This window comes from Peromyscus californicus, unplaced genomic scaffold (assembly GCF_007827085.1).
Source record: "Peromyscus californicus insignis strain IS unplaced genomic scaffold, ASM782708v3 Scaffold_4__1_contigs__length_199733344, whole genome shotgun sequence".
Classification (NCBI taxonomy): Eukaryota; Metazoa; Chordata; class Mammalia; order Rodentia; family Cricetidae; genus Peromyscus; species Peromyscus californicus.
Genome location: NW_026294562.1, coordinates 187625675 through 187697763, shown reverse-complemented (window position 1 = coordinate 187697763; position 72089 = coordinate 187625675). Strand labels below are relative to the sequence as shown.

Below are 72089 nucleotides of genomic sequence, written 5' to 3'. Positions count from 1 at the left end.
GACTCTCAGTATACTGAAAGAGAGGTATTACATATTGAGACTGAAGAATTTATTCCTGATGCTTCAGAATTAACTTCACTATTTATTCAGTTACAAGATACAATCAGGAAAAGGAGTCATCCTTTATATATAACTCACATCCAATCCCAATCTGGTCTGCTATACTCTCTAGCACACAGTAATGATGAGATTGATAAATTATTGATAGGAAATCTGCTGGAAGCCTCAGAATTTCATAAAAAAACATCATGTCAATAATAAAAGTTTAAAAAAAGTTTTTTCCATAACCTGGAAACAAGCCAAAGAAATAGCAAAGAAATGTCCTACTTGTTCCTTCTACAATCAGACACCATTACCTGCAGGATGTAACCCAAAGGGTACTCAGAGGAATGAAATCTGGCAGATGGACGTGTTTCACTTTGCAGAATTTGGAAAACTGAAATATGTGCACCATACCATCGATACTTATTCAGGATTTCAATGGACAATTGCTTTGAATTCTGAAAAAGCTGATTCTGTAATCACTCATTTGCTAGAAGTTATGGCCATCATGGGTATACTTGCACAAATTAAAACTGACAATGCACCAGCTTATGTCTCTGTTAAAATGAAACGATTTTTTCCTTATTACAATATAAAGCATATTACAGGTATACCACATAATCCTACAGGCCAAGCAGTTAGAGAAAGATCAAACAGAACTCTAAAGGATATGCTAAATAAGCACAAAGGGGTAACAAAACACCTAGAAATAAACTGCATAATGCTCTATTAACTTTGAATTTTCTCAATGCTAATGAGAAAGGAACAACAGCTGCAGAGAGACATTGGATAATAAAAAAAAAACCTTAAGAATTAAATCAGCCCATATACTTCAAGGATGTGCTGACCTCAGAATGGAAACCAGGATATGTGTTATATTGGGGATGAGGTTTTGCTTTTGTTTCTACAGGAGAACATAAGGTGTGGATACCATCAAAACTGATAAAGGTTCAATTTGAAAAAGAGAGATCTCTTAATTAGAGGAGGTGATAGTTCATCAACCAGCATAACCATCCAATTTAAACTAATTTATACCATTAACACATGCCTTTTCATTTAATCAGATAATAACTTACCAAAAAGGAACCTCCCTAAAATGAGTCTTGGGGAAAGGTTTCTTTTTTTTTTCTTTTAGGAGAATGAAGACTAAGGAATCTGAAGAACACTGGACAAATGAGACAACTGAAGAAATTGGAAAAATTATCTATCCCAGGAAACAGAGTAAAATGCCCTATTGGTATATCATCTACAGAATTTCTTAAGTCTTCCTAAATGTTTGTTTCTGCTCTTCTCTAAAATAATTTAACACTATTGGTCTTCTAATAGTCCCAGTTCAATTAAAATTTAAAGCTGACTTTGGAGTTGTAGAATGGCACTCTCCTTCTTTAAACTCAAGCATGTTGTTAAAAGGAAAATACAAACTCACTGTATCATGCCAGAAGAAAGTGCCATTTTCTGATATGGGACAGGATAAAAACCATATTAATTAAGGGACTATTCTATTACTACTAATCTCAATTCTTTGATTCTAAAGTTTGGTATTTTCATGGTGTCTCAAATTTCCTGGACATTTGGGGTCATGACCTTGTTGGTTTTAGTGTTTTCTTTGACTAAAATGAATCTATTTCTTCTACTGTATCTTCAACACCAGAGATTTGCTCTTCCATCTCTTGCATTCTGTTGGTTATACGTGCATCTGTAGTTCCTGTTCATTTACTCAGATTTTCCACTTCCACCATTACCTCAGTTTGTGTCTTCTTTATTGACTCCATTACAGTTTTGAAATCTTGAACTGTTTCCCTCACTTGTTTAATTTCTTTCTCTTTGCTTTCAAGGGATTTACTGATTTCTTCCCATTTTTTGTTTGACTTTTCCTCGATTTCTTTAAGGGAATTTTTCATTTCCTCTTTTAAGATCTCTAATATCTTCTCATTTTATGGTAGATATCTTCTGTTTCTTCTGTGTTGGGCTGTTCAGGTCTTGCTGATGTAGGTTCTCATGGAGCCATATTGGTTTTCATTGTTGTCGACTGTATTTTTGCACTGGTGTCTACCCATCTCTTTCTCCACTTGGTGCAAGTGTGTCTGTATCTGAGGGAGCCTCTCTTGGTCTGATTGGTACTCTTGATCCAGTGGGAGTTCTTGGTCTAGTCGATGCTGATGGACTTCTTGTCTAAGGGAGCAGCTCTTAGTCCAACTGGCACTAGGAGGCTGTGTCTCAGGGAGTAGCTGCAGTCTTATCCTCTTAGTCAAGTCAGATGCTGGCCAACTCTGTCTCAGGGAACAGTTGCAGTCTCAGAGCGATGTCTAGTTTCTTTAGTTCTTTATACCAATTAGATATAAGCCCTCTATTTGTTGTGGAGTTGGTGAAAACATTTTCTCATCTGTAGACTGCCATTTTCTCCTAATTATGGTATCCTTCCCTTACAGTAGCTTTTCAGTTTTACGATATATTAGTTGTTCATCTTACTGCTTGTGCTATGGGTGCTCTGTTCAGGAAGTTATCTCCTGTGACAAAGGGTTGAAGACTACTCCCCACTTTCTCTTCTGTTAAGTTCAGTGATTCTGGTTTCTTTTACAGTGAGTCTGCGTTTATGTTTAAGCTTTTGATCTATTTGGACTTGAGTTCTATGCAGGATGATGATTATAAATCTATTTGCATTCTTCTATATTCAGAAGTCCAGTGAGATCAGTACCATTTGAGGACTATGTTTTCTTTTTTCCATTGTGTCTTTCTGGCTTCTTTATCAAAATTCAGGTGTCCATAGGTGTGTGGATTTAAATCTGAGTCTTCTATTAGACTCCATTGATCAACCTATCTGTTTTTATGCCAATACTTTATGGGTTTTGCTATTATAGTTCTATAATAGAGTTTTAAATCAGGGATGGTGATACCTCCAGCAGTTCTTTTATTGTGCAAGATTGTTTTAGCTATTCCAGGTTTTTCTTTGCCACATGAAATTGGGTCTTGTTCTTTCAACTCTGCAAAGGGTGGAATTGTGTTGCAATTTTGACATGGATTACATTGAATCTGTAGATTGCTTTGTTAAAATAGCCATATTTTCCTAGGTTGAACCTAGTGATCTATAATAGAGTTTTAAATCAGGGATGGTGATACCTCCAGCAGTTCTTTTATTGTGCAAGATTGTTTTAGCTATTCCAGGTTTTTCTTTGCCACATGAAATTGGGTCTTGTTCTTTCAACTCTGCAAAGGGTGGAATTGTGTTGCAATTTTGACATGGATTACATTGAATCTGTAGATTGCTTTGTTAAAATAGCCATATTTTCCTAGGTTGAACCTAGTGATCCATGAACATGAGAGATCTTTCCATCTTTTATAGTCTTCATTTCTTTCTTCAAACACTTGAAGATTATGCTATGCAAGTCTTTCAATTGCTTGTTTGCTGTTACTACAAAAGATTTTATATTGTTTATGGCTATTGTGAAGAATGTTGTTTCCCTGATTTCTTTCTCAAACACTTTGTAATATTTAAAGGAGAGCTACTGAAATTTTTAATTAAATTTGTGTTCAGTCAGATTGCTGAAGAGGTTTATCAGCTGTAGGAGGTCCCTGATAGAATTTTGGGGTCAATTATGTATACTATCATATCATCTGCAAATAATGATACTTTCAATTCTTTCTTTCCAATTTGAATGTACTTTATCTCCTTCAGTTGTCTTATTGTTCGAGTTAAGAATTTCAAGTACTATATTGAGTACTTTTAGAGGAAATGCACAACTTTGTCTTGTTCCTGAATTTAGTGGAGTTTCTCTCCATTTACTTTAATGTTGGCTATAGGTTGATATAAATTGCCTTTGTGATGATTTAGTATGTCCCTTGTATCCCTAATCTCTCTAAGACTTTTATCATGAAAGGTGTTGGATTTTGTCAAAGGATTTTTCAGTATTCAATGAGATGATCATATGCAATTTTCTTTCTTTCAGTTTGTTTATATGGTGATTATATTTACTGATTTTCTTTTTTCACATTTTTTAAATTTATTTTATAATTTAATTTAATTTTACATATGAGCCACAGATTTCCCCTGTCTTCCCACCCCCCCTCCCTCCCCCCAGCCCATCCTCCATTGCCATCTACTCCAGGGAAAGGACTCCCCTGGGGATTCAGCTCAATCTGGTAGATTCAATTAAGGCAGGTCCAGTCCCCTCCTCCCTTCACCCAGGCTGAGCAAAGTGTCCCTGCATAGGCCCCAGGTTCCAAAGAGCCTGCTCATGCACTAAGGACAGGTCTCAGTCCTATTGCCTGGGGGCCTCCTATCCACAGGGCCTGATCCAGTTGGGGGCTCCTTAGTTATTGGTTCATAGTTCATGTGTTTCCACAAGTTTGGCTATTTGTCCCTCTGCTTTTTCCAATCATGGACTCAACAATGCTCACTCATACAATCTCTCCTCCTCTCACCAATTGGACTCCCAGAGCTCCACCTGGGGTGTGACCGTCGATCTCTGCATCTGCTTCCATCAGTCAATCGATGAGAGTTCTAGCAAGACAGTTAGGGTATTTGGCCATCCGATCACCAGAGTAGATCAGTTTGGGTTTTCTCTTGAACATTGCCAGTAGTCTATTGTGGAAGTATCTTTGTGAATTTCTGGGGACCTCTCTAACACTTTGCTTCTTCTTATTCCCATGGGGTCTTCATTAATCATAATCCCCTTTTGCTTGTTCTCCATCTCTGTTCTTGATCGAGCTGGAATCTCTCTCTCCCTTAAGATCTCTTTCCCTCAACCTTTGCCATTCATTACCCCCCACACGCCCACTTTGCTCATGTAGATCTCATCCATTTCTCTGTTGTTGGGTGAACCCTGTGTCTTTCTTGGGGTCCTGTTTTCTAGGTAGCCTCCCTAGAGTTGTGAGTAGCAGTCTCCTCATTTTTTTTTAATTTATTTTGCAATACAATTCAGTTCTACATATCAGCCACGGATTCCCTTGTTCTCCCCACTCCCGTCCCCCTCACCTTCCCCCCAACCCCCCCCCCATTCCCATCTCCTCCAGGGCAAAGCCTTCCCCACAGACTGAGGTCAACCTGGTAGACTCAGTCCAGGTAGGTCTAGTCCCCTCCTCCCAGGCCGAGCCAAACAATCCTGCATAGGCCCCAGGTTTCAAACAGCCAACTCATGCAATGAGCACAAGATCTGGTCCCACTGCCTGGATGCCTCCCAAACAGATCAAGCCAATCAACTGTCTCACCCATTCGGAGGGCCTGATCCAGTGGGGACCCCTCAGCCATTGGTTCATAGTTCATGTGTTTCCATTCATTTGGCTATTTGTCCCTGTGCTTTATCCAACCTTGGTCTCAACAATTCTCGCTCATATAAACCCTCCTCATTCTCGCTAATTGGACTCCCAGAGATCCACCCGGGGCCTAGTCATGGAAGAAGCAAAGTGCTAGAGAGGCCCACAGAAATCCACAAAGATACCCACACAACAGACTGCTGGCAATGGTCGAGAGACAGCCCGAACTGACCTACTCTGGTGATGGGATGGCCAAACACCCTAATTGTTGTGCTAGAAACCTCATCCAACTACTGAGGGATCTGGATGCAGAGTCTCCTCATTTTTTGTTTTACATCTAGTATCCTGCTATGAGTGAGTACATACCATGTTTGTCTTTCTGAGTCTGAGTTATCTCACTCAGGATGATTTCTTCTAGTTCCATACATTTGCCTGCAAACCTCATGATGTCGTTGTTTTTCTCTGCTAAGTAGTACACCATTGTGTATATGTCCCATATTTTATTTATTTATCCATTCTTCAGTTGAAGGGCATCTGGGTTGTTTCCAGGTTCTAGCTATCACAAATAATGCTGCCATGAACATAGTCAAGCATGTGTCCTTGTGGTATGATTGAGCATTCCTTGGGAATATGCCCAAGAGTGGTATAGCTGGGTCTTGGGGTAAAGTGATTATCAATTTTCTAAGAAAGTGCCGTATTGCTTTCCAAAGTGGCTGTACAAGCTTACATTCTCACCAACAGTGGAGGAGAGCTCCCATTGCTCCATATCCTCACCAGCATAAGCTGTCTTCAGTGTTTTTGATTTTAGTCATTCTGACAGGTTTAAGGTGATAACTCAAAGTCATTTTGATTTGCATTTCCCTGATGACTAAGGATGTTGAGCAATTCCTTAAATATCTTTCAGCCATTTGAGCTTCCTCTGCTGAGAATTTTCTGTGTAGCTCTATAGCCCATTTCTTAATTGGAGTATTGATGTGCAATTTCTTGAGTTCTTTATATATTCTGGATATCAGCCCTCTGTCAGATGTGGGGTTGGTGAAGATCTGTCGCTTTGTCTTGTTAACTGTGTCATTTGCTCTACAAAAGCTTCTCAGTTTCAACAGGTCCCATTGATTCATTGTTGCTCTCACTGTCTGTGCTACTGGTGTTATATTTAGGAAGTGATCTCCTGTGCCAATGCATTCAAGACTACTTCCTACTTTCTCTTCTATTATGTTCAGAGTAACTGGATTTATGTTGAGGTCTTTGATCCACTTGGACTTCAGTTTTGTGCATGGTGACAGATATGGATCCATTTGCAGCCTTCTACATGTTGACATCCAGTTATGCCAGCACCATTTGTATAAGAACCTTTATTTTTTCCATTGTACAGTTTTGGTTTCTTTGTCAAAAATTATATATCATAGGTGTGCAGATTAATGTCAGGGTCTTTATTTCTATTCCATTGGTCCACATGTCGGTTTTTATGCCAGTACAAAGCTGTTTTTATTACTGTAGCTCTATAGTAACACATGCGGTCTGGGATCATGATGCCTCCAGAGGTTGTTTTATTGTACAGGATTCATTTAGCTATCCTGGGTTTTTTTTTGTTTTTCCATATGAAATTGAGTATTGTTCTTTCCAGGTCTGTGAAGAATTGTGTTGGTATTTTGATGGGGATTGCATTGAATCTGTAGATTGCTTTTGGTATCATTGCCATTTTTATTGTTAATCCTGCCTATCCTTGAGCATGGGAGAACTTTCCATTTTCTGACATCTTCTTCAATTTCTTTTTTCAGGGACTTAAGTTCTTGGCATATAGGTTCTTCACTTGCTTAGTTAGAGTTACCCCAAGGTGTTTTATATCATTTATGGCTATTGTAAAGGGTGATGTATCTCTGAATTCCTTCTCAACCTGTTTGTCAATTGTATACAGGAGGGCTACTAATTTTTTTGAGTTGATCTTGTATCCTGCTATGTTGCTAAAGGTGTTTATAAGCTGTATCAGTTCCCTGGTCAAATTTTTGGGGAAATTTGTGTATACTATCATGTCACCTGCAAATAGCGAAAGTTTTACTTCTTCCTTTCCAATTTGTATCCCCTTAATCTCCTTATGTTGTCTTATTGTTCTGGCAAGATCTTCAAGTACTATATTGAATAAGTATGGGGAGAGCAGACAGCCTTGCCTTGTTCCTGATTTTAGTGGAATCACTTTGAGTTTCTCTCCATTTAATTTGATGTTGGCTGTTGGCTTGCTGTAAATTGCCTTTATTACATTTCAGTATGTTCCCTGTATTCCTGATCTCTCCAGGACCTTTATCATGAAGGGGTGTTGGATTTTGTCTAATGCCTTTTCAGCATCTAGTGAGATGATCTTTTTTTGCTTTGAATTTGTTTATATGGTGTATTACATTGACAGACTTATGTATGTTGAACCACCCTTGCATCCCTGGGATGAAGCCTACTTGATGATGGTGGATAATTGTTTTGATGTATTCTTGGAGTGTGTTTGCCAGTATTTTATTGAGTTTTTTGCATCAATGTTCATGAGGGAGATTGGTCTGTAGTTCTCTTTCTTTGTAGCATCTTTGTTTGGCTTGGGAATCACGGTAATTATAGTCTCATAGAAGGAGTTTGGTAATGTTCCTTCTGTTTCTATTGTGTGGAACAATTTAAAGAGTATTGGTATTAAATCTTCTTTGAAGATCTGGTAGAATTCTATGCTGAAACCATCTGGTCCTGGGCTTTTTTGGTTGGGAGAATTTTAATGATTGATTCTATTTCCATGGGGGTTATTGGACTATTTAAATAATTTATCTGGTTGATTTAACTTAGGTATGTGGTACCTATCCAGAAAATTATTCATTTCTTTTAGATTTTTCCAATTTTTTGGAGTAGAGATTTTTGAAGTATGACCTGATGATTCTCTGGATTTCCTCAGTGTTAATTGTTATGTCTCCTTGTTCGTTTCTGATTTTGTTAATTTGGATGCTTTCTCTATCTGTCTTTTGGTTAGTTTGAATAAGGGCTTGTCTATCTTGTTGATTTTCTCAAAGAACTAACTCTTTGTTTCATTAATTCTTTGAATTGTTCTCTTTGTTTCTATTTAACTGATTTCATCTCTCAATTTGATTATTTCCTGGCATCTATTCCTCCTGGGTGACTTTGCTTCTTCTTGTTCTGGAGCTTTCAGTTGTGCTGTTAAGTCACTAGTGTGAGATTTCTCCAGCTTCTTTATGTGGGCATTTAGAGGTATGAATTTCCCTCTTAGCACTGATTTCATAGTGTCCCATAAGTTTTGGTATGTGGTGTCTTCATTTTCATTGATCTCTAGGATGTCTTTAATTTCTTTCTTTATTTCTTCCTTAACCCATTGGTGATTCAGTTGAGTATTATTCAGTTTCCATGAGATTGTAGGTTTTCTGTAGTTTTTGTTGTTGGTAAAATCTAACTTTAAACCATGGTGGTCTGATAGACCACAGGAGGTTATTCCAATTGTTTTGTATCTCTTCAGATTTGCTTTGTGGCCAAGTATGTGGTCAATTTTAGAGAAGGTTCCATGGGGTGCTAAGAAGAAGGTATATTCTTTTTTGTTAGGACGGAATGTTCTGTAGATATCGATTAAGTCCATTTGAGTCATAACATCAGTTAAGTACTTTATTTCTCTATTAAGTTTCAATTTGGCAGATCTGTCCAGTGGTGAGAGTGGGGTGTTGAAGTCTCCCAATATTAGTGTGTGGGGTTTTATATGTGATTTAAGCTTTAGTAATGTTTCTTTTACATATGTGGTTGCCCTTGTGTTTGGGGCATAAATGTTCAGAATTGAGACTTCATCTTGGTGAATCTTTCTTGTGATGAGTATGTTATGTCCTTTTTGATCTCTTTTGATTGATTTTAGTTTGAAGTCTATTTTGTTCGATATTAGGATGGCTATACCCGCTTGCTTCTTAAAACCATTTGATTGGGAAGTCTGTTTCCAGTCTTTTATTCTTAGGTAGTGTCTATCTTTGAATTTAAGGTGCGTTTCTTGTATGCAGCAGAATGATGGGTCCTGCTTTCATATCCATTCTGTTAGCCTGTGTCTTTTTATATGTGAATTAAGGCCATTGATATCAAGGGACATTATTGATGAACGATTATTCATTCCTATTGTTTTTTGGTGGTTGTGTGTGTGTGTACTTCTCTTCTTTGGAGTTTAGTGCTGTGGTGTTATCTATTACCTGTGTTTTCGAGGTTGTATCTGACTTCCTTAGGTTGGAATTTTCCTTCTAGTGCTTTCTGTAGGGCTGGGTTTGTGGATAAGTATTGTTTAAATCTGGCTTTGTCTTGGAATGCCTTGTTCACTCTGTCTATGATGATTGAAAGTTTTTCTGGGTATATTAGTCTAGGCTGGCATCCATGGTCTCTTATTGTCTGCATTTCATCTGTCCAGGTCCTTCTGGCTTTCAAAGTCTCCATTGAGAACTTGGGTGTTATTCTGATGGGTTTGCCTTTATAAGTCACTTGGTCTTTTTCCTTTGCTGCTCTTAATATTCTTTATTCTGTACATTTAGTTGTTTAATTATAATGTGGCAAGGGGATGTTTTTTGGGGGCCTAGTCTGTTTGGTGTTCTATAGTCTTCTTATGTCTTCATAGGCATTTCCTTCTTTCAGTTGTGAAAGTTTTCTTCTATGGTCTTGTTGAAAATATTTTCTGTGTCTTTTAGTTGGTATTCTTCTCCTTCATCTATCCCTACTATCTCAGGTTTGGTCTTTTCATGGTGTCCCAGATTTCTTTTACATTTTGTGTTATAAATTTTTTGGCATTGGTATTTTCTTTGACTGACGAATCCATTTCCTCTACTGTATCCTGTACTCCAGAGATCCTCTCTTCCATCTCTTGTATTCTGTTGGTTATGCTTGCATCTGTGTTTCCTGTTCATTTACTCAGGTTTTCTATTTCCGCAGTCCCTCTGTTTGTGTCTTCTTCATTTTTTCTATTTCCCTTTTCAGGTCTTGGACTGTTTCCTTCATCTGTTTCATTGCTTTTTCATGATTTTCTTTCAGGGCTTTATTGTTTCTTCTGCTTTATTTGTCTTTTCCTCTAATTTTTATAGTGTTTTCCCATTTTTTATTTGACTTTTCATGTTCTTTATTTATTTACTCCACTTTTTTGTTTGTATTTTTCTCCATTTCATTTTTGATTTCTTCTTTAAAAGCCTATAGCATCTTCATGATGTTGTTCTTGAGGTTGCTTTCTTCTGCTTCTTCCATTTTGTGATGTTCAGGTCTTGCTGCTGAAGGAGGGCTAGGTTCTGGTGATGCTGTATTGCTCTTTATTTTGTTGTATGTACTTCTACCTTGATGTCTGCCCATCTCCTGTGGTTTCATTCTTGGTCTTATCAGCGCTTTTGGTCCAGAGTGAGCTGACAGATTTCGCATTTCAGAAAGCCTCTATTGGTCCAATGAGAGGTGATGGATTCTGCTTCTCAGAAAGCCACGCTTGGTCTAATTAGGGCTGGCAGATTCCCTGTCTCCTGAGTTTACTCTTTGTCTAATGACAGCTCTTTGTCCAACGAGAGCTCTCTCTTTCTCTGGGCTGGGTGGGAGCTCTCTGGGCTAGATAGGAGCTCTCTGGGCCTGATGAGAGCTAACTGGGCCAAAGGGACCTCTCTGGGTTAGATGGGACCTCTCTGTGCCAGATGGGAGCCCTCTGGGCTAGATGGGAGCTCTGGGGCAGATGGGAACTGGGGCCTGGTCACCAAGTCTGAGGAAGTGATGGAGGTCTCAGGTGGATGGGTGTGGGTGCAGGGCGTGTAGATTGAAGGGTCTGCCGGAGGTGGGGAGGTCTTGGAGAAGGGAAACCTTCCCACAGGGGCCATGCCTGATGGCCAGAAACTGAGGCCAAGTTGGGCAGGTCTTCCAAGGGAACGGCTAATACCCAGTGATTGGACCTAGGGGCAGGCCTCCCTAGGTATGACCCCAGACACTCACCTCTGTTCTGGATGAGAGCTGGGGGCTGGTCTCCAATTCAGGAATTTGCCGGAGGTCTCAGGCAGATGGGTGTGGGGGCAGAGCATGTAGATTTTTAGGTCAGCTGGGGGGGGGGGGTCCTCTGGTCCTGATGGGAGCTCCAGGTTTATTGATTTTCATATGTTGAAACATCCCTAAATCTCTGGGATGAAGCCTACTTGATCATGATGGATGATCATTTTGATATGTTCTTGGATTCTATTTGCAAAAATTTTATTATATTTGCATCTATATTGAAAAGGGAAGTTGGCATGTTATTCTCTTTCTTTGCTGACTGTTTTTGTGATTTGGATATCAAGGTGACCATGACCTCAAAATTAATTTAGCAATGTTCTTTCTGTTTCTACTTTGTGGAATAATTTGAAATGTGTTGGTATTAGCTCTTCTTCAAAGGTCTGGGATAATTCTGTGCTAAAACCACCTGGCACTGGGCTTTTTTTTTGCTTGGGAGACTTTTAATGACTGCTTCTATTTCCTTAGGGGTTATAGAGCTATTTAAATTGTTTATCTGATCTTGATTTAATTTTGATAAGTTGTATCTGTCAAAAAATCCATTTCTCTTAGATTTTCCAATTTTGTGGAGTACAGGTTGTTAAAATATAACCTAAAGATTCTTTGAATTTCCTTGGTGTCTGTTGCTATCCCCTCCCCTTGTCATTTCTAATTTTGTTAATTTGGGTATTCTCTCTCTGCCTTTTAATTGGTTTGGATAGTGATTTGTTTATCTTGTTGATTTTCTCAAAAACCAGCTCTGTGTTTCATTGATTCTCTGTATTCTTCTCTTTGTTTCTATTTTATTGATTTCAGCCTGAAATTTGATTGTTTTTGCCATCTACTCTCCTTGGATGTTCTTGCTTCTTTTTGTTCTAAAGCTTTCAGTTGTACTGTTAAGTTGCTGATATGAGATCTCTCCACTTTTTATGGAGGCACCTTTTTCCAGCCCTTTACTCAGAGCTAATGTCTAAATTTGGTGTAGAGATGTGTTTCTTTTATGCAGCAAAAGGATGGATCCAATTTTCATATCCACTCTCTTACCTATGTCTTTTTATTGGGGAATTGAGTCTATTAATATTAAAAAAATGTGAGTGATCAATGATTGTTAATTCCTGTTATGGTGGTGGTGGTGGTGGTGGTGTGTGTGTGTTTCCATTCTTTGTTTTTTGTTGGTATGAGATTATCTATTGACATAATTTAATGAGTGTAGTTAACCTCCTTGGAGTTTTGGTTGGAATTTTGCTTCCCATACCTTCTCTATACCAGGGTTTGTGGGTAGATATGATTTAAATTTGACTTTGTCATGAAATATCTGGTTTTCTCTGTCAATGGTGATTGGGCGTTTTGCTGGATATAGTAGTATGGGCTGGCATCAATGTTCTCTTAGAGTCTGCATAACATCTCTCCTGATTCTTCTAGCATTTATAGTGTCCATTAAGAAGTTCAGTGTTTTATTTTATTTTATTTTATTTTGTTATTAAGAGATTTTCAATTCATTTTACATATCAACCACGGATTGCCCTGTCCTCCCTCCTCCCACCCCCCAGCCTTCTCCTTGAAACCACCCCCCATTTCCACCTCCTCCCACCCAGGTCTCCCCTGGGGAGTCAGCAGAGCCTGTTACATTCAGTTAAGGCAGGTCCAAGTCCCTCCTCCCTGCACCAAGGCTGAGCCAAGTGTCTCAGAATAGGCACTAGGGTCCAAAAAGCCAGCTCATGCACTAAGGACAGGTCCTGATCTCACTGCCTGGGGGCCCCCTAAACAGTTCAAGCTAAACAACTGTCTCACTTATTCATAGGGCCTAGTCTATTACCATGGGGGCTCTTCAGCTATTGGTTCACAGTTCATGTGTTTCCACTAGTTTGACTAGTTGTCTCTATACGTTTTCCAGTCATGATCTCAATATCTCTTGATCATAAAATCTCTCGTCTCTCTTGGCAGTTAGACTTCTAGAACTCCACCTGGGACTTGGCCTTGGATCTCTGAATCTACTTCTATCAGTCACTGGTTGAAGGTTCTATCATGACAGTTAGGGTGTTTGGCCATCTGTTCACAAGTGTAGGTCAGCTCAGGCACCCTGTCAACCATTGCCATTGGAGTCATCTTTGTGAATTGCTGGAGACTGCTCTAGTACTCTGCTTCTTCCTATTCCCATGGTGTCTTCATTTATCATGGGTTGTTTTTCCTTGTTCTACCACTGTTTCTGATCTAACAAGGACCTCCCACTCGACTAAATTCTCTATCCCCCGACACCTGACCTCCATTACCCCCCTGACCAGCAGTTTGTTCATGCAGATCTCATCCATTTCTCCATTGCTGGGAGACCCCTGTGTGCTTCCTAGGGTCCTCTTTGCTAGCTAGCTTCTATGCAGCTGTGAGTTGCAGTCTGGTTATCCTTTGCTTTACATCTATTATCCACTTATGAGTGAATACATACCATGTTTGTCTTTCTGAGTTACCTCACTCTAGTTTTTTTCTGATTCCATCCATTTCCCTCCAAACCTCATGATGTCATTGTTTTTCTCTGCTGAGTAGTATTCCATTGTGTATATGTACAATTTCTTCACTCATTCTTCAGTTAAAAGGCATCTAGGTTGTTTCCAGGTTCTTGCAATTGCAAATAATGCTGCTATGAAAATAGTTGAGCATGTGTCCTTGTGGTATGATTGAGCATTTCTTAGGTATATGCCCAAAAGTGGTATAGCTGGGTCTTGGGGGAAATTGATTCCCAATTTTCTAAGAAAGCACCATACTTTCTATAATGTATTTTATATTATTATTATCCCATAGAAACCTCTTTGCTTTCTCGTGAGAGACAGAAAGGTGTTGGATTCAGATGTGTGTGAAAGGGTGTGTGTTGGTGTGTGCGAGATGAGTGTATTGTTATGTGCATGTGTGTGTATAAGAGTCCTTGGAGGCCCTAAGAGGGCATTGATCACTTGGAGCTACCATTACAGGTGGTATGAACTACATTTATGAGGGCTGTGTATTGAACTCAGCCACTTTGCAAGAGCAGCACACAATTTTGTCTGCTGAGACATATCTCCAGCTTCTGCAATATTCTGCAATATGTGTTTATCAAAACATTCTGATCTCCTAAATTCTACTCCTCTAACTCCCAGGATGCATCAGGATTCTCTAGTCTTCCCCCTATAAGGGCTAGCATTGTTTTGCCTTTATCTGCAAACATGAGTTCACAAACTTCCTTCAGATTCGTTCAATATTCATGTGATATTAAAGTCTTACATTCACTAAGATATCAAAAAGAAGCCTCAGATTTTATTTCAAATCTTATAGTATATATGAGACAAATAGAACATTACCCTATGCACTAATGCAGAACAGCCATGTCTTGTAAAAATAGGTGGCTAAGTGGAAGATTGTGGGAGACAATGTAGATAAAAGTAGTATACAGTAGTATACCGATAAACAGCATCATTAAAAGAAACATTGAGAGTCACTAGCTAAGAAATATTCTTTCATTGTATCCTAATAGATTGTTCAGTACCAACATTACATGTGTCATTTAAAATTTATGAAATGTGAGTTCGGGAATATGATCTCTTCCTTAACTGTTGAAGAGAATTTCTCTCTGGTCTTAACAAATAATGTAGCACTTGGGGACAAAGACACATCCCAACAAGCCTGTACTAGAGGCTAAGATGGAGAAGACCTCCACAGCCACTATGACCTTGCTCTTGGCGCTTTGGTGGACAGGGAGAAAAGTGACCCAGACACTGCAGAACAACAGTATGCTGAAAGTCAAGAATTTGGCTTCATTGAATGCATAAGGGAGATTCCTGGCCAAGAAAGCCACAGTGAAGCCTCCCAGGGCCAGAGAGCCCAGGTGTCCTAAGAAAGAGTAGAAAGCAGTTACTGAACCCTTGTTGCACACAATGATGATGTGGCCATACTCAGAGTGTGCATCAATGTCAACAGAGGGAGGAGATGTTCCCAGCCAGATTGCACAGAGAATAATTTGGATTATGGTGCAGAGTGGAATAATGTAGTTAGTTACCCCTGATACCAGGAGCCACTTCATCCTTCCTCCAGGAGTAGTGACTTTGAAAGCCAAAACCACAGTAATTATCTTGGCCAACACAGTGGAAACAGCCACAGTGAATGAAACATAGAAAATCAATGGAGGGCTAAAGGTATACAAATCTCTCAGGATCAGCTTGTTGGAGAAGGCCAATATGTTGCAATACAAACAAAATATTTATATGATATCCAAACATTAATTCTATGTCAAATGGCAGCCTTGAATGCATGGGACAGAGTTGAGAAACCAGGAAAGAAAACTGAGACATTTAAAATGTTAATACCAGCACCCTAAAGAATCCTTCATGGATTTCTTACAAAGATTGACTTTAGAAGTACAGAGAATGGTCACGAATTCAGAAGCTAGCAAGATAATAATCAAATATTTGGCTTTTGAGTACTCAAATACAGCATGCAAGAGAATAATCAGGCCATTAAAGACAAGATCTGCACCCTTGAAAGATTGGATAAGGAACATGTTTAATGTTGAGGCTCATGACAAGGATGATATGTGGATAGGAGAAGCAATTTCAAGAGGTTTGAGGAATGTCAGATGTTTTGGATTTGGAAAGCAAGGACATTTGAAAAGGGACTGTAAACAGGGCATTCCTAGAAACAATGTTTCTTCAAGGAACAATGGCAACAGAATTCCCCTTCCTTCTGGAGTATGCAGAAAGTGTGGTAAGGGAAAACACTGGACCAACGAATGTAGATCAACAAGGGACAGGCAAGGGAATCCATTGCCTCAGTCTTTGGGTAACTCCCAGAGGGGCCTCAGGCAGGCTCCAACAACAAATCCAGCTCAGACCTTTCCTGCAGTCATAGAGGAATCTCCTACTGAGAGCAATTAAATAACCCAATATTGGAATAAACCAGGCTGCTCGGGGTAATGGAACAACTGAGACAGAGAAAACAGAAAATTCAGGAGAAATCATGAAGAAGTTTTTTGACAAACTTCTATAAATGAACAAAGACCAAAATTAACAATAAAAATAAACGGTGTTTTGTTGTCTGGTCTGGTAGACACAGGTGCTGATGTGACCATAATTGCACCAGAATTTTGGCATTCAACTTGGCCTCTTCAGGAGGTAAACATTCAGCTGTTAGGTATTGGGAAAGTGAAACAGAGGGCAAGATGGCTCGAATGTATAGGTCCAGAAGGACAGAGAGGAAAATTAAAACCATATGTGGCTAACATAGCTATGAATCTGTGGGGTCGAGACCTGTTGCAACAATGGAAAACTCAGATTAACATCCTTCCAACCTCAGAAACAAATCATAAACTAGCACATGTTTCTGAGAAAATATTAGAAGGTATTATACTAATGAGTGGTCACCAGCCATCCATATTATGCAAGAACAGAATACAACAAATGATGATCTTCCAAAGACACGTTTAATATGGTTAACAGACAAGTCTGTATGGGTTCATCAATGGCCTTTAACAACAGAGAAACTCCAGGCTTTAGAAAAGCTGGTAGAAGAATAGTTAAATGCTCTGAATTTAAGAATCAACCAGCCCTTGGAATTCTCCTGTCTTTGTTATTAAAAAGAAATCTGATAAATGGGGAATAGTAACAGACCTTAGAGTAATTAATAAAGTAATTCAGCCAATGGACTCTCTACAATCTGGAATTCCTTTGCATACTCTGTTACCAAAATGATGGCCTCCTATAGTTATTGATTTAAAAGACTGTTTCTTTTCAATACCCTTACAAGAAAAAGACAGAGAAAGATTTGCTTTCACAGTGCCTACTTACAATAATTCTCAACCAGTTAAGAGATATCAATGGAGGGTCCTCCCACAGGGAATGTTGAATAGCCCAACCCTGTGCCAATATTTTATACAACAGTCATTGAAAGTGATAGGTAAAAAAATTTCCTAAATCTATAATTTATTATTATATGGATGATATTTTACTAGCTGACCCAAATGCAGATACTTTAGAAAGAATGCTTGAAGAAGGAAAGAAAAGTTTGCCTTGCTGGGGATAACATATTGCTCCTGAAAAGATACAAAGAGGAAATTTTATTAATTATTTAGGATATAAAATAGGTCTACAAAAAATTAGACCCCAAAAGGTGCAAATTAGGAGAGATGGATTACAGAGCTTCAATGACTCTCAAAGATTATTTGGAGACATTTCTCATCTATGAACTATTGTTGTGGTAAAAAATGATGAACTTAATAATTTGTTCAAAACCTTAGAAGGTGACAAGGACTTAAAAAGTCCAAGAGAATTTTCACCTGATGCTGAGAAAGAATTGGCCTTGGCAGAAAAGAAAGTACATGAAGGACACGTGGATTGTATCCATCCAAAGCTGGATTGCATTTTGGTTATTTTACTCTCTAGGCATTCTCCTACAGGAATATTAATGCAAAGGGAAGATATTATATTGGAATGGATATTTTTATCAAATAAATCAAATAAAAAATTTAAAACTTATATGGAAAAAAATCTCTAACTTGATTTGAAAAGGAAAATTGAGATTTTGTCAATTAGCAGGAATTGACCCAGCAGAAATTGTATTTTTAACTAAGGAGGACATTGAAAAGTTATGGACAGAAACTGAACCTTGGCAAAGAGCTTGCAGTAATTTTTTGGGAAAAATTAACAGCAAATATCCCAAAAGTGACAGAATTGATCATATAAAGAGAGCTGATTGGATTTTTCCTTGAATTGTATGGGAAAAACCCATATCCGGAGTTCCTACATTTTATACAGAAACAAGCAAACAAGGAAAGGCAGGTTGCAAATCAGAAAATTTAAGTAAAGTGGTTCAAAGTCCTTATAATTCAGTTCAAAAATCGGAATTGTATGCTATTCTGTTGGTATTAATGGATTTTTCAGAACCTCTCAACATAGTTACTGTCTCTCAGTATGCTGAAAGAGTAGTATTACATATTGAGACTGCAGAATTTATCCCCAATGCTTCAGAATTAACTTCACTATTCATTCAGTTACAAGATACAATCATGAAAAGGAGTCATCATTTATATATAACTGACATCCAATCCCATACTGATCTGCCAGGCCCTCTAGCACAAGGCAATGATGAGATTGATAAATTATTGATAGAAAACATGCTAGAGGCCTCAGAATTTCATAAAAAACATCATGTTAATAGTAAAGGTTTAAAAAAGGATTTTTTCATAACCTGGCAACAAGCCAAAGAAATAGTAAAGAAATGTCCTACTTGTTCCTTCTACAATCAAATGCCATTGCCAGCAGGATGTAACCCAAAGGGTACTCAGAGGAATGAAATCTGGCAGATGGACATGTTTCACTTTGCAGAATTTGGAAAATTGAAATATGTACACCACACTATCGATACTTATTCAGGATTTCAATGGGCAACTGCTTTGAGTTCTGAAAAAACTGGCTCTGTAATCACTCATTTGCTAGAAGTTATGGCCATCATGGGTATACCTGCACAAATCAAAACTGACAATGCTCCATCATATGTCTCTGTTAAAATGAAACAGTTTTTTCTTATTACAATATAAAGCATATTACAGGTATACCACATAACCCTACAGGTCAAGCAGGTAAAGAAAGATCAAACAGAAGTTTAAAGGATATGCTAAATAAACAGAAAGGTGTAACAAAAAAACCCAAAATAGACTACATGTTGCTCTATTAACTTTAAATTTTCTCAATGCCAATGAGAAAGGAACAGCAGCTGCAGAGAGACATTGGATAATAGAAAACACTACAGAATTAAATCAGCCTATATACTTTAAGGATGTGCTGAGCTCAGAATGGAATCCAGGATATGTGTTACATTGGGGACGAGGTTTTGATTTTGTTTCTATAGGAGAATATTAGCTGTGGGTACCATGAAAATTGATAAAGATTCAATTTGAACAAGAGAGATCCCTTAATTAGAGGAGGTGATAGTTCATCAACCAGCATGAACATCCAATTTAAACTAACTTATACCATTAACACATGCCTTTTCATTTAATCAGATAACAACTTGTCAAAAAGGAACATCCCCAAAAAACCTTGGGGAAAGGTTTTTGTTTTTGTCTTTTAGGAGAATGAAAGTTAAGGAATCTGAAGAACACAGGACAAATGAGACAACTGAAGAAAAGGGAAAATCATCTGTCCCAGGAAACAGAGTAAAATGGCGTATGGGTTTATCTTCTAAAAAATTTTATAAGTCTTCCTAAATGTTTGTTTCTGCTCTTCTCTAAAGAAATTTAACACTATTGGTCTTCTAATAGTCCCAGTTCAATTAAAATTTAAAGCTGACTTTGGAGTTGGAGAATGGCTCTCTCCTTCTTTAAACTCAAGCATGTTGTTAAAAGGAAAATGCAAACTCCTTGTATCATGCCAGAAGAAAAGAGCCATCTTCTGCTATGGGACAGGAGAAAAGCCAAATTAATTAAGGGACTATTCTATTACTAATCTCAATTCTTTGTTTCTATTCTGATTCTTTAAACCTTTCTTAAAGTATAAATTTTACATTAAAATTTACAAGATTAATATATATATATATATACACACACATTTTAAACTTTGTTAAGATATGAATGGTCATATAGAGTACTAACTAATTCTAGAAAGAAAAAAGGCTTCAATTAGCTTGGGATCGCCCAATGACAGAGATATGGAATGAGATATACATGAACAGCCTGGACATGAGTGGGGGTTATGAAGGGCGAGGGTCGAGGGAAAGAGAGCTTGGGGGAGCGGGAGATCCCAGCTGGATCAACAACAGAGAGGGAGAACAAGGAATAGGAGACCATGGTAAATGAAGACCACATGAGAATAGGAAGAAGCAAAGTGCTAGAGAGGCCCACAGAAATCCACAAAGATACCCTCCCAACAGACTGCTGGCAATGGTTGAGATACAGCCCGAACTGACCTACTCTGGTGATGGGATGGCCAAACACCCTAATTGTCGTGCTAGAAACCTCATCCAACTACTGAGGGATCTGGATGCAGAGATTCATGGCTAGGCCCCGGGTGGATCTCTGGGAGTCCAATTAGCGAGAATGAGGAGGGTTTATGAGCGAGAATTGTTGAGACCAAGGTTGGATAAAGCACAGGGACAGATAGCCAAACGAATGGAAACACATGAACTATGAACCAATGGCTGAGGGGTCCCCAACTGGATCAGGCCCTCTGAATGGGTGAGACAGTTGATTGGCTTGATCTGTTTGGGAGGCATCCAGGCAGTGGGACCGGGTCCTGTGCTCATTGCATGAGTCAGCTGTTTCAAACCTGGGGCCTATGCAGAATCGCTTGGCTCGGCCTGGGAGGAGGGGTCTGGACCTACCTGGACTGAGTCTACCAGGTTGATGTCAGTCCGCGGGGAAGGCTTTGCCCTGGAGGAGATGAGAATGGGGGGCAGCCTGGGGGGAAGGTGAGGGGAGCGGGAGGGGGGAGAACAAGGGAATTCATGGCTGATATAGAGAACTGAATTGTATTGCAAAATAAAAAAAAAATGTAAAAAAAAAAACTTTTAATCTCTTAAGAAAGAAATGGAGAAAGACAGCAGAAAATAGAAAGACATTCCATGCTCACAGCTTGGTAAAACTAATACTGTGAAAATCACCATTTTACCAAAAGCTATTTTGTCCCTACAATCCCAATTAAAATACCCACCTCCTTCTTCACACAAACAGCAAAAAGTTTCTGCATGGCTAAAGGAACAATCCACCAGGTGAAAAGGAGACCCACAGTATGGCAGAGTCAGAAAAAAAAACTAAAAATGTATTAAAATAAAATAAACAAACAAAATGACCAATTCAAAGAAGTGGACCTGGTACCTACACAGAGAGTTATAATAAGAAGAAAAAATGGATCAAGAAATCTCAAAAAAATCATTATCCTAAGTTATTAGGGAAATGCAAGTCAAAAGAGTTTTGTAATTCATCTTACCTCAGCCAGAATGCCAAAGAGTAGCAAAACAATGGCCAACAAATGGTAGGAGTGGTACTCAAGCCATGGAGTTCTCAGGGACTGGAGGTAGGGTGGCAGGAAGGTCTTCTGAAGCCAGACTGTTAAGGTAGAGGAGGACAGGAAAGATAGTGAACCTCCTGTGACCTAGCCCAGTAATATTGATTCATCACTATCAAGAAGCCATTATATACACAATGATTCACATTCTGTATTGTGCACAGTTTGCATTGTGGTCACCTTTATGTTAGCATGCATCATGGCTACCATATCACATACAGTAGAGTCACGGACTTAACTCTTTCCTGTGCTTATGGAAAGAGGGTCCTTCTCCTGACACCTTTGCTTAGTGTTTGGAGGGGTGAAAACCTAGATGTATTTCTAAGGTATTATATTTCTTAATGGCATTATGTTCTCAGACTTAAATCATTAGATTTAAAATATTACGTCTAATAATTAGACTTAAATAAATCCAATGTTCTAGGATTAGGGCGTATCATGACAATATGTCGATTCAGTGGTTTACGGTGGATGAATGAATATAACAGAAAGTCAAAGTTTAGATTCAATGAGGAAACTTGATTTCTACATTAACATGAAGTTGATAATTTAGAAATCAATTCGGCAGAACCATTAGTTTCATCAGAAAGAGACACAAACTGTATAGAGAGGGGCCTGGACACAATACTGGTGTTCAGAAGTACATCTGTGGAAAAGGATTCTGTGACTCATGGAGACCATGGAAACAAAACTAGGATGGAGAGTCTCCAGATCTGGAGAACATGGTGTCTGCTATTGTGTCCTGGTCAGACCTGCCATGGGCCTTTTTGACCCTTTCCCCTTTTATTTACCATGACATCAACTGGTGTAACACAATTGTATCAACATAAATGGCTTTCCCACGAGTAGTTTCTTGGTTTACACTTGTGGCAGAATCCACTAAGATGATTTCATGTCTTGGGACTTGTTCTCTATGGTCTTGGATGAAATCATACTGCTTGTGGCTGGAGAAGATCCTAAAAAATATTTTTATGCATATTGTGTGTTGTTCTGAAAGCAAGGCCTCAGATTCAATGCCTGAGGGAAGTAATCATTGGATAATTCCACAGGGGAGTGAACATTCCCATCAGAGAGAAATTGAGATGGTTCAAGGGAGAGCTCCAGTCACCAATAAAATTAGAAACATTTACACACATGAGCTATGTATATATGTGCTGGACCCTGTAGAGTCCACCTTATCATGCTCGTGGGTGGGCAGATACTTTGTGAATATGCTGTGCACTTGGATTTTTATCTCTTGCTTTCTGCAGATTCCTATTCTTGTGTCCTCCTACAGAAGCAGTGAGTGCTTAGTCAGAATGAACTACCATTTAACTGGTGAAGGAAATGTGGTGATTGTTGGATTTTTCCCAGCTTTTGCTGTCTATCCACTCAACAAAACAACTGATTGGATAATGACTAAATTTAACAGAGATATTATGATCGAGTAAGTCTTTTATTCATTTATTCCTTTTCAATATTTGGTACTCATATGCCCTAGGGGAAGTACAGACTCAAACATTATTCCATCTCTAGCCCATTAAGATATTTCCTAGTGACACATCTGGTGTTTCCAAATAGAAGAAGGAATTTGGGTTTTATTCTTTCTCTTTTCTGTTGTAGACATAAGGAATTCCACCCCACCCCACCCCATATTCTCTGTCATACCTATATCTCCTCAGGATTTTGATGTCTGAAATGCTAGTTCTGCAAGAGAAAGATTACATAATAGAGGATTGATATAATATTTGAGGGGATTCTAGAGTTCTAAACACACTCCTGTGAGAAGGGATAATGTCACTACAGTTAGTTGCTAGCAATTTCCTTGTGTGAGGCTATAGTAACAAATATTGTCTCTGCTGCAGAAGATTTCAGGGCAGGAATGACAGGATTAGACACTGGGACCTACTGTCTGATATAGAAATGCCTTTGTCTGTCTCAGATACTTCATCTGACTTCTAATATTTGTATTATCTGATAACTTATGATTGATGTTCATCTGTTTGTTGCATATACAATATGTCTATGTGTATTTGTTCCTTGTTATGAATGTGTTTCTGTGTACACATTGACTGTGATTGGGCCTCTGAAATATTTTCTAGAATTCTCAAAGATGCAAGATTAAGACATACTGTCAGACAAATCTGCTTAAGTAACTTCAGTACTGCTAAAAAGAAACCATCATGTATGTTAGGATTTGAAAGAAGTCAGGTATATTTTATCCCAGGCTGACATGCCTCTAGCATGAGAGAAGTGCAGCTTACATTCAAGTCTGAACTCAACAAGGCAACATGGAATATATATATATATATATTCAGGAATTAAGTTGGAAGCAATGGATGGAAACCCACCTAAAGCAAATATAGAACAGATGGATTGTTGTCCATGTGATATTACTGTGTCTGCTGAAATATGGCTGTGGAGTAAGTCTTCAATTCAGCAGTGGAATGGGAAAAACGTTCAAGTACGAAGTGTCATTTGACATAAAGTACATTGTGATAGGTTTAGTCTGAAATGGACATACCAATGGTAGCTGGGAAGATTTCAAAATTGGCATCTAGATAAAATATTCTATGGAAGAGTCAACTGGCTCCAGGGAACACTGCTTACTTCATGTAAGGTTACAGTGCTGTATGGTCTACCAGACACTGGATCTTGCATGCTAGAAGGAGACTCTTGTGCTTTACAGCAGATGGTGTCCCTGTTCCTCCCTGTTCCTCCTCTTCTCCTCTGCTGTTCAATTTCAGCAGCTCAGGCACCACTCTCCATCAGCCTGAGTCCCTCTTTAGGTTCTACAGCAGCAATCCCACACCTGCAAAGATCACACTTGTAATTACATGAGCTCCTGTGGCTGCCTTGTCTAATATGTACAAGAAGAGAGTGCTGTGTCAATGTGATTTGATATCTTATGAAGTCAGAAAGAAATTAAAATAAACTTATAAAAGCTATAAGAATTTAACATATTTGATTAGACAAGCCATTTTCAATTTACACTTTTCATAGAGAATGAGACACAAGCAAGCATATGCACTTCAAAACTCACAACTGCTTTCATGCTTTTGATAATTTGTTTTACATAGGTGTGAGGAACTATGTGTGTAATTTGTTAGAAGAATTATTCTGTCATTCTCCAGTTAAATTTCCTCACTGTAGCTGAATAAGCATGTTTATCTTGATTACCATAACTACAAAACACCATAAGTCATAGAGCTAGCATTATTTTATATGACACTAATTATGTGTAGTCTAATTTTCTAATAGGATTTTACTTTCTTGTCAAAATTAAGAAGATGGCAAATGAATATTTCATAGGTACTGAATAATGTCTAATAAGTACAATATATGTCTACCATCTGATTACAGAAGATTAATTACATAAGCACATGTTGACGTACACTAATAGAATCTATATGCGAGACTAATTTCCCTGCAAAGTAATAATGACAGTTTCTCACTGCGTTAGAGTGCTTTTCCTTAACACTAACTTAAAAATATGACTGACTTAGTACATTCAAGTTGCACTATCTAAGTTATGTGTGCATTTGTATATGAATAAATTGAAAAAATTTATATTAGAAGAATATGAAACATTAGATTTTAATTTTTTTCTATTTTACTATGGATATTTTTCAATTTATATTTTTTCCAAATTAAAAGACATAGGTATCTGCACACTGGTTATTTGAAAGCATTTGCAATGTAATGTTTATTTTAATATTTATATTATGTGATACTGAAGGCATAAAATAACACAAACTTTAGTTGTTTAGATATTTATCAATTATCAAAACTATTTATCAGAAATTGCACAGATTTCCTGCCTTGCTCTAAACCTATTTTAATTAAGTTTTGCACTGTCATAGTTATCAGTAATATTTATACATGTTCATTTATCATCATGACATCAGTATCTACAGGGTAAAGGATGATAATTTAATATATATAAAAATGTGAAATGATTAAACTATGGAAATTATCATGTCTCTCTTTTCAGTTTTAATCGTATTAATTGTTCATTTTATAACCAGCGATGTACTATCAGAACCATGCATCTGACTGGGTATCATGGTGGTGTGTGCCATTAATCTGAGCACTTGTGAGGCATAGGCAGATGAACCTATGTTTGCAAGGCAAGCATGGTCTACATAGAAATTCTGGAACATGCAAATGCATATATTGAGTACTCTTTTAGAAATATCTTTTTAGATTCTCTTACTTTAATAGCAGAACTAGTAAAACAACATATTTTATAAATACCTTTTAGTGAAAAATTCATATGTAATAATATTTTGGGAATATATGACCCTCTTGAGTTGCCCACAGTGTGTTCATGTCCCAAGAGAACAAAATGCCAAGCTCTAAGCTGTGTGCTCACAATGAGATGGAGAACCATTGTCCCATTTAGTTTTGCATTGTTGTGTACATAGTGCATATAATATAAAGAGGTCCTTATTGAAATCATATGGACTCTGTACGTGTTTTAAAAAGCTTTTAAACTAATATATTTTGTATTAAACTTTTCTGCTCAAAAGTTTGATTTTCATATTCCATTGGTTGTTGGAAAAAAATGAAGGTTTCTGGGAGAGAATGCTGATATTTTGAAGATATTCTCAAAGTATTGTTTCATGTGGGTGGGTTTTTGAAGGCTGCTGTGTGCATAGTGGACAAAGAGTACGTTCTGTAAACATATCCTCTATCTAGAGGTTTACAAGTCCACAGGGTGTGTCAAATCTAGAGGTAAAAGTGACTTATGATGTCATTTAACTTCAGTATCTCTCTGTTTAATTTTTCTCATGTCACCTGTCTGTTTTTGAAAGTGAGGTATTGAAATGACCCACGATCTCTGTGCTGGGGTTGATCTGTGCTTTTAAATCTAAGACTGTTTCATCAATGAAGTTGGGGACTCCTGTATTTGATGTATATGCGATTAGCATTATAATACCCTGTTTGGATTTTACCATTAATGAGTACAAAGAACACTTCACTGTCTCTTCTAAATAGGACAGTTATGTCTGCTTATATTTGTTGAGTTTTTTTCTTATTTTCTTGTTGTTAGTACATCCTGACTGCAATTTTCCCTCCCTCACTCCTCCCAGTTCCCGTTTTTCCTTCTCCCCCAGATCCACTCCTCCTCCATTTCCCTTCACAAAAGAGGAGGACACCCAGGGATATCAACTGGAAGGGCATAACAAGATACAATAGCACTAGGCACAAACTCTCATATCAAATCTGGCAGACACATCGCAGTAGGAGGGAAAGGTCCCAAGAGCAAAGGAAAGAGTCAAAGCCACCCACGCTCCCACTGTTAGAGGTATGGTAAAAACAGCAAGCTAACAACAATAGCATGGATGCAGAGGACCTAGCACAGACCTGTTTAGACTCTAATTGCTGCTTTAGTCTCTGTGAGCCTCTATGAACTCTGCTTAGTTGACTCTGTAGACCTTGTTCTCTTCATGTTCTTGACCCCTTTGGCTCCTATAATTATTCTTCCCCCTCTACTCCAAGCTCCCAGAGGAGGGATCCAATGGAAATCTTCAATTTGGGCTCTCTCTCTCTCTCTCTCTCTCTCTCTCTCTCTCTCTCTCTCTCTCTCTCTCTCTCTCTCTCTCTCTCTGCCTAATGTTTGGTTATGGGTTTCGACATCTGCTTTCATCAGCTGCCAGCAAAGAATTCTCTAATGATGATTGGGTTAGGCAACATTTATGAGTACAGCAAAATATTAAGAATCATTTTACTGATTTTTTTCTAGCCTAAGTCTCTGGGCTATCCAGGCTTCAGTTTCTAGTCATCTAGACAGTGACAGGCATGGGCTTCCTCTCATGCCTTGGCCTCAAATTAGACAAGTAACTAGTTGGCCAATCCCACAAATTCAGCGTCTCCACTGCTCCAACACATCTTGAAGGGAGGATAAATTATAGGTCGAAAGTTTTGTGGTCCCACCACTGGAGGGCTTGCCTGGTTACAGAAGATGGATGGTTCAGGACCCATATCTTCCATTATTAGAATTCCTTCCCTATTGTCACCTTCATAAACTCTTAGGAACTTCTACTGGACTAGGTTTCCCACACAAAATGCAACCCAATTCCAGTCATCTCTCCAAATATCCTCTTCCTTTATCCCTCCCCCAAACCTGACCCCTCCTGTTTCAATGTCCACATCATGCACCATCCCCACCCTCTGTATACCCAAAAATATATTCCACTTCTCCTTCCCAGGGAGATCCATGAGTCCCCATTAGAGCCCTCCTTGTTACCTAGTCTTTCTGGGTCTTTGAATTGTAGCATGATTACAATTTATTTAGCAACTAATATACACCTATAAGTGAGTATATATCATGTTTCTCTTTCTGGGTCCATGTTACATCAAAAAGGATTATTTTTTCTGGTTGCATCCATTTGTCTGCAAATTTCATGATGTCATTTTTTTCTAACAGTTGAATAATACTACACTGCATAAACGTAACAAATTTTCTTTATCCATTCTTTGGTTGAGGGAAATCTATATTGGTTCCAGCTTCTGGCTATTATGAATAAAGTCCCTATGGATATGGTTGAGTATGTGGATTTGTGGTAGGATGGAGTATCATTTGGGGATAGGCACAAGAGTGGTAATACTGGGACATGAGGTAGACCAATTCTCAATTTTCGGAGGAACTGCCATATGGATTGCAATAGTGCTTGTATGAATATGCACTCCCACAAGCAATGGAGGACTGCTCCCCGTGCTCCAAATACTCACCAGCATAAGATGTCACTTCTGTTATTAATCTTAGCCATTCTGACTGGTATAAGACAAAATTTTAAAGCAATTGTGATTTATATTTCCCTGATGGCTAAGGATGTTGAACATTTCTTTAAGTGTTTCTCAGCCATTTTGGTTTCCCCTATTGAGAATTCTCTGCTTAGATTTGTACTTCACCTTTTCACTGGATTATTTGGTTTGTTGATATCTAGTTTCTTCAGATTTTATATATTTTGGATATTAACCCTCTATCTGAAGTAGAGCTGGTGAAAACTTTGCCCCAGTGTGTATGATGCAATCTTGTCCTATTGATGGTGCTCTTTCGGTTCCATAAGGTCCCATTTATTAATTGTTGGTCTTAGTGCAATGACTAACTATTGAGGTGCTGTTCAGGTAGTCATCTCCTGTGCCAATGCATTCAAGGCTACTCCCCATTTTCTGTTCTGTTAGGTTCAATGTGTCTGGTTTTACTTTGAAGTCTTTGATACACATGGACTTGAATTTTATTCAGGGCAATAAATGTCGATCAATTTGAATTCTTCTACATGCAGACATACAGTTAAACCAGCACCATAGTGGAAGATGCTTTCTTTTTGCCTTGTGTCTCTCTGGATTCTTCATCAAAAATCAGGTGTCCAAAAGTGTGTGGATTTATGTCTGGGTCTTCAATTAGACTCCATTGATCATCCTATCTGTTTTTTAGGCCAATACCATGCAGTTTTTATTGCTACAGCTCATAGTACAGTTTGAACTCAGAAATAGTGTTACCTCTGGAAGTTCTTTTATTATACAGAATTACTTTAACTATCCTGGGTTTTTTATTTTTCCATATAAAATTGAACGTTGATCTTTCAAGGTCTGTAAATAATTGTCTTGGAATTTTGATGGAGATTTTATTGAATCTGCAGATTGCTTTTGGTAAGATGGCCATTTTTACTATAATGATACTACCAACTCATGAGTGTGGGAGATCTTTCCATCTTCTGATATCTTCTTAAATTTTTTTCTTCAAAGACTTGAAGTTTTTATCATACAGGTCTTTCAAACGCTTGGTTGCTTAGTTGGAGTTACCCCCAAGATATTGTACATTATCTGTGAATATTTTGAAGGGTGTTATTTTCCTGATTCCTTTCTCAGTCCATTTCTCCTTGTATTGGGAGGGCTACTAATTTTTTGAGTTAGTCTTGTATCCAGTCACATTGCTGAAGGGGTTTATCAGGTGTAGGAGTTCTGTGGTAGAATTTTGGGGGTCACTTATGTGTATTATGAGATCATTTTCAAATAGTGATACATTTAATTCTATCTTTCCAATTTATATCTACTTAATGTCATTCAGTTGTCTTATTGCTATCTAGAACTTCAAGTACTATATTGAATAGATGTGGAGAGAGTAGACAGCCTTTCTTGTCTTCCAATTTTAGTGGAACTGCTTTAAATTATGCTCTACTTAACTTGATATTGGCTATAGGCTTCCTATAATTAAACCTTACTATGTTGAGGTATGATCCTTATATCCCTACTCTCTCCAGCCTGCTTAGTTTTAGTTACATTTGCATGGAAGTTTTTTTCCATCCTTTAACGATAATTTGGGAGCTATTGTTAGTTGTAAATTGTGTTTCTTGGAGACAGCAAAAATCTGGCTATTGTTTTCTGATTCAACTTCTTTTCCTTTTCTTGTAAGTAGTATTATGAGACCACAAATATTAAAAGTTATTATTGAATGGTATATATTAATTCCTGGAATTTTATTTGTGTTTTTAGACATTTTGTTAGAGGTTTATTATTCAGGCTTATTTCAGTAACAAGTTCTGGAATTTTTTAATGTTCCCTCTGCAAACTTGAATAAGTTTATCCTTTGCTAAAGACCTAACTTTTCCTTCATTTGCCTTTTCAAAATGGGTTTAGTGTCCATAATTTTCTTCAACCACTTTTTATCATGAAAAGTTTACCTTTCTCTGTCATTATGATTGATAGTTTGCTGGGTATAGTGGTCTGGGGGAGTGTTGGAGCTGTCCTGTATCTTGGAGAATATCAGCCCAATCTAGTCTGGTTTCCTAGTAGCTACTGAAGGAATCTGTTGCTATTCTGAAGGGTCCCTCTTGAATACAACTTGATCATTCTCATTTTTAGCTTTCTATATTCATTCTTGGTTTGGAATATTAACTGTCACTTTTGTTTTATAACATAGGAATTTTCTTTTGTGGAAATTTATATTTGGAGTTCTGCAAAATCAAATAGATTAACATATATCTATAGAACAATCCAACCAAAAACTAAAGAATATACATTCTTCTCTGAAGCCCATTAAATTTTCTCTAAAATACACTACGTATTAGGATAAAAGCAAGTCTCTAATGTACAGGAAAATTTAAAGCACATCCTGCATGCTGTCAGTCGATATGGACTAAATCAGGATATAAACAACAAAAAAGAAAGATCACAAATTCATGGATATTAAGTTACACAAAACTGAACTATAACTGACTGAAGGAAGAAATCTAGAAGGACATTGACATTCCTAGAATTGAATGGAAATGAAATCATAACAGATCAAATCCTGTGGAACACAAGGACAGCTGTCACAAGAGAAAAGTTTATGGAACTGTGGATCCATGTCAAAAAGAAATGAAAAATTCAACAGAAATAATGAATGAAGCCAATAGCTAAGATCAATAGCATGTTAGTCAAATCAACAAAATAAAAAAGAGAATTCAAATTAATAAAATTAGAGAAGGAAGGGGAGAGATTTACAACAGACATTGAGAAAATTCAGATGATCATAAAGGTATGTTATAAAACACATATATTCCTCTAAATTGGAAAAAATTAAATTAACAGGTGAATTTCAAGATGTAAAAATGACCTACCAATGAAGTTACAAATGAAGTTAATAGTTCAAATAGACGTATAATATCCAGTGAAATTAAAATATTAACTGAAATATCCCAATTTAAAATAAAATTTTAAAGTTGGATGGAGTTGGTGCACAATTCTACCTGGCCTTCAAAGAAGACCTAACATTAATATTTCTCAAATTCTTACACAAAATAGAAAAAGAAAGAATATTTACTTTGGAAGATGGTATTACCCTGATTTCAAAAACATACAAGCCAGGCGGTGGTGGCGCACGCCTTTAATCCAAGCACTCGGGAGGCAGAGCCAGGCGGATCTCTGTGAGTTCGAGGCCAGCCTGGACTACCAAGTGAGTTCCAGGAAAGGCGCAAAGCTACACAGAGAAACCCTGTCTTGAAAAACCAAAAAAAAAAAAAAACCATACAAACACCCTACAATGAAATGAAGAAAAATTAGCAGGCAACCATTTATGAACATTGAAACAAATAAAATGCTTGAAAACAGAACTCAAGAACACACAAAAATGATTATGCACCATAATCATATTGCCCTTATCCAATAGATGCAGGACTGGTTCAACACCTCTAAATCAATGAATGTAATCCACCATTTAAACACACTAAACGACAGGGAAAAATGAATCATCAGATTAAATGGAGTAAGGCCTCTAAGAAAAATCGAAGATCACTTCATGATGAAAGTCTAGGAGAAAATAGGTACAAATAGAATAAATTCTGTTTTCTTATCAAATGAATTTAAGGTGTTATTCATCTCCTCTTCTACAGAACCCCGCAACATGAAGAAAAAAATATTGCATTTATACTAACCACTAAAAACATATCAACAGGGGAATGAACTTTGGCACACAAATCAAGGAACTATGTATAAAATACAGAGTCAATGAAATAAAACTTCCCAAATATTATATTTTTCTTATGAAATGTCATAATATTCTTTCATGTTTGTGGAAATTTGGTGGCTACAGAGTGCAAATTATTTTCCTCACTAGTGACTAATATTAAGAGAATGAGTAGATATATCAGAAGGTGACATGATTGCAGTGCAGTATAAGAACTAAATTTACTTTTGCAGGTCACAAAAGCAAAATGGGGGAGGGAGCATTACAGTGCAGATGTGTAAACCTGTTGTTTTTGGAGAAACGAGGGGGAGAAGCAGGAAAAATCCAAGTTGATGTGCCATGAAATACGTGTTATTAAATATGGAGGAAGATAATAACCCCTATTTCAAGTTTTCACTGTCTACAATCATGTACATGCACACATGCCACAGAAAAATATATACAACATATCACACAACACACTTAGAAAATGAATTGTTATGGAAATGTCAACTGATGTTCAGACAGGTTGAATGGCCTGGAAGATCCTGAATTAAACAATGTCTTAGTAACTAGTGGCTTGATCAAGAAACATTTTATTTTTCATGGTTGTGCAGATTGAAAGTTGAGTTCTAGGAGATCTGAAGAACTTCTACTAATGCATGGACAGAATTTATCACAGATATAAGGCAACTGAATCTTTGCTTACCTTCTTAGAGCTCAAGTTATTGGTAGGTTCACATTCAGGGTATTTCATAGTCTTATAGAAATAAAACAAAAAGCCTTTGAAGTCATATAGGAATTTAATACAGTAGCAACTTCTTAAAATATATACATATATGAAAGAAATATCAATGGAATCACCAAAAACCAGGGGAGAGAAAGCCCCAACAAAATATTTTTCACCAACAGACAAAACTTCCAGTTCTGTTCTGTAGGCTGTCGCTTTGCCTTGTTGACCGTATCCTTTGCTCTACAAAAGCTTCTCAGTTTCAAGAGGTCCCATTGATTGATTGTTTCTCTCAGAGTCTGTGCTACTGGTGTTCTATTTAGGAAGTGATCTCCTATGCCAATGCATTCAAGACTACTTCCTACTTTCTCTTTTAGCAGGTTCAGAGTAGCTGGATTTATGTTGAGGTCCTTGATCCACTTGGACTTAAGTTTTGTGCACGGTGATAGATATGGATCTATTTGCAGCCTTCTACATGTTGATATCCAGTTTTGCCAGCACCATTTGTTGAAGATGCTTTCTTTTTTCCATTGTGCACTTTTGGCTTCTTTGTCAAAAATTATATGTTCATAGGTGTGCGGATTAATGTCAGGGTCTTCAATTCGATTCCATTGGTCCACATGTCAGGTTTTATGCCAGTACCAAGCTGTTTTTATTACTGTAGCTCTATAGTAGAGCTTGAAGTCAGGGATCGTGATGCCTCCAGAAGTTGTATTATTGTACAGGATTCCTTTGGCTATCCTGGGTTTTTTGTTTTTCCATATGAAGTTGAGTATTATTTTTTCCAGGTCTGTGAAAAATTGTGTTGGTATTTTGATGGGGATTGCATTGAATCTGTAGATTGCTTTTGGTAAGATTGCCATTTTTACTATGTTAGTCCTGCCTATCCATGAGCATGGGAGATCTTTCCATTTTCTGACATCTTCTTCAATTTCTTTTTTCAGGGACTTAAAGTTCTTGTCATATAGGTCCTTCACTTGCTTGGTTAGTGTTACCCCAAGGTATTTTATGTCATTTGTGGCTATAGTAAAGGGTGATGTATCTCTGATTTCCTTCTCCGCTTCTTTGTCCATTGTATATAGGAGGGCTACTGATTTTTTTGAGTTGATCTTGTATCCTGCTATGTTGCTGAAGGTGTTTATAAGCTGTATCAGTTCCTTGGTGGAATCTTTGGGGTCGCTCAAGTATACTATCATGTCATCTGCAAATAGGGAAAGCTTGACTTCTTCCTTTCCAATTTGTATCCCCTTAATCTCCTTATGTTGTCTTATTGCTCTGGCTAGAACTTCAAGTACTATATTGAATAAGTATGGGGAGAGTGGACAGCCTTGCCTCGTTCCTGATTTTAGTGGAATTGCTTTGAGTTTCTCTCCATTTAATTTGATGTTGGCTGTTGGCTTGCTGTAAATTGCCTTTATTATGTTTAGGTATGTTCCCTGTATTCCTGATCGCTCCAATACCTTTATCATGAAGGGGTGTTGGATTTTGTCAAATGCCTTTTCTGCATCCAGTGAGATGACCATATGGTTTTTTTCTTTGAGTTTGTTTATATGGTGTATTACATTGATGGACTTTCGTATGTTGAACCACCCTTGCATCCCTGGAATGAATCCTACTTGATCATGGTGGATAATTGTTTTGATGTGTTCTTGGAGTCTGTTTGCCAGTATTTTATTGAGTATTTTTGCATCAATGTTCATGAGGGAGATCGGTCTGTAGTTCTCTTTCTTTGTTGTATCCTTGTTTGGTTTAGGAATTAGGGTAATTGTAGCCTCGTAGAAGGAGTTTGGTAATGTTCCTTCTGTTTCTATTGTGTGGAACAATTTAGAGAGTATTGGTATTAACTCTTCTTTGAAGATCTGGTAGAATTCTGTGCTGAAACCATCTGGTCCTGGGCTTTTTTTGGTTGGGAGACTTTTAATGACTGTTTCTATTTCGTTAGGGGTTATTGGACTATTTAAATAGTTTATCTGGTCTTGATTTAACTTAGGTATGTGGTACCTATCCAGAAAGTTATCCATTTCTTTTAGGTTTTCCAGTTTTGTCGAATAGAGGTTTTTGAAGTATGACCTCATGATTCTCTGGATTTCCTCAATGTCTGTTGTTATGTCCCCCTTTTCATTTCTGATTTTGTTGAATTGGATGCTCTCTCTCTGTCTTTTGGTTAGTTTGGATAAGGGCTTGTCTATCTTGTTGATTTTCTCAAAGAACCAACTCTTTGTTTCATTAATTTTTTTTGCCCTGGAGGAGATGGGAATGGGGGGGGTTGGGGGGAAGGTGAGGGGGACGGGAGGGGGGGAACAAGGGAATCCGTGGCTGATATGTAGAACTGAATTGTATTGCAAAATAAATTTAAAAAAAAAAAACTTCCAGTTCTGGGAAGGGCTAATTGAGCTGTTACCAAAACAGGCCCCCTGGAAATGCCCAAACAACCCAGGCTACTGCCAAAGCTATTGGTTGCTCTCCACAAATTGATGGTAAAACCCCATTGCTGAAGACAACACTATAGGACTCATTGAATATGGAGAAGTTGAGCTAGTGCCTACCTAGAATCTTTGCTCCTATACACTAGGGTTCATGGAACTGAAAGGCAGTCTGCACGGAGATTGCTGGAGGTAAACACCAACCTAACCATAGACACTCCAATCTATATTGATGTCCTGCCTGCAAAATATACTGGTGCAAAATGGCTCAAAGCTTGTTGGACTAGACAACCAATATCTGATTGGATTTTAGGTTCACATCATGAAATAGAACCCAACACCTCTCAGACTGTCAAGAACTTGAAACAAGATAGGCCATGAAACCGGGGGAAACCAAATACTATTGTTTTGCTAAAGACATGTGACAATGTAATGTCACCTAAGGATATTCTGCTATATTCATAGATCATTGTGTCACTCAGTTATCGTCAAAGATGTTCTCTCCAGCCGTGAAACACTCAGTCCTAAATGAGATACCTTCATAAAGTCCTTTCCCTCAGGGCTCAGGGAACCCAAGAGAAGAGGAGGTGGAAAGATTATATGAGTCAGAGAAAGCCGAATACACTGAGGAAGCAAAGGTTTTCTAAACATAGCAGGACTGATACACATATGAACTCAAGAGACTGGGAAGGATGCACAGGGCCTGTACCACTAAGACAGATGGATTGCCAGCACTGAGAGAGGAAGTGGACATAAGCCCTCATCTTTAATTCAGAAGCAAACTCCAAGTTGTCACAAGCCTCCATCACGAACCCAGTTGCAAATACAATAACTTGTTTTCTTCAAGGGAGTCTCGTTGGGTATACAAACAATTCATAAGTGCAGACCCCATGCTCAGTAGTAGATGGAAAACAAAAAAATAAACTTAATAGCATCTGTGTATTTTAATTTTTTTAAGATTATATGACTTTTGTGCACAATTATTGTTTCTGATTTCTTCTATTCATGATTTTCTGTGTATGAAAATGTCTACCTTTTCCTCTATTGTGTTTCTTGTCTTTTTCTTTGGATTTCTGTCTTCTGTTTGTTTACTTATTTTATCCAATTTTGGCTTCTCGGTTTTTATTTTAATTTATCAAGATTTTCAGGTACTTGTTTGTTTTCTAAAAGAGACAGGAAGAAAGGGTATAGATTTGAGCAGGAGGGGAAGTGAGGAGAACCTGGAGGAGTTGGTGGAGGGGAAACTGTAATAGGATTATATTGTATGAAAAAAATCTATTTTCAATTTGCTTGCACAAATGTCATGTGTTGTGTGGTGTGAGTCTTCCTCCTAAATATTGTTCTACCTTCTGTGCAGGTTCAAGTTGAGGAATTACCAATGTATTTTGGCCATGATGTTTGCCATTGAGGAAATCAATAGCAATCCCTATCTTTTACCTAATACATCCCTGGGATTTGAGATTCATAATGTCCCAAATGGTCAAAGGGCCACTCTGGCAACTCTTTTTGGCTCACTTTCAGGGAATGGCTATGGCATCCCTAATTACAGATGTGTAAGAGAGGGCATGTCAGCTGCTGTACTTACAGGACCATCATGGGCAATATCTGAATACATAGGGACACTGCTGCATCTTTACAAATTTCCACAGGTGAGAGAAGGTGATGGGATAAGACATGATGTCAGCTCTGCTTGGTGATATTTCAGCTGTCTGTGAGGACAAGAGCGCAAGCTTGAGTAACTCTTCATGGATAGGGAAATAAAGGAGACACTGTTGACATATCTATATTTTTGTAGCTTAGAAGAAAGAGAAGGGGAAGGAAGGGTGGGGTAGACACACCACTATTAAACCTCTAAATGTTGTCTGTATTTCTGCAGGATATCAATCACACTGTAGTGTGCATGCATTAATTAAGTAAAATCAACCTTGGTTCAGGGGCAGAGCCTGCAAATAGTTGCATGGAATTAGCCATAGAGCATTCTGATGAATCAGGAATACAGATAGACAGCACAGGAAGGGGTAGGGAGGGACACGGAATTTGGTTCTTTGTTTTGCTTTGGGACGAATGGAGAGACATGTCTGTTGCTGGGTCTCTAGTCAAACAGGAAGGTCACATGGATGCTCTTTGGTCTCTATGATCTAACAGGTTTTCAACCTCACATCTGACTTCTCAGTCTTTGTTGGTAAATAAAATGATAGACACTTAGTTTAAACCTACATAGAGCAGCCACCATGTACCCAGGATGTGGGACTGGATGCCCCTCCAGGCTGCAGCCTGCATGGCTGTTGGGGCACTGACTGTGGGGCTGTGGGGCTGTAGACAGTCATTAAAGTATCAGAAGATTCATGTGCAGCTGCTTGGCTGACCGAAGAACATCACTGTATGTTCTCATAAACCCACAGGAACACAGATTTGAACTTCAAAGCAGGGTTGTCCTAAAGGCTTCAAACCATTGCTGTAGAATTTTGTTCATTTTTTATGACAACGTTTTTCTTTCCAATTGTTTTTCCCTACAGCTTAGTTTTGGGCCTTTTGATACTACCCTGAGTGAACAAAAAAGGTTTTCTTCCCTGTACCAGGTGGCCCCCAAGGACACATCTCTCACACTTGGCATTGTGTCTTTGATGCTTCATTTCCACTGGAACTGGGTTGGGCTGTTCATCATAGATGATCACAAAGGTGCCCAGATTCTGTCAGATTTGAGAAGTGAGCTGGAGAAAAATGGAGTCTGCATAGCATTTGTGGAAATGATCCTAGCTGTCAGGGGTTCATTTCTAACCACATCTTGGAAAAATCAGGTGAAAATCCTGGAATCATCAGCAAATGTGATTATTATTTATGGGGACACTGATTCTCTATTGAGCTTAATAGTAAATATAAAGCAGAAGTTAGTCACATGGAAAGTCTGGGTCCTGAACTCACACTGGGATCATTCCACATTTGATAACTATTTCCTGTTAGATGCATTACATGGGACCCTTATTTTTTCACACCATAAGGAGGAGATGATTAATTTTACGGATTTTGTTCAGACAGCCAATCCTTACAAATACCCAGAAGACATTTATCTTCATGTATTATGGCACTCATTCTTCAATTGCTCATTTTTGAGGAAAAACTGTAAAATTGTGGATAACTGTCTGCCTAATGCATCCTTGGGATTCTTGCCAGGGAACATATTTGACATGGCCATGAGTGAAGAGAGTTACAATGTGTACAATGCCATCTATTCTGTGGCCCAGAGTCTACATGAGATGACTCTCAACCAAGTACAATTTCAAACTCTTGGTAAAGGAAAAGAGATGGTATTCTTCCCATGGCAGGTAATGTCACTCCTGTGGTATCATACCATCAGCAACATGCCACTCTAAGGGTTTATAAATGCACTAAAACTAGACAATACATAGTTTAGATTATTTTCTCAAAATCTATGAGACTGTGTAAGGAGGAGTCTGTTTTAAGTCAATATGGAATTGTATTGCAAGGGGTCATACAATATTTCCAGGGTAAATTTTTCAATACAAAATGTCCATTAACCCCAGAGATTTCACACAACAGAAAACACACAGACAGAGAATTGTCACAATGGACATGGATACCTCTAAAATGCATTACATAAATGAACACTCATAAAATCATTCATTTTACGTAGTGAAACTCTATTTTCAAAACTTAATTGGATGTTACAAAATTTTCTTTTTTATTTTATTTCTTTTATATGAGCGTTAGTGTTTTGAATGCATGTATGTCTGGTGAGGGGTTCCATTCCCCTTGACCTGGAGTTACAGACAGCTGTAAGCTACCATGTGGGTTCTAAGAATTGAGCCCCAGTCCTCTGTTACAACAGTCAGTGCTCTTAACCTCAGAGCCATCTCTCAGGCCCAGGTGTGACTATATTTTAAAAGAAGGTGGGAGTTTTCTCCATGCACATACATGATTTAGGAGTGCTGAGTTCTGTTTTCTAATGCAACTAATTGAAATATTTTAGAACCATAACGATGCTTCCATTATCTTTGGATATAATTTGATTGATATGAGTGATACCTGTATTAAAGGTGCTTTTCACAATAAAAATTAAAATCAAGAAGACATGTTGCCTAATTCTGCCTTTGTTGTACCTCTCTGGAGTTCATGTAACATAACAGCATGAATCTCTTCCAGCTTCACCCTTTTCTAAAGAACACTGAACTCATCAATCATGCTGGAGACCAGGTGGTTCTGGATTATAAAAGGAAATCATATGCAGAATATGACATTCTCAATTTTTGGAATTTCCCAAAAGGTCTTGGGATAAATGCAAAAGTAGGAACATTTTCTCCAAATGCTCCAGAGGGCCAGAAATTGTCCTTATCTTCTCACATGATACAGTGGGCCACAGGATTAACAGAAGTGTGTGTCATCTTACTTCACTATTTTGACCTGTATGTAAATTTCAAAAAACATATTTATGCCCACACAGGACCCATTTATAGACACATAATAACCACCAATATAAAGAATTCTCTTCACATCTCACTTTTCTAGATTAACTATATATTTTCCAGTATGGCCATTTATTTAATATGGATTTTCATCATTATTACAGATCATCTGAAAAAAAAGATTTATTTGATCTCACTTTGAAAGTTTTTAGCCAATGGTCAGTTGGCCTTTGTAGCTAGGGTTTTTCTCTCAGTGTCCCGCCAAGCCCCAGCAGTCCCGGAGCCCACTTATAAAATAAACATACAGACACTTATATTATTTAAACTGCTCGGCCATTACCTCAGGCCTACCATTGTCTAGCTCTTTCTCTTATACTCAGCCCATTACTGTTAATCTGTATGTCGCCACATGTTCCATGGCTTTACCTGCTGCCTTTACATACTGCTCCCTGGACGGCAGGCTGGCTTCTCCTACAGACTCCACCTCACAGCCTCTCCTCTCTGTTTGTCCCGCCTATCCTATACTTCCTGCCTGGCTACTGGCCAATGAGCATTTTATTCATTTACAACATACAGGACATCCCACAGCAGGCCTTTTGCTTCTAGGCTCCTGTCAAGGCAGAAGAGCATGAGGAAAATATTTAGACGTGTTAGTTGTTTGTTTTGCTATTGCAAAAACGCTACTTAACAAACATATGGGAGGTTTTATTTGTGTCATAATTTGAAGGTATGTTCATTCACTGTAGGAAATCATGTTTTAAGGCGGTAGAGATAGCTGTTCACATTGCATAAACAGTCAGGAGGCAGAGATAACTGAATGCTACTGTTATCATCCTTTCTTCCTTTACATTCATTAGGGACCAGGACCAATAACTCGAGATCGCCCACTTTAGAGAAGTTTTTCACCTCAAGTAACTTAATGTAGAAAACCTTTCACAATAGTTCTCCTAGATTGTTTTCCATGAAGGTTCTAAGATGAACCACTACCGTGGAAGACAAGATGAATATGTACCATGGAAGAAAAAAATTATTTGCCTTTCTATCCAGGAGTCAAGAGACAATAGGTTATAGTCTCATCAAGACATGCTACCGGGCTGGAGAGATGGCTCAGAGGTCAAGAGCACTGCTTGTTCTTCCAAAGGTCCTGAGTTCAATTCCCAGCAACCACATGGTGGCTCACAACCATCTGTAATGAGATCTGGTGCCCTCTTCTGGCCTGCAGGGATATGTGCAGACAGAACACTGTATACATAATAAATAAATATTTAAGAAAAAGACATGCTACCAAGGACCTGTACTCTTACTTTTACACCTCATCTCATAATCTTTCAACATTTTGCCAATAAAGTGATGTTATTAGGGTTAAGCATTTTCCACATGGGCCTGTAAATGATACACTTCAGCAATAAAAAATTCAACTGTATGAATTTAGAAATATTAACAAATAAATTAAAAGTTCTAGGTCTTATCGGGGGTCTGTTCAAAAACACTCTATTAGAGATTCCATAAAACATGGCCATTTGCTAACATTCATATTATTATTCTCAGATTCCTCAGTCTGTATGCAGTAAGAGCTGTCATCCTGGATTCATGAAAACCCACCGAGAGGGTGAGGCTTCCTGTTGCTTTGACTGCAAGCAATGCCCAGAGAATGAGATTTCCAATGAGACAGGTACATTTCAATCATGCAGAAAACATCACAGCTCTCCACACCTGCAATATCCAAGCAAATGAAAAATATCTGTAAGTGAACTGCAATCAGTTCACTTCAGTGAAGACAATCAGTTTTCTTCCTCCCAACTGTTAGAAAACAACAGGTTGCAATTCATTTTTCCCACTCGAAAAACACATTCATGGCATTGAAATTCATACCTGCTTTGTGTTCTTGAATCCTTGTGGACATGTCTGTCTACAGAAAACCACTCTTCCCATACCACTGCAGTATGCTGCATGTCATCATGCACTTTGTCTCTATTTCTTCTCTATTGCTGTGGAAAGGCACTATAACCAAGCAACTTATAAAGAAGACATTTAATTGGCTTAAAATTTCAGACTATTAAGGGTCCATGAAGGTACAGCAGAGGCATGTGTGGTAGATTGATGAGATAGGCCCCCAAAGGTTCATACGCTTGCATACTTGGCCTACAGGTGTGAAACTGTTTGGGAAGGATTAGGATATGTGGCCTTGTTGAAGGATGTCTGTCACTGAGGATGGGAATAGAGATTTCAAAAGCCTGCTTCATTCCCATTTATGTCTCTCCTCTCTGTCTTTGTCTCTGTCTCTGTCTCTGTGTCTCTGTCTGTCTCTGTCTGTCTCTCTGTCTCTGTGTGTGTGTGTGTGTGTGTGTGTATGTGTGTGTGTGTGTGTGTGATGCCTATAAATCAGATGTAAGCTCTCAGCTATTTTTCCTGCTCCATTCCTTCCTTCCTGCAGCTTGCCATGTTCTCCATCTGGAACTGTGAGCCTGCAATTATATTCTTTCTTGTATTAGTTGTCTTTGTTATGATGTCTCTTCATAGCAATAGAAATTTAACTAAGACAGTGTGACGACAGGAACAATTGAGACTTTACATACTGATACACATGAAGGAGACAGAGAAGAAACACTCTGTTCGACAAGATCCTTAAAACCATTCCACAACAACAGGCCTCTCTCAAAAAGGTCCACATCTCCTAATCCTTTCCAAATAGCTCCACCAACTGGGGACAAGTCACCCAAATATGTGATGTAAGGGGAAGCATTCTCACTCAAACCACCGCAGTTTTCTCCTTTATACCCATAGACTTGTGAACATGGGGTGGTTTTATTTTTTTTTACTTTAATTCAATTTTATGATAATTCTATATATTATACAATACATCCTGAGAACAGCCTTCCTGTCCTTCCCTCCACCCAGCCACACACGCTACCTCCACTTCTGTCCCAGATTCACAGGTTTTTTTCAGTTCCTTTCCAAAAATGTTCAGTGATATCAACTGAACTTGACATAACAAGATGCAATAAGACTGAGCATAAACTCTCATATCAATGCTGGACCAGACAACCCAGTAGGATGAAAGAGTCCCCTGTGCAGACAAAAGATACTCCCACTTCCAACTGTTAGGAGTCCCACAAAAATCTCAAGCTAAAATAAACTCAGCATGTATTCACAAGGACTAGCACAAACCCATGGAGGCTCGCTGAATGCTGCTTCAGTCTCTATGAGCCCCTATGAGCCCTGCTTATGTGATTCTTCAGGCCATGATCTCCTGGTGACTTCAAACTCTCTGACTCCTACAATCCTTCCTCCTCTTCTTCTGTGTTGTTTACCAAACTTCCTATAATGTTTGGCTGTGGGACTCTGCATCTCATCGGCTGCTGGAGTAAATCTCCCTGATGATGATTGGGCTAGGCACCAATCAATGATTATATCAATTACATTTCCCTTTCCCAGGGATTTCCATTTGTCACCCCTAGAACCCTACTTGTTATTTAGTCTCTCTATGTATGTGGAATGTAGTGTGATTATCCTCTACTTAACAGCTAATGCTCACTTAAAAGTGAGTAATTATCTTGTTTGTCTTTCTTGTTCTGGATTACCTCACAAAATATGTTTTCTTTTTCTACTTCCATCCACTTACCAGCAAATTTCATGATGTCTTTTTTTTCTAACAGATGAATAATACTCCCTTGTGTAAATGTACCACATTTTCTTTATTCAGTCTTTGGTTGAGGGATATCTAGATTATTTCCTGTTTCTAGCTATTATGAATTAACACTGCTGTGATCAGGGTTAAGCAAGTTTCTTTATGAGAGGATGGAGTGTCCTTTGGGTATGTGCCCAAGAGTGGTATAACTGGGTCTTGAGGTAGGTCAGTTCCTGATTTTCTGAGAAATCACTATAGTTGTTTTATAATGGCTGTACAAATTTTCACTCCCACCAGCATGGATGAGTGTTCTCCTTGCTCCGTGTCTTCACTAGCATAAGAAGTCACTTGTGTGATTGATCATAGCCATTCTGATTGGTGTAAGATAGAATCACAAAATCTTTTTGGTTTGCATTTCCCTGATGGGTAAGGATATTGAACATTTCTTTGAGTGTTTCTCAGCCATTTTAGTTTCCTCTATTAAGAATTCTCTGTTTAGATTTATTCCTTATCTTTTCATTTGATTATTTGGTTTGTTGATGTCTAGTATCATTTGGATATTAGCCCACTATTTGATGTAGAGTTGGTGAAAATTTTTTCCCATCTGTAGGCTAAAATCTTCTCCTATTTATGGTGTCCTTTGCCTTACAGAAGCTTATCAGTTTCATGAGGTCCCATATATTAGATGTTGATCTTAGTGCTTGTGCTATGGGTGCTCTGTTCAGGAATTCATCTCCTGTGCCAAAGAGAACAAGGCTGCTCCCCACTTTTTCTTCTGTTAAGTTCAGTGATTCTGGTTTCTTTTGCAGTGAGTCTGCTTTTATGTTGAGGCTTTTGATCCATTTGGACCTGAGTTTTATGCAGGATGATGATTATAAATCTATTTGCATTCTTCTACATTCAGACATCCAGTGAGATCAGTACCATCTGACGATTGTGTTTTCTTTTTTCCATTGTGTCTCTCTGGCTTTTTTTTTTTTTTTTTTGTAGTGGAAGCTTTTTTTTTTATTATTATTATTATTTTTTTTAATTTATTTTAATTTATTTTGCAATACAATTCAGTTCTACATATCGGTCACGGATTCCCTTGTTCTCCCCCCTCCCGTCCCCCTCACCTTCCCCCCAACGCCCCCCCCCCATTCCCATCTCCTCCAGGGCAAAGCCTTCCCCACAGACTGAGGTCAACCTGGTAGACTCAGTCCAGGTAGGTCTAGTCCCCTCCTCCCAGGCCGAGCCAAACAATCCTGCATAGGCCCCAGGTTTCAAACAGCCAACTCATGCAATGAGCACAAGATCTGGTCCCACTGCCTGGATGCCTCCCAAACAGATCAAGCCAATCAACTGTCTCACCCATTCAGAGGGCCTGATCCAGTGGGGACCCCTCAGCCATTGGTTCATAGTTCATGTGTTTCCATTCATTTGGCTATTTGTCCCTGTGCTTTATCCAACCTTGGTCTCAACAATTCTCGCTCATATGAACCCTCCTCATTCTCGTTAATTGGACTCCCAGAGATCCACCCAGGGCCTAGTCATGGATCTCTGCATCCAGATCCCTCAGTAGTTGGATGAGGTTACTAGCACAACAATTAGGGTGTTTGGCCATCCCATCACCAGAGTAGGTCAGTTCGGGCTGTCTCTCGACCATTGCCGGCAGTCTGTTGTGTGGGTATCTTTGTGGATTTCTGTGGGCCTCTCTAGCACTTTGCTTCTTCCTGTTCTCATGTGGTCTTCATTTACCATGGTCTCCTATTCCTTGTTCTCCCTCTCTGTTGTTGATCCAGCTGGGATCTCCCGCTCCCCCAAGCTCTCTTTCCCTCGACCCTCGCCTTTCATTACCCCCACTCATGTCCAGGCTGTTCATGTAGATCTCATTCCATTTCTCTGTCATTGGGCGATCCCTGTGTCTTTCTTTGGGTCCTGTTTTCCGGGTAGCCTCCCTGGTGATGTGAGTAGCAGACAATTCATCCTTGTTTCATGTCTAGTATCCTGCTATGAGTGAGTACATACCATGTTTGTCTTTCTGAGTCTGGGTTACCTCACTCAGGATGATTTTTTCTAGATCCATCCATTTGTCTGCAAACCTCATGATGCCATTGTTTTTTTCTGCTGAGTAGTATTCCATTGTGTATATGTACCACATTTTGTTTATCCATTCTTCAGTTGAAGGGCATCTGGGTTGTTTCCATGTTCTGGCTATTACAAACAATGCTGATGTGAACATAGCTGAACAAGTGCTCTTATGGTGTGGTTGAGCATTTCTTGGGTATATGCCCAAGAGTGGTATAGCTGGATCTTGGGGGAGATTGATTCCCAATTTTCTAAGAAAGCGCCATATTGATTTCCAAAGTGGTTGTACAAGCTTGCATTCCCACCAGCAGTGGAGGAGAGTTCCCCTAGCTCCACATCCTCTCCAGCATAAGGTGTCTTCAGTGTTTTTGATCTTAGCCATTCTGACAGGCGTAAGGTGGTATCTCAGAGTTGTTTTGATTTGCATTTCCCTGATGATTAGGGATGATGAGCAATTCCTTAAATGTCTTTCGGCCATTTGAGTTTCCTCTGTTGAGAATTCTCTGTTTAGTTCTTTAGCCCTTTTCTTAATTGGACTGTTGGGCATTTTGATGTCTAATTTGATGTCTAATGGCAATCTTACCAAAAGCAATCTACAGATTCAATGCAATCCCCATCAAAATACCAACACAATTCTTCACAGACCTGGAAAGAATAATACTCAAATTCATATGGAAAAACAAAAAACCCAGGATAGCCAAAGGAATCCTGTACAATAACACAACTTCTGGAGGCATCACGATCCCTGACTTCAAGCTCTACTATAGAGCTACAGTAATAAAAACAGCTTGGTACTGGCATAGAAACCGACATGTGGACCAATGGAATTGAATTGAAGACCCTGACATTAATCCGCACACCTATGAACATATAATTTTTGACAAAGAAGCCAAAAGTGCACAATGGAAAAAAGAAAGCATCTTCAACAAATGGTGCTGGCAAAACTGGATATCAACATGTAGAAGGCTGCAAATAGATCCATATCTATCACCGTGCACAAAACTTAAGTCCAAGTGGATCAAGGACCTCAACATAAATCCAGCTACTCTGAACCTGCTAGAAGAGAAAGTAGGAAGTAGTCTTGAACGCATTGGCATTGGAGACTACTTCCTAAATAGAACACCAGTAGCACAGACTCTGAGAGAAACAATCAATCAATGGGACCTTTTGAAACTGAGAAGCTTTTGTAGAGCAAAGGATACGGTCAACAACGCAAAGCGACAGCCTACAGAATGGGAAAAGATCTTCACCAACCCCACATCTGACAGAGGACTGATATCCAGAATATATAAGGAACTCTCTGGCTTCTTTATCAAAATTCAGGTGTCCATAGGTGTGTGGATTTAAATCTGGGTTTTCTATTACACTCCATTGATCAACCTATCTGTTTTTAAGCCAATACTATATGCGTTTTGCTACTATAGTTCTGTAATAGAGTTTTAAATCAGGGATGGTGATACCTCCAGCCGTTCTTTTATTATACAAGATTGTTTTAACTATCTCAGGTTTTTTGCTTTGCCATATGAAACTGAGTCTTGTCCTTTCAACTCTGTAAAGGGTGGAATTGTGTTGCAATTTTGACATGGATTACATCGAATCTGTAGATTGCTTTTGGTAAAAAATGGCCATATTTTCCTAGGTTGAACCTACTGACCCATGAACATGAGAGACCTTTCCATCTCATTTTATTGTCTTCATTTCTTTCTTCAAACACTTGAATTTTATGTTATGCAAGTCCTTCACTTGCCTGGTTAGGGTTACCCCAAAACATTCTATATTGTTTATGGCTATTGTGAAGGGTGTTGTTTCCCTGATATCTTTCTCAAACACTTTGTAATTTGTAAAGGAGAGCTTCTGAATTTTTTAATTATCTTGTATTCAGCCACATTGCTGAAGTGGTTTATCAGCTGGAGGAGGTCCCTTACAGAATTTTGGGGTCAATTATGTTTACTGTAATATCATCTACAAATTATGATATTTTCAATTCTTCCTTTCCAATTTGTATGTCCTTTATCTTCTTCAGTTGTCTTGTTGTTCTAGCTAGAACTTCAAGTACGACATTGATTACTTTTGGAGGAAGTACACAACTTTGTCTTGTTCCTGAATTTAGTGGAATTTCATGAGTTTCTCTCCATTTACTTTAATGTTGGCTATAGCCTTGATGTAAATTGCCTTTGTGATGATTAAGTATGTTCCTTGTATCCCTAATCTCTCTAAGACTTTTATCATGAAAGGTGTTGGATTTTGTCAAAGGATTTTTCAGTATCCAATGAGATGATCATATGCAATTTTCTTTCTTTCTGTTTGTGTATATGGTGATTATATTTACTGATTTTCATATGTTGAAACATCCCTAAATCTCTAGGATGAAGCCTACTTGATCATGATGGATGATGTTTTCAATATGTTCTTGGATTCTATTTGCAAGAATTTTATTATATTTGCATCTATATTCAAAAGGGAAATTGGTCTGTTATTCTCTTTCTTTGTTGACTCTTTTTGTGATTTGGAAATCAGGGTGACCGTGACTTCAAAATGAATTTAGCAATATTCTTTCTGTTTCTATTTTTTGGAATAATTTGTGGTGTGTTGGTATTAGCTCTTCTTCAAAGGTCTGGGAGAATTCTGTGCTAAAACTACCTGGCACTGGGCTATTTTAGCTTGGTAGCCTTTTAATGACTGCTTCTATTTCCTTAGGGGTTATAGATCTATTGAAATAGTTTATCTGATCTTGATTTAATTTTCGTTAATTGTATCTATCAAGAAAAATATCCTTAGATTCTCTTAGTTTTTCCAATTTTGTGGAGTACAGGTTGTTAAATATGACCTAATGATTCTTTGAATTTCCTTGGGGTCTGTTGCTATCCCCTCCCCTTGTCATTACTGATTTTGTTAATTTGGGTATTCTCTCTCTGCCTTTTAATTGGTTTGGATGGCGATTTGTCTATCTTGTTGATTTTTCTCAAAAACCAGCTCTGTATTTCATTGATTCTCTGTATTGATCTCTTTGTTTCTATTTTATTGATATCAGCCTACAATTTGATTAATTTTGCCATCTATTCTTCTTGGGTGTTCTTGCTTCTTTTTGTTCTAAAGCTTTCAGATGTACTGTTAAGTTGCTGGTATGATATCTCTCCACTTTTCATATAGGTACCCTTTCCCAGCCCTTTACTCACAACTAATGTCTATATTTGGTGTAGAGATGTGTTTCTGGTATGCAGCAAAAGGATGGATCCAGTTTTCATATCCATTCTCTTACCTATGTCTTTTTATTGGGGAATTGAGTCCATTTATATTGAAAAATATTAGTGATCAATGATTATTACTTCCTGTTATTTTGGTGGTGGTGGTGGTTGTGTGTGTGTGTGTGTGTGTGTGTGTGTGTGTGTGTGTGTGTGTTTTCTATTTTTTAGTTTTTGTTGGTATGAGATTATCTATTGCTATATGTTAGTGGGTGTAGTTAACTTCCTTAGAGTTTTGGTTGGAATTTTGGTTCCTATACCTTCTCTAGATCTGTGTTTGTGGGTAGATATGATTTAAATTTGAACTTGTCATGAAATATCTGGATTTCTCCATCTATGGTGATTGGGCGTTTTCCTGGATATAGTAGTCTGGGCTGGTATCAATGTTCTCTTAGAGTCTACATAACATCTCTCCTGACTCTTCTGGCATTTATAGTCTCCCTTAAGAAGTTTGATGTATTATTTTATATTATATTATTTTATTTTATTATTAAGAGATTTTTCTATTCACTTTACATATCAACCATGGATTCCCCTGTCCTTCCTCTTCCCACCTCCAAGCCTTCCCCCTGAAACCACCTCTCATTACCACCTCCTCCAAGGCAAGGTCTCCCCTGAGGAGTCAGCAGAGCCTGGGAGATTCAGTTGAGGCATGTTCAATCCCCTCCTCCCTGCACCAAGGCTGAGCAAAGTGTCTCAGCATAGGCACTAGGTTCCAAAAAGCCAGCTCATGCACTAAGGACAGGTCCTGGTCTCACTGCCTGGGGGCCCCCTAAACAACTGTCTCACTTATCCAGAGGGCCCAGTCCAGTACCTTGGGGGCTATTCAGCTATTGGTTCACAGTTCATATGTTTCCACTAGTTTGGCTAGGTGTCTCTGTAATTTTTCCACTCGTGGTCATGATATCTCTTGCTCATATAATCCCTCCTCCCTCTAACTGGTTAGACTCTTAGAGCTCCACCTGTGACTTGGCCATGGATCTCTGAATCTGCTTCCATCAGTCACTGAATGAAGGTTCTATCATGACAGTTAGGGTGTTCAGCCATTCGATCACAAGAGTAGGTCATCTCAGGCACCCTGTCAACCTTGCCACTGGAGTCATCTTTGTGGATTCCTGGGGACTGTTCTAGTACTCTGCTTCTTCCTATTCCCATGGTGTCTTCATTTATCATGGTTTCTTTTTCCTTGTTCTCCCACTCTCTTCCTGATCCAGCTAGTACCTACCACTCCCCTAAGCACTCTTTCCCATGACAGTTGCCCTCTATTAATCCACTTACCCCCAGTTTACTGGGGTGTGGAATTGGGTGGGCATGGAGATGGGGAGAATCTGAGAGGAGCTGGCGGAGTGCAAAATCAAGATCAGAATGTATTATATAGGGAGTGTGAATGGTAATGTGATGATACAAAGAGAATTAAATATATATCAAAAATAAAAAGTGTGTAGAAATATGGACATTATTACTACATTGAAAATATAGCAGGAAAATCCATAATCATAAATCATAATTGAAGAGTAAATCAATAAGATATTCAAACACTTGTCCATAAAGACATAAGAATACATGAGTAGTTCTTTATCTATGCAATACATGGATACTACTGTACAGAGTTATGAAAACAGTGTCATTGATGAAGTGGTTCAAGGCTGAAAGACTTGAAGAATTTTAAATCATTCAGGCTCCTTCATAGAACGAAGACACTTAGAGAACACTGTGGATTTCGTTAATGTAGATGCATTTGGAATAAAGAGAACATCATTATAAGATTTCAAAGGACATTCTCTCTATCACACTGAAGTCTCATGCCCTCTTAAGAATGGAGATGTATTAATGAAGAGGCAATGACAGAGTGAAATTAGGTTCATGTGATATATGTCAGTGCTCTAGTGACGTGTAAAACAGATATAACAGTGTTGCTAAAGATGAGGATACCATATGAGTAACAACAGAGAAAGCCTGATGCTGCTTAATTTCTGTCAGCATGAAGTAGAAGGCAAATTGAGTTTAATCTTCCTGTATTTCTATGTGAAACAAAGCAAGGCTGTTCAGATACCATTGCAATGTTCTGGAGCAGGTAAGTGACTTAGAATAAAAAAGGAAACCTGAGTATGCATTCATAATCGCCTGCATTTCTGCCAGATATGGATCAGTGTGTGAAGTGTCCAGAAACACACTATGCAAATAATGAGAAGAGCCACTGCCAATATAAGACTGTGACATTTCTGGCCTATGATGACCCCTTGGGGAAGATATTCAGCGTCATGTCCTTGGGTTTCTCATCACTCACAGCTGTTGTTCTTGGGGTGTTTCTGAAACACAGAGACACTCCCATTGTCAAGGCCAATAACCGGCATCTCAGTTACATCCTGCTCATCACTCTGACCCTCTGTTTTCTCTGTCCCTTGCTTTACATTGGCCATCCTAGCAGAGTCACCTGTATCCTGCAGCAGAACACATTTGGACTTCTGTTCACTGTAGCTCTTTCCACTGTGCTGGCTAAAACTCTCACTGTACTTATAGCCTTCAAGATCACTACTCCAGGGAGAATGAGGAGGTGGCTGCTGATAGCAAGGACCCCTAATTTCATCATTCCCATCTGCACTATACTGCAAGTTCTTCTCTCTGGAATCTGGCTGGCAACCTCTCCTCCATTTATTGACAAAGATGTCCTTTCAGAACACGGACACATCATCATCATTTGCAACAAAGGCTCAGCTATTGCCTTCTACTGTATCCTAGGATACTTGGGAACACTGGCTATAGGCAGCTACCTTATGGCTTTTTTGTCCAGGAATCTGCCTGACACATTCAATGAAGCCAAGTTCCTGGCTTTCAGCATGCTGGTGTTCTGCAGTGTCTGGGTCAGCTTCCTCCCTGTCTACCATAGCACCAAGGGGAAGATCATGGTGGCTATGGAAATCCTCTCTATCTTGGCTTCTAGTACATCAATCTTAGGCATCATCTTTGTCCCCAAGTGCTACATCATACTATTAAGACCAGAAAGGAACTCACTTCATCACATTAGGGACACAACATATGCTAGAAGAACAATCCTTAAAACCTAGCTCCCATATTTCTTAAATTAAAGAGTTTTGAAGCATGATTGTTCTTCACTATCTGAACACTCACATATGAAGTCATAATTTGACATTTGATCCCATAGGCTATTATTTCTTTAAGTAACCATATTAGGCTAAATGAATTCTGCATCCATCCTCTTATTCATGTAGGGATATAGGCTGTATTTTGAGTCCTCCTCTTACATTCACTATTACTTTTGTGTTATTGATTTCATTTGCTAATGAAATGCTAATTTGGGAGTTCTTCTACTTGGATCATTCACATATTTTATTAATTTGACCACTAGATTATTCCAAAAAAATTATTTCTGCTGTCAAGTACATATGCTGATGAACAGATTCAAGAGTCATACATGTAAATATTCTTAAACATTTTGTAAATTTGACATTCAGTACAACAGATTTCTGTCAATATAGTGTTTTGTTGCTGAAGCCCTTGAGACATTTCTCCAATTTGTCATGCGTTCTTTTCTTGTATGTTTTTATTCTCAAGAAATCCAAATTCTTTACATTCGATGTACCTTTCCATGAAGGTTATACTATAACAGATCACTGCATAATGAGCTACATACTAAGTTATGGCAAACATAGGACCTCATTTTATAACCCGAAATGAAATGTCACCCAGAACAACCAATTTACACTCAATACCTGGAGCCTCTCTATAAATTACGATGCTCTGTATCAAATGCCCAGATGTAACTACTCCCACTGACTCTGTACTCACTTCTCTGTGTTAATCTAAACATCCAAGCAGCCTTTTTCTTGTCACTTCTTCACAGTCCATTACTTTTTCCTAAATTGGTGCATATTCCTTCAACTCATACAGACTGGGAAGGACCTAAAATCCAGGAAGGTCATTTGCAGACACAGAGGTGGACTCTTCTCTGTACCCAGGACTCCAGACAGAATCAGCAGAAGATCCTGGCACGCAGCTTCAGAACTGGTCTGTGTGATGCCTGTATGTGAACCAGGACTTCATGAACCATGTCTCAGAGAGCCAAATCAGTCAGGAAGACAAGAGTAAATGATAATCCATGAAGAAGGTGGGGACTGGCACACATTCTTATACACACAGGGTCCCTCAAAGAGGAAGATGATGCCTTGTGTGTCTCTAAAGCCCCAGGACTCTTCCCATGATGCACTTCCCTCATTCTCATGGAAATCCACTTTGTTCAGTTGCCTGGTCCATTCAAATAGAGTGTGTGTGTGTGTGTGTGTGTGTGTGTGTGTGTGTGTGTGTGCATGTGTGTTTGTAAGAGAAAAATTGTGTGTGTAAGAGAAAAAAGGAAAAAATAGAATAAAATAAAATAAGGGAAAATTTTTTAAAATCTCATCATGGAAGCTGCAGTGTGAGACAATGATTCACGCCGTGAACCCCTTTTGCATTTATCTTTACTTACAAGGGTTCATTGCAAAGAGTCATTGGTCTGGTTCGAGGCCTTTGGTTTCTACTATCTTATCAATATTGGGCCCTAACTAGGGCTCCTCCTAGAAATCCTGTTGTTGCCCCGTGTTTTAGAAATCTTGAGACTTTAGGTGTAAAGTCCAGGTCCCTTCACAAGCTCCACCAGATCATAGATAGGGTGGATAGTGGGGCAGGCCAAGTCATATCCTTGGGTCTGGGCCTGGGAAGCTGTAGGATTGGTGGAATAGATGTCAAATGGGGACAACTCTTCCTGCTTACAACTTCAGGGCTGGCTCACACACACCTGCACTAACAACGATGGCTCCATTGTGCTTCTCTGGTGAGGTGCAGGGCCTGCTCTCCCAAGTGGTGTATTTGGTGGGGGTCAGGTATAGCTCTCCCACTCTTACGGCTACAGAGTCAGCTCTCCCACTCTATGGACACAAAGTCAGCTCTATCACTTGCCCCAGATATTGGGCATAGGGGAGGAGGGCAACTCTCCTCAACCCTTGCTGCCTCAAGACAGATGGGTACTTGGGACAGATCATGCATGCTCACAGTTTTTGGCTGGCTCATCTACAACTGCACTAACAAGCGTGGCTGTATTGTGCTTCCCTCATGAGGTATAGTGTTTGCTCTCCCAAGTGTTGCAGCTGCTGGGGGTCAGGGATAGTTCTCCCATTCCGATAACCACAGGACATGCTCTCCCTAATACCCAAATGTCTGGTGGTGGCATGGGTGGGCATGAGCTGCCTTTCTCTCCCTCCCCTCACCCAGCAATGCCTAGATCATGTAGAAGAGCTAGCCCTGTGATCTTAAGAGCTGAAGGCATTCTTTTAATTGGTGTCCCTCTTCTCAGATGATTTTAGATGTGATGACTCAGATATGTCAAGTTCTTAGGAAACTATCCATCACAATTGACACCATATAATTTTGACACACAAATACATCACTACAAAGCTACCTTTCCTTTTCCATTCTTCCCCAAATCTCATATTAAATTCTAAGTAGGGGCTGGAGAGATGGCTCAGCATTTAACAGCAATGGTTATTCTTCCTGAGAAGCCAGGTTCAAGTCCCAGCACCGATATGGCACCTCACAACTGTCTGTAATTTTAGTTCCATGGGATCCAATACCCTGACACAGATATACATTCAAGCAAAACACCAAAGTACATAAAATAAAGTAAACAAATATTTTTAAAAACATAAGTAACTTTACATGTCCCACAGTTTTATTTTTGCAAAGAAGAAAGCCAAGAGATCAGAGCTAAGAGCCTTACCCTGAAGCTAGCCTCTTAAGCCAAGAGACCTCTCTGAAAGAGACCTACTTCCTGTGTGTTTGTCTTTATATAGTCTTTCTGTTCTGTCTTCTCATTGGTTGTAAACCCAAACACACGACTGCCTCGTCACTGCCTGTCTGTAGAGACTTCCAGGTCTTCTATGGTTGGGATTGAGATTAAAGGTGTGTGTCTCCAATGCTGGCTGTATCCTTGAACACACAGAGATCTACCTAGCTCTGTCTATCAAGTGCTGGGATTAAAGGCATGCCCACAACCACCAAGCTCTTGCTATGGCTCTAATAGCTCTGACCCCTGGGCAACTTTATTTATTAACATCATGTCCCACAGTTTTAAAAGTCCCACAATGGAACACACTAAAATTTCACTCAGAGGTTAAGAGTACTGGCAGATTTTCCAGAGGCCCTGAGTTAAACTCTGAGCAATTGCATGTTGGCTCACAACCAGCTGGTGACTTATTCTGGCATTCAGAAATACATGCATGCAGAACACTATACAAAATAAATAAATCTTTTTAAAAATGCAATCCTGCTGGGCAGTGATGGCATATACATTTACTGTCAGCACTCAGGAGACAGAGACAGGTGGATTTCTGTGATTTCAAAACCACTCAGATCTATACAGTGAGATCAAGACTAGCCAGTACTACACAGAGAAACTCTGTCTCAAAAAACAGAAAAATCAGTCCCTTTATCATATCCAGTCTCTTTTCAAACCCAAAAATGTTTTTAAAAGTTTAAAATCTAGCCAGGCAGTGGTGGCACATGCCTTTAATCCCAGCACTTGGGAGGCAGAGGCAGGCAGATCTCTGTGAGTTCGAGGCCAGCCTGGGCTACAGAGTGAGTTCCAGGACAGGCTCCAAAGCTACACAGAGAAACCCTGTCTCGAAAAAAAAAAAAAAAAAAGTTGAAATCTCTCAAGTGTGGGCTCCTTAAAAAATAAAAATCAGATTAAATAATTCCTTACTTCAAGAGGGAAAGGCCCAAGGCAAAGTCTCTCTGACAAATAAAATCTACTCTCCTACTGTGTAATAGTTCGATTTCCAATGTCTGGATCCACTTACTATCTTCTGGGCTTCTCCGAAGGGCTTGGGGCACTTGTTCAGCTCCATCCTCTGCAGCACACACAGCTTGCCTTCCAGTCTCAGGATGGCTCCACTCTATAGCTGCTGCTGTTCTTGTTAGTCACCCCACAGTACTGACATCAACCACAATGCTGGGTCTTCTGCTGCAACTTGGCTGCACTTTCATCAACGCCTCTCATGGACTCTCTTCATGGTTCCAAGTCTCAAATTCTCTGTGTGACTCCTTTAATTGTGGACCTTCACCTGCTAGTGTACTTCCACCTTCACCGATAGCATCTCCTGGCTTCTCACAGTGCCAAGCCTCCGCTGGAATCCATGACCAATTCATACCTTCAAAACCAGTACCACCTGGGTGACTCTCACACCACCACGTTTGACTGCCAGCATAAAATACAACTGCCTCTGGGACACAGCATCCGTGTGCTCTCAAGAAACACTTCTCAGAAAATTTCAACTCATCAATGCTGGGTTCTTCTTCTTTTTTTTTTAAGACAGGGTTTTTCAGTGTAGTTTTGGTGCCTGTACTGGAACACACTCTGTAGCCCAAACTGGCCTTGAACTCACAGAGATCTGCCTTGCTCTGCCTCCAGAGTGCTAGGATTTATGCCATGCACCACCACCACTATGGGCTCTTCTTAATCACCACTAATTTCTCAAACCAACCAGCATCGAGTATCTCAGTAAAACAAATTTTCAATTTAGTTGTTCAGATATTTTGTTAATCGTAGTTGATAATTCAGGCCCAGCTAATCAGGGCCACAGAATCTTAATTCAAAATAACAAATGTCCCCAATAGAGTCTTTAAACTTCCCTCTGAAACTTCACAAGCCATGTTCCCATCTTCTGCATTACACTCAACATTCTTATAGTCCAAGCTACTACAGAACAGCTCACCATTAGGTAAAACTCAAAGGATTTTCTTATACAATGTTTCAAAGTCCCTTCAAGGTCCTCCTACAATACAACATGGTCAGGTCTGTCAAAGCAAGACCCCACCCCTGGTACCAACTTGTCATAGTTAGAGTTTCTATTGCTGCAATAAAACAACATGGCCAAAAACCAAGTTGGAGAGGAAAGGGCGTATTTTGCATACACTTTCACATTTGAGTTCATCATTGAAGGAAGCCAGGACCGAAGTCAAACAGGGCAGAGAATGGAGGTAGGAACGGAGGCAGAGGCCATGGGGAGGTGCTGCTTACGGTCTTGCTCAGCCTGCTTTCTTATAGAACTCAGGACCACCAGCCTAGGATTGTCACCACCTGCTTTGAGCTGGGCCCTCCATATCAATCACTAACTAAGAAAATACCCTATAGCTGGATCTCATTTTCTTTTTGGGGGGTGGGAGGCGTCAAGACAGGGTTTCTGCCAGGCGGTGGTGGTGCACACCTTTAATCCCAGCACTCGGGAGGCAGAGCCAGGTGGATCTCTGTGAGTTAGAGGCCAGTCTTGTCTACAGAGTGAGTGTCAGGAAAGGCACAAAGCTACGCAAAGAAACCCCATCTCAAAACAAACAAACAAACAAAAAAGGACAGGGTTTCTTCATGTAGCCTTGGTTCTCCTGTAACTAACTCTGTAGACCAGGCTGGCCTCAGACTCACAGACATCTGCCAGCTTATACCTCCCAAGGGCTGGGATTAAACGTGTGCACCACCACTGCCAGCTTAAAAACGTTTTCTTAATTGAGGTTCCCTCCTCTCAGATGACTTTAGCTTGTGTCAGATTGACAAAACATTATCAAGTGCAGGGTACTTGAGCTGAAAGGAGAAGTGGACACATGCCTCATTCCTAACCCAGAAGCAATATCCAGTTGATAGCCAGCTGCTAATGAAAGCTTAGTTTCCTTCAAGGGAGTCTCACTGGGGAAACCAACTACTTTGAAGAGTAGAATGCATGTTCAACAGTAGATGACAACAGAAAATGAACTCATGGCGTCTTTGGATGTTTCTTGTCTCACAATATAATGTCAGGGAGTTTTACTTTTTTGTTTGTTTCTTTGTTGTTTTTATCTTATTTTTGTTGCTTTGTCTTGTCCTCTTATTTTTTTCTTCTCTCATTTTACCCTATGGGTTCCTTGAGTATGTGCAATGGCTACCACATTATGTTTTGGTGGCATCGAGTATGCAGCCAAGTGGGTCTCTGATTCATCTGAGTTTTCTTGGCCTCTTTCCTTCTCTTTATTGCTTTTGTTCAATTTAATGTGTTATTTTTAGTTTTATCCTAGTATATTTTCTTTTCATGTATTTTATATTATTATTATCCCATAGGAACCTCTTTGCTTTCTAGTGAGAGACAGAAAGGTGTTGGATTCAGATGTGTGTGAAAGTGTGTGTGTGTGTGTGTGTGTGTGTGTGTGTGTGTGTGTGTTGAGTGTTTTGTTATGTGCATGTGTGTGTATAAGAGTCCTTAGAGGCCCAAAGAGGGCATTAATCCCTTGGAGCTACCATTACAGGTGGTGTGAACTACATTTTATGAGGGCTGTGTATTGAACTCAGCCACTTTGCAAGAGCAGCACACGATTTTGTCTGCTGAGACATCTCTCAGGCTTCTGCAATATTCTGCAATATCTGTTTATCAAAACATCCCTCTATCTCATGAGTTCTACTCCTCTAACTCCCAGGATGCATCAGGATTCTCTAGTCTTCCCCCTACAAGGGCTAGCATTGTTTTGCCTTTATCTGCAAACATGAGTTCACAAACTTCATTCAGATTCGTTCAATATTCATGTGATATTAAAATCTTACATTCACTAAGATATCAAAAAGAAGCCTCAGATTTTATTTCAAATCTTATAGTATATATGAGACAAATAGAACATTACCCCTATGCACTAATGTAGAACAGCCATGTCTTGTAAAAATAGGTGGCTAAGTGGAAGATTGTGGGAGACAATGTAGATAAAAATAGTATACATGACACTGATAAACAACATCATTAAAAGAAACAGTGAGAGTCACTAGCTAATGAATAATCTTTCTTCGTATCCTAATGGGTTATTCTGTACCAACATTACAGGTGTCATTTAAAATTTATGAAATGTGAGTTCTGGATGATGATCTCTCCCTTAACTTTTGAAGAGAATTTCTCTCTGGTCTTAACAAAATGATGTAGCACTTGGGGACAAAGACACATCCCAACAAGCCTGTACTGGAGGCTAAGATGGAGAAGACCTCCACAGCCACCATGACCTTGCCCTTGGTACTGTGGTAGACAGGGAGAAAAGTGACCCAGACACTGCAGAACAACAGCATGCTGAACGTCAAGAATTTGGCTTCATTGAATGTGTCAGGGAGATTCCTGGCCAAGAAAGCCACAGTGAAGCTCCCTAGGGCCAGAGAGCCCAGGTATCCTAAGACAGAGTAGAAAGCAGTTACTGAGCCCTTGTGGCACACAATGATGATGTGGCCATGCTCAGAGTGTACATCAATGTCAACAGAGGGAGGAGATGTTCCCAACCAGATTGCACAAAGAATAATTTGGATGATGGTGCAGATGGAAATAATGTAGGTAGGTACCCCTGATACCAGGAGCCACTTCATCCTTCTTCCAGGAGTAGTGATTTTGAAAGCCAAAACCACAGTAATTGTCTTGGCCAACACAGTGGAAACAGCCACAGTGAATAAAATTCCATATGTTATTTGCTGCAGGATGCAGGTGACTGAGTTGGGATGGCCAATGAAGAGCAAGGAACAGAGGAAACAGAAGATGAGGGAGATGAGCAGGATGTAGCTGAGAGTGAGGTTATTGGCCTTCACAATGGGAGTGTCTTGGTGCTTCACAAAGATCCCAAGAACCAGAAGGGTGAATGCAGACAAACACAAGGCCATACTGGACAGAGTCACCCCCAAGGGGTCATCAAAGGCCAGAAAGGTCACATCTTTGTACAGGCAGTGGTTCTGCTCTGCATTGGCATACTGGTCCTCTGGACACTTCATACATTGATCCACATCTGATGCAGAAAGCAAAAGTATTGTTAGTGCAACTTCAGCATTTCTTTTTTTTTTTTTTTTTTTTTTTTTTTTGGTTTTTCGAGACAGGGTTTCTCTGTGTAGCTTTGCGCCTTTCCTGGAACTCACTTGGTAGTCCAGGCTAGCCTCGAACTCACAGAGATCCGCCTGGCTCTGCCTCCCGAGTGCTGGGATTAAAGGCGTGCGCCACCACCGCCCGGCGCATTTCTTATGGACAGGTCATGCCAGTGTATTTTGGGAACTTTACAACATCCACATACTTCATTGATAAAGATGTAATTGATACTTTTCTGAAGAGCACTGCTTCCATTTCATAATGCCTATCTTCTACAAGGACAAACGTAGATCACTATAACATGAATCTTTCTGTCTGAATTAGAAGTGATGCCCTCATGAGAGATGGAGACTTGATCTTATCCAGGATCAAACTTCTTATACCTTTTTTTATTCCCATATTATCATCACCAAACACATGAGTAGCTGAGCAACAACAAATAAAATCTATTGTGTGTGTGTGTGTGTGCAAGTGCATGTGTATGAGAAAGCAGTAAATGAAAAAGAGTGTTTGAAAATAATAAATGAAAAAGAGCTCATGAGTTTGAGAGATTTTCTTGCATGTGATATGTTGAAAAGAGAATGGGGAGAGAGGGAGATTTTATAATGATGTATGAAATTCTCAAGAAAAATTAATGAAATATAATGCCCTTAGTTGTATCCTCATCAGGAAATAGGGATACCCAGCAATGAAATAATATGAAATAACCCTGCTGTTAAGGTAGAAAACTCTATACACACATAGCACCCAGAAGTCTTGTATCTTATATAATCACCTTTGTGAGCACATAGCACTTACTTCCTTCCCTAATTTCCTTCTATATGAGACCTGTGTGGGGACCTACCACAACATTTTCCCCATGGGTGTTATTGGGGAGTGAGGGATAAGAGATTTAGATAGAAATATATAGGGAAGAGAGAGAGAGAGAGAGAGAGAGAGAGAGAGAGAGAGAGAGAGAAAGAGAGACAGACAGACAGACAGACAGACAGACAGGATAGCCTCAGAGAGGCCTAGATCTTAATCCACCAGCCCAGAACTTTATTTCAAAGTGCTTTTTATATCAATGCCAAGGGGGGAGGCAAAAGACATTCCGCTTACTAGATACAACTAAATGTAGATGCTACCAAACACCTAGTACCCAGGCCTGAGGTCCAATCATCCTCTTAAGCAGCCATACTGGGAAAGCAAGCACAGATATCACTAGGAAACTTCTGTGGGCTCCAACAGACCTGGGTTCTACTAATGTACTCAATGGTGAAGTAGTTATTGGTAAAACAGCATGAATAAGACAACATGAGAACACTCAAGTGAGAGTGGTAACACAGAATATTTGAATTGAACAATAATACCCCATTCATAAGTTGTAATTTCCACCACAGCAAGCAAGGGAAATATGATTGTAATTGTGCTAAATGGTGGATAATAATGAAGAACAATAAAGTGCTTCCAGGATTTTAAGTCATTCCATGAACTAAACCAACCTAGCATTTATGGCCAGCTATGATTACATTTTATGTTTGTTGTTCTTTAAGGGGCTGGAAAGATGGCTATGTGTTAAGAACATGATCTGCTCTTACAGGGGGCCTAAGTCCAGTTCCCAGAACATGTGAAGTGCAATATTACTACCTGTAACTCTGGTACAAAGGGCATCAGATGCCTCCAGTGGCCATCACATGGACCTGGCCCTATATGGACTTACTACTCTCTAATTCAAATATATATAAACATAAAGTTTTTGTTTATTTTTGTTGGTATTTATTATTATAAATGCCCTTAATAGTTATTACCTTAAATCAATTTTATTACATTCTGTTTATTTTTTACACATATGTGTGTGTTTTCGTGTGTGTATGTGTGTGTGTGTGTGTGTGTGTGTGTGTGTGTGTGTGTACAGTACAAAGTGTCAAGAGGGCATCTTGTAGGAGTTGGCTCAATCTCATTTCAATGGGCTTCCTAAGATGAATTCAGGTCATCAGAATTTTGGCAAGAGATTTACCTGCTAACTCTTCTCACTGACCCTAAATACCTTTTTTTAAAGATTTAGTTATTTATTATGTATACAGTGCTCTGCCTGCATGTATGCCTACACACTAGAAGAGGGCACCAATTCTCATTACAGATAGATGTGTGCCACCATGTGGTTCTCGGAATTGAACTCAGGACCTCTGGAAAAGCAGCCCATGCTCTTAACCGCTGAAAGACCTCTCCAACACCATAAAGGTCTTTTTTAATTGTTCTTTGCATTATAGACAATGACTGGCAATAAAAGTCAAAAACAATTCTGGCCTCACCTTTGAATTTGGCCATCTCCAAATTAATAACCAGTTGACTTATATGGATTATGTGTGCCACACTATAATTGGAATAACTGTGCCTGTTTCTCTTCACTACAAAGCTATTTTGTTTATTATATTGTGACATTATTCATTACTACTGTGTACAAAAATCTTTAGTAGGACACCTGTCTTTCTAAACATCAAATGTCAACACTTTTCCCCTCTTTTTTGATATGAAATCATATTGACCTTGTAAACAGGAACACTAGAAAATGCTGGCATAGAGCTGTCTCACTATAGCTTTATCTAGTAATTTTGCCCACAATTACTAATCTTTAGTCACCACAACCCACAATGGCAACAGTCTCAAAACTCTCTTAAAACCTCCCTCACATGGAAGTAACAGCACTTGCATCATCCCAGAGTTTCCTTTTTGCAGCCTTATGGTACCACCCTGAATTCACATCATCATGCTGTCTTTCCCACTCTCCTGTCAGCTAAGTGACAACACAAAATACTAGCCATTCATCCAATGCTGTATAAAGAGCATGCCTACCACCACACAATACTTATTCACCATCCCAACATACAGTGACACAATATCTCTCTTTGTCAGCAATGTTGTGGGCAGTGGCAAGAACAAGTTGTGTGGGATTCATGACTTCAGTGTCGGGAGATGACTCAACAGTTAGAGTGCTTACAGCTTGCAGAGAACAAGGGTTTGGACTCAGCATCCATGTGGAAGCTTATACCTGTCTGTAACTCAAGGTCCAGGGGCTTGTATGCACTGTTTTAGCCTCCACAATCTCCTGCACATCAACTCACACAGAAACACATACATACATTCAAGGAGGATAAATGAATAACAAAATATTTATAAAGACTCATGACTCCAATCTAGTCTACATGTACCTTTACAGGGATATAATCATTGGGAAAGATATAGTGTAGAATTACATCACAGGGCTGTTTGATTTTTCAAAACACTTTCTTTTACAAAATACTAACAACAGTGATTTTACAATGAGTCAAAGACGTATGTGAAGGCACAGGTTTTTCTTTATGAGGACATGATTATTGATCACACACTTGTAAAAACAAAATTAAGAAAGGAATAGATTTTATTTGTGCTGCAAAAGGACCACAGAATTTAGTAGGTCCCCAGACCCTCCCTAGCTCAACTGACTCCATGATAGAAGTACCACTCAGACTATAAAACTCACCACCTAGCAGCACCACCTGCCAATCTGAAGCAAACACCTAATCAATCATACGCCTTATAGTTCTGGGAAAGTCTCAAAATGTACTAATCTTGTTTTTTAGCTTCTGTAGATCTGCTTTTGGCTCACTGTTCTTGGTAACTGAAGTATGTCAACCCAGAACATGGTTCTTTTGCTTCAAACCTCACCCTGAGAAAGGCTCAGTGCTACACTGGGGTCCTGAACATCAACTGTAGATGACATCCAGCTAATGAAGACATTATTTGGCTTAAACCTATGTCCGAGCAGTCTTCTCTTGTGAATATCACACAGCAGTGCAGCACCCTTCCAAGCCCCTTCAAAAGTGCAGTGTGGATAGCAGAAGACAGTCAATCTGAAGGATTTCTCCCTGCAGTAAACACTTACCTGTCTCATTGGAAATCTCATTTGCTGGGCAGGGGGTGCAATCAAAACAGCAGGCTGCCATTCCTTCTTGATGAATTTTTCTGAATCCAGGGGGGCAATCAACACTGCACATAGCAGAGGGCATCTGAGGAAAAGCAGACAGATGCTGGGCCAGGAGTTTGACTATTCTTTCAATACTTGTAGCATCTCATCATGTTGAGTAGTTAACAAGTTTTCTTTCTATACATGACCTGAGTGAACACATTTCTTTCAGTACATTGTACAAGTCCACACATGAATAAGTGAGAACAAATTGATAAAGTGTTGAGGTGCTTCTGAACTACTAAAAGTTCAGGAAGATCTAGGAGTATATGTTGTGTCACCACTGGAATGTCTGAATTGAACACCCTACCCACCCATTGTGTAGCTTAGTTTTGCCAACTTGACACCAAGCAGAGCTAAAAGAAAAAAGAGAAACTTAATTGAGAAGTTGTCTCTGTCTAATTGGTCTTTGGTCATATTGTTGACCAAATTTTTAGCTTTTTATTAATTCTGAGAAACACCACCACACTTGATTCCATTTCTGAATTTAGTGGAAATGCTTTAAGTTTCTCTCCATGTAGTACAATGTTTTCTATGTTCTGTTTTATAAAAAACTTATTTTGTCAAAAAAATGTCCTTTCTATTTTTCAAATGTGTTTTTTTATGTTTCTTTGTTTGCTTTCTCTGAAGGGATGCTGGACATCGCTCAAGACCTTTTCTGTATCTTTTTCAAAGAGCATATATGGTGATATTTTATTTGTATTAAAATGTTATTTGTATGTTAATAAATAAAGTTGCCCGGGGGTCAGAGCTATTAGCAAGCCATAGGAAAGCAGGGCAGTGGTGGCGTACACTTGTAATTCCAGCACTTGGTAGGCAGAGCTGGGTAAGTCTCTGTGTGTTCAGGGATACAGCCATTATTGGATACACATGCCTTTAATCTTAATACCAATCATGGAAAACCTGGAGGCCTATACAGACAGGCCGTGAGGAGGCGGTCATGTGGTTGGGTTTACAACCAATGAGAAGGCAGGACAGGAACTCTATATAAAGACTTTAACACAGGGGTAGCTCTGGTTCGGAGAGGTAGGACCACTGCAGGAGGAAGGGTAAGGTTTTAGCTCATAGCTGTGACCTCTTGGCTTTCTTCTTTGCATTGGTTCTGTGTTTCTTATTTAATAAGAAGGTTGGTTACATCTACAAGCATATAATTTCTGTCCTAGCACATATTTATGTGACATATTTTAATTGATTGATCTGCATATGTTGAACCAGCCTGACATCCCTGTAATATAGTCACCTTGTGTGTAGGGATTGATCTTTCTGATGAGCTCTTGAGACCTGTTTGCCAGTATTTACTTGAGAATTTCTCCACCCATGTTCATTGATTGGACTACAATTTTCTTCTTTCTGATTCACTTTACCTGGAGTGGTCTTTTTCCTGTACTGCGGAGACTCTCTTCTTTTTTATGTGTGCACTAGCAAGACAATATTGTTTGTTTGTTTTTTTTTTTAAAAAAGAATTCCTTGTCTGTGTCCTTTGATTAGAGAGTGGGATTCTTCAAATTCAGTTATTAATGAAAGTTATTTGTGATTATTGTCGATTTGTGTTTTTGTAAGTTTTGATGTATTTCAAACCTTTGCTTTTCTGTCTAGTGATCTAGTGTAGTCTACCCATTCCTGTGACATCTACTGATTAACTTAATATTCATTATAAAGGAGTGTGTAATGTGTAAAGACACTGTGGGAGTGTCTTCCTTAATGATGTTCCAGTAGCTAAGTATTCCTGAAATTGGTGTTCACCATTACAAGTATTTCTATCTTCCTGAAATTATGAAGGATAGCTTTTTTGGGTATAATAATTGAAGTTGTAAATTTTGTCTCTGTTTGAAACACATAATTGATACTCCCTCGTTTTAAAGTGTCTATGATTAAAGCTACTGTGATTATGATGAGGACTTTCCATGATTTTGACCTTCTGTCTTTTAACCTAAAATTCCTCTGTATTCTGCATAATGGAGATTTTAAGTAATATTCTAAAAAGGCAGGTCCTTTTCTGAACCTGTCTGTTGGGCACTCTGACTGCCTCCTGTATCTGGATGGCCATATTTCCCCAGCATTTGGTAAAATTTTGGCTGTCATTTTATGAGAAATACCTTTGGTCCTTTCACATATTGTCCTGTTCTTGTGCCTGTGCTTTCTTAATTTGGTCTTTTATTGATGTCCCCTAAGTCTCTTGTGTTTTCTTCATCCTTCCTTATTGTTTTATCTTTGTCATAGTTTGAATTATAATTCATCTGTCTTCTTTCAAGTCTCGATAGCCTGTTCCACTTGAGATATTCTCTTAGTAACATGTTTTATACAGTTTGCTGTGTGAATTGTTGTCTTTCATTTTCAGAATGGTAGTATGAATTCTTCATTGTTATTGTACCTTTATTGAATATTTGTCACATCTTCACAAAATTCTTTATTATTTGCAAGTGTTTGTGATCTAATTGGATTGTCCTTAGGCGTAATTTGTATGCTCTTTGATTTCTAGAACATTCTTATGATTATTCCTTGAAGTCTTTGTTTAGTATGTCATTGAGTTCACTGTCATGTAAGCCTATGATTATATCATTTGGAGTCCTGCTTCCTCACTGTTTGCAAGTTTCATTTCTGCTTACAATTTGCATATCTAGAATATGGCACACATTGGTTTGTTTTTAGTCCTTCCTATCCTTTTGGTGGATGTTTTTGTAATGTTCGTCCAAGTTAGGCCTGATAGAAGCAGACTTGTGATTTCATTTCTCACCTCTGATCTAGTGGTACAGGCTAGTACCTCAACTTCAACCCTAAAGCTAAAACTTCAACCCATTTGCTCTGTTCTCTGAGCATAATTTTCTCATCACTATGAAAATAGAATATTAAATCTTGATTAAACTCTATCATAGCAACTTGAGATATCACTTCAGATTAAGTTTGCACACTTTCTGGAAGTAAACCCCTTTCAAATGCAACAAACAATATTGTAGTAGGCAATGTAGTTCAGATACTATAAAACTAGACAAATCAGAATCAATAACTATGATATATCTGGGGACACATAATGGGATATTTTATTTTCAAATTTTCTCAAAGCCAAACTATTATAATTATGAGTGCCTGTCCAACCAAAGAAAAAAAATGCAAATCTTTCTATTTATTTTTTCATTTGTTTGTTTTTTTGAATAGTTATGCAAGAATTAAGGTGCAAAGCAATGCTCTTCTAATGAAGGATTCATTTAGAAATTATGATTGAGGGCTGGAGAGGTGGCTCAGCAACACATCACACTTGCTGCTCAATCCCCCAACTCCTACACGCAGGCACAAAATGGTCTTCAGTTCCTGGGTATCATAATCCCTCTCTGGGCATACTGACATACCTAATACTCATATGGAACAGATATATACAGGCAAAACATCCATATGCATAAAAGTTCTAAAAAACAAACTTTAATTAATAAAATATCTAAGGTGGCCCATGAAAATGTGAATGTATTGTTAGACAAGTAGGCAGTTTAGGACCTCCTAGTCAACGTACTTGAATAAATTTATAGAATATAAATTAATGACTTGCATATCTGTTCCTAGTTCCAAATCTTTCCTTACAAATAGCTTCAGTCTTTCCAGCATGTGGATGAGAGATTCAACAGAAGAGAAGAAAACCAATGGGCAGCAATCAATGGAACCAAGAGAATATTGATAAATTTACTGGGAATAATATCAAATGTTGGTCATATCTAGTTTTATATTTGTTTATAAATCACAGTGTTTCTGATATGATAAAAATACATCATATCTTTGTCTTAGATTTTCAAAAACTTACCAAAAAATCATATTTTTAAAATCTGAAGGGAAGAAACATCATCTAGAAGTTTAAAATTGAGTCTTTACATGACCATCCTTCTAATTTCACTAAGTCACAAAGAAACCCAAAGGCCCTCACTTGACACTGGTTACAACTGTGAGGTGTGCATCAGTACATTGTGGTCAGACCCACCTGTCTACTTCCTGTGGACCACTCTATCATATCTTCATATAAATGGAGCTGTTGACCATGTGGAAAATATGGCTTAAACTCTCCTATTTTCACCTTAAGTCCAACACCATGGGGGAAATTAGAAATGTGGTAAATGCCATAGTCTGCTTGCAGTTTTTCTTTCTGATTCATATTTATTACTTCTCCAACAGGATTAACAAAGTGCATCTTCTTCAGAAATAGGTGAAGCTGAAAGATAGGCAATATTATTTATTCTATATTCCTTTAAGTCTGAAAATGATTTTATTTTATCCTAAGGCAAATTCATTAAAGGTGCCCAAGGGAGAAACTCAATGAAAGCATGTGAATAAATAAAATCATTGTGTTACTATTTTTTAGTTCTCTCAGGGGAAACCATCAAACACAAACAGAGACAAACACACAAACATCGAACATAAATATGCACCATGAACACACACACACAAACAAACAAACAAACAAACACTTCCACACAGACACCCATGCAGAGGCACACACATAATACAGCCACACTCATTAACACACATACACACTAACACACACATACAGACAGACCTAAGCAATCAAATACAGACACAGAAACACATAGGCACATAAAGACAAAAACACACACAGAGAGACACACACTGATAAAAATATTCACAAAGAGACACACAGAATAAATATATGCTCAGATACACAGTCATGAAAAAACACAGGAGATATTCATACATGCAAAGTAGCACATCTATACACATGCATACAAAGTCACAGAAATGCATTTAGACATCCACAAAGACACAAATACTTACACAGAAACAAACACAAAAACATACAGAAAATCAGTCGCAAATATACTCACACACACACAGGTACACAAGTAACTACTGAACTCAATCAGCAGTGTATCCTGTAATGTAGCTATCAGAGAATCAAGAGGGATAAGGTCCCCAGAGCCTACAGTGGTGTCAGAATCAGGTGTGTACACTTATGCACACCATCCCTTATAGTGAACAACACATACATGACAAATATTGGTTTCAGCATGTGAGACACTCTTTAAAGATTATAAAATTGATGACACCAAGTACCATCCATTGAAAGATACAGTACCTGTGAGCAGTCAGAATTCAGTTCTCTCAGAGTGTTGATTCGCTGCTTTTCTACTTGTTGAAGAAGCATTTCATGGAGAGCATGGGCCATAGCATACACAGCATTGTATATATCATAAGCATCATCACTAAAAGCCATGTCAAAACTCTGTAGCATTAACCATTCCAGTGAAGCATTGAATGAGCTGTTCTCCAGTGTGTTACAGTTAGATGTGGAAGCTTCACAGCTAAAGTATATCCACCCCAGTCGTGCCAGGAATAGGTCTGTGTATTTGGAAGAGTTCAACGTCTGAACAAAATTTTTAAAACCAGAAATCTCAGCATGGTGGTGTGCAAAAGCAAGAGTCCCATGGAATGAGTCAACTGTGAAGTCTCTCATACTTGTAGTGACATCCCACTGTGAGGTGGTGACCCATATTCTCTGTATACCCTGTGATACCCACATTCTGAAGCACATAGCTAGAGTACTGTCTGTGTCACCATAAATGATAACAACATTTGAGGATGATGTCTCAATTTGCTTGTTATACACTTCAGCTCTTGACATGTATAACTCCATGTTGACTGGGATCACGATCACAAAGGCTAAGCAGACTCTTTGGACTTCACTTTCTCCTCTCAGATCTGAGAGAAATTGGAGACCCTGGTCATCATCTGAGATGACCAGCCCAACCCAGTTCCAGTTGATGCGAATCATCAAAGAGACCATGGCCAGGGCCAGAGCTGTGTCCTTGGAGGCCATCTGATACAGACTGGGAAATAGTTCACGATCGCTCAGGATAGGATGGAAAGGTCCATAGGTGAGCTGAAGGACATAAAACACAGGGAGCAGCATGAGGTAGAAGACTATCAGAAATCTCAATGGGAGCCCTGAGGTGTGTGAAGCACCAGTTTGAAATGACAGGAAGGGCAATTTTCCCTATTACTACAGGTATAATACACTGTTAGAAACCTGCAGAAAATCACCTTTCTACAATTTGTTCAAGGAAAATCACCTTGACTGCTAATTCTTCTTCTCATCTACATATCAAATGATGAATTGGGAATGTCCCATTGAGTGGCTGATTAATTACACTTGAACTTGATTTACATTAATGTGAAGCCAATCTCCCCCTTATGCTCTCCTCAGCATCTGGCTTAGCCAAAAAATGAGAAATATTTCATACTTTACCACCCAAACAACCTCACCTGTGGATATTTGTAGAGCTCAAAAAATTGTGCCAGGCTCATGGATGGTGTTAACATTGGTCCTGTAATCATTACACGACATTTGGTCTTATGTTTACAGATGTAGTTAAGAAGAGGTCTATGCCTTTTTGTCGTAATGTATATGAACTTTTGAAATGCTTGTTTATCATGAAAAAGGTCTGTGAAGAAGTAAAATATGAGAGACACATTTGGTAGAAGATATAGATTCCTGTTGATTTCGTCCACCGCAAAAGCCAAAGGCAGAGCAAACTTGTAGTTTTCAGGTGGTATTCTGAAAATTAAGGCACGGGTTTTAGTATGGATAAGGCACTATAGATGAATGCTTTGTAGTTAATACAAGGATTATCATGCATTCGATGTCATTTTCAGATATAGATTGACAAATTCCCCTGTGTTGTAAGGTTGGAAAAACAGGAGATGCTTGAGAGCTTGAAAAAAGAACCTAAATGGTTGATGAGAGTGGATGTCACAAAATGAGAAATGTGTTCTTGTCCACTTTGACAGAGAATTTGATCTTGCCAATTTGAGTACTGGATTCACATTTGATAAATGATATGTGTGTGTATCTGTAGGAAGCTTGAGAATGCAGATTTCTTGGGGACCAGAAGAGGAAGCTGGATCCTGCAGAGCTGGAATTTTAAGTGGTTTTGAGGTGCCTTTCAACATGGGTGGTTGAAACTGAACTCAGATCCTTTGACAGATCAGCAAGCGCTCTTAACTGACGACTCTGTCTACAGCCCCAGTTTATTGCTACTTTCTATATTCTAGATATTCTTCAGTCTTGTACAGCCAGTAGATATTTTTCCTTCTGTGTGTGGGCTGCCTCTTAACATCCTCATAACATATTTGAATGCAAACAAAATTAGTTTTATGCAATCACACTTGTTAAAATGTGGTCTTATATCCTGAGTTATTCTATATATTTAGAAGTTTTCTCCATGTTTTCTTTATCAGATTCATGATTTCTGGACTTACACTAAAGTGTTTGATCCATTTGGACGTGATTTTGGAACAGGACAATGGTTGGAGATACTTCTTTTCAACCTCTGGTTGTCAGGTTTTCCACTAGCATTTCTTGAGTAGGCTGTCTCTTCTCCACTTTACCTATGTGGGGATAGCCTATTAAACTGAATTTTCCCTAGAGTGGTTTTTGATGTTTTTCTCTTCTCCCAAGTACTTCTGGGTCCTCCTCAACTACCTACCTGCCTCCCTTTATATTGTTTTTTCCTCTATTTTTCTTTAAAAACAAAACCAAAAAGAGGAGAAAAGTGGAAAGAGAATACCACAAGGGGGTTTAGGGATTTAGCTTAATGGTAGAGCACTTGCCTAGAAAGTACAAGGTCCTGTGTTTGGTTCTCAGCTATGAAAAGAAAAAAAAGGAAAAAAAACATAAAAATGAAAATTAAAATAAACATCAAAAACCAAATACACATCTCTTTCCACAAGTTGATGTGTGAAGTGTCTCTTATAACAATTGGTCTAGACATCAGTTTATGACTATAAAGGGATATCATTTGGAATCATTCCATGGACTTTTTTTTCCATTCTTGTTTGGTTCTATCCTAGGTCTCTGGGATATCCTGATTCTGAGTCCTGGTCCTCAGGGGATATTTCCTCTCATGGTATGGGTTTCCAGCTGTTCCATTTATCTGTTAGTCACTCCCACAATTTCTGCACCACATTTACCCCAACATATCTTGTAGGTGGAAAAAATTGTAACAGTCAAACTTTGAGCAGAGCATGGGGAATACTGCAGAAGAGGGAAAGCAAAAATTGAAGGACCTAGTGGTGTCAAGATCACCACATGAAATCACACAGAATCAACTAACCTGGGCTCAGAAGGGCTCACAGAGACTGAAAGGACAGCCAGGGAACCTACATGGGACTGACCAAGACTCCATGCCTATATGTTACAATTATGTAAATTGGTCTTCAAGTAGGACTCCTAGCAGTGAGAGCAGGGGGATGTCTCTGACTCTGTTGCCTGCTTTTGGAAGTCCTTTCTCCTGCTGGACTGCCTGATCCAACCTTGGTGGAAGAATGGTTTCCCTGTTCTCACTGCAGCTTGATATATCAGGACTCACTGATATCCATGGGATTCTTGCCTGTATCTAAAGAAAAACAGTGAAGGAAGATTGGATATGGTGAGGTTGGACGATAAAGGAGGAGGGACCTAGGAAGAGGGTAAGGAGGGGAACCTTTGGGTGGAATGTAAAATCAAGAAAATAAATAAATAAAATATAATAATAAATATAAAAATTGAAAAATAAACAAATACACAAAGAAGACAAAGAGAAGCAAATTAAGACAAAAAAAGTCTACAAAAATACCATTCTCTCCATTTTGTGTTATCCAACTACTTCTGTGCATGGGACTGGTCCTAAAATGTGTCTAATAATATGCTTAGTGAGACTGCACTAGAGAAAACAGATTTTCCCATTCAAAGCAAGAATCAATTTCAAAAAGCTTCTTTTTTAGAGGTGAGAATTGGTGTGCACTTGCTCCTCACAATTATGAGACACCATATGAACCTGTACCATTTGAAACTCAACAAGCCTTCGGCATGCTCATAAAGTCTGGGTAAGCTTATATATGTAACAGTGTCTGGAAGACACTGCTCCATGGAGTTATCCATCACCTTGGACTCATAATTCTGTCTGTCTCCTCTTCTGCATAGATCTCTGAGCCTTGAGTTGAAGGAATTGATAAGACAAATCACTGAAG

The 72089-nt window shown here is 38.8% G+C and overlaps 2 protein-coding genes across 2 annotated transcripts; one reads left to right on the top strand and one right to left on the bottom strand.

Moving 5' to 3' along the window:
• Positions 1–22501: 22501 nt before the first annotated feature.
• Positions 22502–51277, top strand: LOC128094001 (vomeronasal type-2 receptor 116-like). Its single transcript, XM_052712003.1, has 6 exons — positions 22502–22716; positions 36212–36503; positions 37371–38177; positions 39016–39243; positions 40824–40947; positions 50352–51277. Exons 1-6 carry the CDS (start codon positions 22502–22504, stop codon positions 51275–51277), a joined length of 2592 nt encoding a protein of 863 aa, XP_052567963.1.
• Positions 51278–57790: 6513 nt separating this feature from the next.
• Positions 57791–69449, bottom strand: LOC128094949 (vomeronasal type-2 receptor 116-like). Its single transcript, XM_052713572.1, has 5 exons — positions 69345–69449; positions 68158–68961; positions 67048–67275; positions 63006–63129; positions 57791–59030 (listed from the first exon to the last, which is right to left on the bottom strand). Exons 1-5 carry the CDS (start codon positions 69414–69416, stop codon positions 58111–58113), a joined length of 2148 nt encoding a protein of 715 aa, XP_052569532.1. The 5' UTR covers positions 69417–69449; the 3' UTR covers positions 57791–58110.
• Positions 69450–72089: the final 2640 nt, after the last annotated feature.

Excerpts from the sequence above, each read along its gene's own strand:
- LOC128094001 (XM_052712003.1), top strand. The coding sequence starts at position 22,502 with ATGCTGTGCACTTGGATTTTTATCTCTTGCTTTCTGCAGATTCCTATT. Across the intron at positions 38,178-39,015 it reads TGGTATTCTTCCCATGGCAG|CTTCACCCTTTTCTAAAGAA; the intron begins GTAATGTCACTC and ends AATCTCTTCCAG. Across the intron at positions 40,948-50,351 it reads TGAGATTTCCAATGAGACAG|ATATGGATCAGTGTGTGAAG; the intron begins GTACATTTCAAT and ends CATTTCTGCCAG.
- LOC128094949 (XM_052713572.1), bottom strand. The coding sequence starts at position 69,416 with ATGATTACAGGACCAATGTTAACACCATCCATGAGCCTGGCACAATTT. Across the intron at positions 67,276-68,157 it reads TGAATTCTGACTGCTCACAG|CTTCACCTATTTCTGAAGAA; the intron begins GTACTGTATCTT and ends CCTATCTTTCAG. Across the intron at positions 63,130-67,047 it reads GGTCCACAGGAAGTAGACAG|ATGCCCTCTGCTATGTGCAG; the intron begins GTGGGTCTGACC and ends GCTTTTCCTCAG.